The following is a 72,089-nucleotide window of genomic DNA, read 5'->3' as shown; positions in this document are numbered from 1 at the left end:
AAGCGACAAATGCTCTAGTGGCCCATGGAATGCTTTCATGACGCAGTACATCACTGCTTCGCAACATGTTTAAACCGGATCGACATCGAAGTCAACCATCGCAGAAGATATAAATGGGCTGCACCATCGCCACCCCTTCAGTGGGCACGGGAGCAGCGACACGATGTGGTTCACCAATGTCTTTAGTTTTTTCATCCTTCAGTTTCCTGTCCTCTGCACTGGCAGCGTCGCTTTGGATCCAGATCTGTGCCACGACGGAATCCCATCAGCGCTTTTTGACGGAAGTGTGCCGGCGACAAGCGACAAATGCTCTAGCGGCCCATGGAATGCTTTCATGACGCAGTTGATCTCTGCTTCGCAAGATGTTTATCCCGGACAGACATCGAAGTCAACCATCACAGAAGATATAAATGGGCTGCACCGTCGTCTCCCCTTCAGTGAGCATGGGAGCAGCGACACGATGTGGTTCACTAATGTCTTTCGTTTTTTCATCATTCAGTTTCCTGTCCTCTGCACTGGCAGCGTCGCTTCGGATCCAGATCTGTGCCACGACGGAATCCCATCAGCGTTTTTTGAAGGAAGTGTGCCGGCGACAAGCGACAAATGCTCTAGCGGCCCATGGAATGCTTTCATGAAGCAGTTGATCACCGCTTCGCAAGATGTTTACCCCGGATCGACATGGAAGTCAACCATCGCAGAAGATATAAATGGGCTTCACCCTCGCCACCCCTTCAGTAGGCATGGGAGCGGCGACACGATGTGGTTCACCAATGCCTTTCGTTTTTTCATCCTTCAGTTTCCTGTCCTCTGCACTGGCAGCGTCGTTTCGGATCCAGATCTGTGCCACGACGGAATCCCATCAGCGTTTTTGACGGAAGTGTGCCGGCGACAAGCGACAAATGCTCTAGCGGCCCATGGAATGCTTTCATGACGCAGTTGATCTCTGCTTCGCAAGATGTTTACCTCGGATCGACATCGAAGTCAACCATCGCAGAAGATATAAATGGGCTGCACCATCGTCACCCCTTCAGCGGGCATGGGAGCAGCGACACGATGTGGTTCACCAATGCCTTTCGTTTTTTCATCCTTCACTTTCCTGTCCTCTGCACTGGCAGCGTCGTTTCGGATCCAGATCTGTGCCACGACGGAATCCCATCAGCGCTTTTTGACGGAAGTGTGCCGGCGACAAGCGACAAATGCTCTAGCGGCCCATGGAATGCTTTCATGACGCAGTTGATCTCTGCTTCGCAAGATGTTTACCCCGGATCGATATCGAAGTCAACCATCGCAGAAGATATAAATGGGCTGCACCGTCGTCACCCCTTCAGTGGGCATGGGAGCAGCGACCCGATGTGGTTCACCAATGTCTTTCGTTTTTTCATCCTTCAGTTTCCTGTCCTCTGCACTGGCAGCGTCGCTTCGGATCCAGATCTGTGCCACGACGGAATCCCATCACCGCTTTTTGACGGAAGTGTGCCGGCGACAAGCGACAAATGCTCTAGCGGCCCATGGAATGCTTTCATGAAGCAGTTGGTCACCGCTTCGCAAGATGTTTACCCCGGATCGACATGGAAGTCAACCATAGCAGAAGATATAAATTGGCTGCACCATCGCCACCCCTTCAGTGGGCACGGGAGCAGCGACACGATGTGGTTCACCAATGTCTTTAGTTTTTTCATCCTTCAGTTTCCTGTCCTCTGCACTGGCAGCGTCGCTTCGGATCCAGTTCTGTGCCACGACGGAATCCCATCAGCGCTTTTTGACGGAAGTGTGCCGGCGACAAGCGACAAATGCTCTAGCGGCCCACGGAATGCTTTCATGACGCAGTTGATCACTGCTTCGCAACATGTTTAAACCGGATCGACATCGAAGTCAACCATCGCAGAAGATATAAATTGGCTGCACCATCGCCACCCCTTCTGTGGGCATGGGAGCAGCGACACGATGTGGTTCACCAATGTCTTTAATTTTTTCATCCTTCAGTTTCCTGTCCTCTGCACTGGCAGCGTCGCTTCGGATCCAGTTCTGTGCCACGATGGAATCCCATCAGCGCTTTTTGACGGAAGTGTGCCGGCGAGAAGCGACAAATGCTCTAGCGGCCCATGGAATGCTTTCATGAAGCAGTTGATCACCGCTTCGCAAGATGTTTACCCCGGATCGACATGGAAGTCAACCATAGCAGAAGATATAAATTGGCTGCACCATCGCCACCCCTTCAGTGGGCATGGGAGCAGCGACACGATGTGGTTCACTAATGTCTTGTTTTTTCATCATTCAGTTTCCTGTCCTCTGCACTGGCAGCGTCGCTTTGGATCCAGATCTGTGCCACGACGGAATCCCATCAGCGCTTTTTGACGGAAGTGTGCCGGCGACAAGCGACAAATGCTCTAGCGGCCCATGGAATGCTTTCATGACGCAGTTGATCTCTGCTTCGCAAGATGTTTATCCCGGACAGACATCGAAGTCAACCATCACAGAAGATATAAATGGGCTGCACCGTCGTCTCCCCTTCAGTGAGCATGGGAGCAGCGACACGATGTGGTTCACTAATGTCTTTCGTTTTTTCATCATTCAGTTTCCTGTCCTCTGCACTGGCAGCGTCGCTTCGGATCCAGATCTGTGCCACGACGGAATCCCATCAGCGTTTTTTGAAGGAAGTGTGCCGGCGACAAGCGACAAATGCTCTAGCGGCCCATGGAATGCTTTCATGAAGCAGTTGATCACCGCTTCGCAAGATGTTTACCCCGGATCGACATGGAAGTCAACCATCGCAGAAGATATAAATGGGCTTCACCCTCGCCACCCCTTCAGTGGGCATGGGAGCAGCGACACGATGTGGTTCACCAATGCCTTTCGTTTTTTCATCCTTCAGTTTCCTGTCCTCTGCACTGGCAGCGTCGTTTCGGATCCAGATCTGTGCCACGACGGAATCCCATCAGCGTTTTTGACGGAAGTGTGCCGGCGACAAGCGACAAATGCTCTAGCGGCCCATGGAATGCTTTCATGACGCAGTTGATCTCTGCTTCGCAAGATGTTTACCTCGGATCGACATCGAAGTCAACCATCGCAGAAGATATAAATGGGCTGCACCGTCGTCACCCCTTCAGTGGGCATGGGAGCAGCGACACGATGTGGTTCACCAATGCCTTTCGTTTTTTCATCCTTCACTTTCCTGTCCTCTGCACTGGCAGCGTCGTTTCGGATCCAGATCTGTGCCACGACGGAATCCCATCAGCGCTTTTTGACGGAAGTGTGCCGGCGACAAGCGACAAATGCTCTAGCGGCCCATGGAATGCTTTCATGACGCAGTTGATCTCTGCTTCGCAAGATGTTTACCCCGGATCGACATCGAAGTCAACCATCGCAGAAGATATAAATGGGCTGCACCGTCGTCACCCCTTCAGTGGGCATGGGAGCAGCGACCCGATGTGGTTCACCAATGTCTTTCGTTTTTTCATCCTTCAGTTTCCTGTCCTCTGCACTGGCAGCGTCGCTTCGGATCCAGATCTGTGCCACGACGGAATCCCATCACCGCTTTTTGACGGAAGTGCGCCGGCGACAAGCGACAAATGCTCTAGCGGTCCATAGAATGCTTTCATGACGCAGTTGATCACCGCTTCGAAAGATGTTTACCCCGGATCGACATCGAAGTCAAACATCGCAGAAGATATAATTGGGCTGCGCCGTCTCCACCCCTTCAGTGGGCATGGGAGCAGCGACACGATGTGGTTCACCAATGTCTTTTGTTTTTTCATCCTTCAGTTTCCTGTCCTCTGCACTGGCAGCGTTGCTTCGGATCCAGTTCTGTGCCGCAACGGAATCCCATAAGCGCTTTTTGACTGCAGTGCGCCGGCCTCAAGCGACAAATGTTCTAGCTGCCCATGGGATGCTTTCATGACGCAGTTGATCACCGCTTCGAAAGATGTTTACCCCGGATCGACATCAAAGTCAACCATCGCAGAAGATATAATTGGGCTGCGCCGTCTCCACCCCTTCAGTGGGCATGGGAGCAGCGACACGATGTGGTTCACCAATGTCTTTTGTTTTTTCATCCTTCAGTTTCCTGTCCTCTGCACTGGCAGCGTTGCTTCGGATCCAGTTCTGTGCCACAACGGAATCCTATAATCCCATAAGCGCTTTTTGACGGCAGTGCGCCGGCCTCAAGCGGCAAATGTGCTAGCGGCCCATGGAATGCTTTCATGACGCAATTGATCTCTGCTTCGCAAGATGTTTACCTCGGATCGACATCGAAGTCAACCATCGCAGAAGATAGAAATGGGCTGCACCGTCGTCACCCCTTCAGTGGGCATGGGAGCAGCGACACGATGTGGTTCACCAATGTCTTTTGTTTTTTCATACTTCAGTTTCCTGTTCTCTGCACTGGCAGCGTTGCTTCGGATCCAGTTCTGTGCCACAACGGAATCCCATCAGCGCTTTTTGACAGCAGTGCGCCGGCCTCTAGCGACAGATGTTCTAGCGGCCCATGAAATGCTTTCATGACGCAGTTGATCACCGCTTCGAAAGATGTTTACCCCGGATCGACACCGAAGTCAACCATCGCAGAAGATATAAATGGGCTGCACCATCGCCACCTCTTCAGTGGGTTGGGAGCAGCGACACGATGTGGTTCACCAACGTCTTTCATTTTTTAAACCTTCAGTTTCCTGTCCTCTGCACTGGCAGCGTCGCTTCGGATCCAGATCTGTGCCACGACGGAATCCCATCACCGCTTTTTGACGGAAGTGTGCCGGCGACAAGCGACAAATGCTCTAGCGGCCCATGGAATGCTTTCATGAAGCAGTTGGTCACCGCTTCGCAAGATGTTTACCCCGGATCGACATGGAAGTCAACCATAGCAGAAGATATAAATTGGCTGCACCATCGCCACCCCTTCAGTGGGCACGGGAGCAGCGACACGATGTGGTTCACCAATGTCTTTAGTTTTTTCATCCTTCAGTTTCCTGTCCTCTGCACTGGCAGCGTCGCTTCGGATCCAGTTCTGTGCCACGACGGAATCCCATCAGCGCTTTTTGACGGAAGTGTGCCGGCGACAAGCGACAAATGCTCTAGCGGCCCACGGAATGCTTTCATGACGCAGTTGATCACTGCTTCGCAACATGTTTAAACCGGATCGACATCGAAGTCAACCATCGCAGAAGATATAAATTGGCTGCACCATCGCCACCCCTTCAGTGGGCATGGGAGCAGCGAAACGATGTGGTTCACCAATGTCTTTAATTTTTTCATCCTTCAGTTTCCTGTCCTCTGCACTGGCAGCGTCGCTTCGGATCCAGTTCTGTGCCACGATGGAATCCCATCAGCGCTTTTTGACGGAAGTGTGCCGGCGAGAAGCGACAAATGCTCTAGCGGCCCATGGAATGCTTTCATGAAGCAGTTGATCACCGCTTCGCAAGATGTTTACCCCGGATCGACATGGAAGTCAACCATAGCAGAAGATATAAATTGGCTGCACCATCGCCACCCCTTCAGTGGGCATGGGAGCAGCGACACGATGTGGTTCACTAATGTCTTGTTTTTTCATCATTCAGTTTCCTGTCCTCTGCACTGGCAGCGTCGCTTTGGATCCAGATCTGTGCCACGACGGAATCCCATCAGCGCTTTTTGACGGAAGTGTGCCGGCGACAAGCGACAAATGCTCTAGCGGCCCATGGAATGCTTTCATGACGCAGTTGATCTCTGCTTCGCAAGATGTTTATCCCGGACAGACATCGAAGTCAACCATCACAGAAGATATAAATGGGCTGCACCGTCGTCTCCCCTTCAGTGAGCATGGGAGCAGCGACACGATGTGGTTCACTAATGTCTTTCGTTTTTTCATCATTCAGTTTCCTGTCCTCTGCACTGGCAGCGTCGCTTCGGATCCAGGTCTGTGCCACGACGGAATCCCATCAGCGTTTTTTGAAGGAAGTGTGCCGGCGACAAGCGACAAATGCTCTAGCGGCCCATGGAATGCTTTCATGAAGCAGTTGATCACCGCTTCGCAAGATGTTTACCCCGGATCGACATGGAAGTCAACCATCGCAGAAGATATAAATGGGCTTCACCCTCGCCACCCCTTCAGTGGGCATGGGAGCGGCGACACGATGTGGTTCACCAATGCCTTTCGTTTTTTCATCCTTCAGTTTCCTGTCCTCTGCACTGGCAGCGTCGTTTCGGATCCAGATCTGTGCCACGACGGAATCCCATCAGCGTTTTTGACGGAAGTGTGCCGGCGACAAGCGACAAATGCTCTAGCGGCCCATGGAATGCTTTCATGACGCAGTTGATCTCTGCTTCGCAAGATGTTTACCTCGGATCGACATCGAAGTCAACCATCGCAGAAGATATAAATGGGCTGCACCGTCGTCACCCCTTCAGTGGGCATGGGAGCAGCGACACGATGTGGTTCACCAATGCCTTTCGTTTTTTCATCCTTCACTTTCCTGTCCTCTGCACTGGCAGCGTCGTTTCGGATCCAGATCTGTGCCACGACGGAATCCCATCAGCGCTTTTTGACGGAAGTGTGCCGGCGACAAGCGACAAATGCTCTAGCGGCCCATGGAATGCTTTCATGACGCAGTTGATCTCTGCTTCGCAAGATGTTTACCCCGGATCGACATCGAAGTCAACCATCGCAGAAGATATAAATGGGCTGCACCGTCGTCACCCCTTCAGTGGGCATGGGAGCAGCGACCCGATGTGGTTCACCAATGTCTTTCGTTTTTTCATCCTTCAGTTTCCTGTCCTCTGCACTGGCAGCGTCGCTTCGGATCCAGATCTGTGCCACGACGGAATCCCATCACCGCTTTTTGACGGAAGTGCGCCGGCGACAAGCGACAAATGCTCTAGCGGTCCATAGAATGCTTTCATGACGCAGTTGATCACCGCTTCGAAAGATGTTTACCCCGGATCGACATCGAAGTCAAACATCGCAGAAGATATAATTGGGCTGCGCCGTCTCCACCCCTTCAGTGGGCATGGGAGCAGCGACACGATGTGGTTCACCAATGTCTTTTGTTTTTTCATCCTTCAGTTTCCTGTCCTCTGCACTGGCAGCGTTGCTTCGGATCCAGTTCTGTGCCGCAACGGAATCCCATAAGCGCTTTTTGACTGCAGTGCGCCGGCCTCAAGCGACAAATGTTCTAGCTGCCCATGGGATGCTTTCATGACGCAGTTGATCACCGCTTCGAAAGATGTTTACCCCGGATCGACATCAAAGTCAACCATCGCAGAAGATATAATTGGGCTGCGCCGTCTCCACCCCTTCAGTGGGCATGGGAGCAGCGACACGATGTGGTTCACCAATGTCTTTTGTTTTTTCATCCTTCAGTTTCCTGTCCTCTGCACTGGCAGCGTTGCTTCGGATCCAGTTCTGTGCCACAACGGAATCCTATAATCCCATAAGCGCTTTTTGACGGCAGTGCGCCGGCCTCAAGCGGCAAATGTGCTAGCGGCCCATGGAATGCTTTCATGACGCAATTGATCTCTGCTTCGCAAGATGTTTACCTCGGATCGACATCGAAGTCAACCATCGCAGAAGATATAAATGGGCTGCACCGTCGTCACCCCTTCAGTGGGCATGGGAGCAGCGACACGATGTGGTTCACCAATGTCTTTTGTTTTTTCATACTTCAGTTTCCTGTTCTCTGCACTGGCAGCGTTGCTTCGGATCCAGTTCTGTGCCACAACGGAATCCCATCAGCGCTTTTTGACAGCAGTGCGCCGGCCTCTAGCGACAGATGTTCTAGCGGCCCATGAAATGCTTTCATGACGCAGTTGATCACCGCTTCGAAAGATGTTTACCCCGGATCGACACCGAAGTCAACCATCGCAGAAGATATAAATGGGCTGCACCATCGCCACCTCTTCAGTGGGTTGGGAGCAGCGACACGATGTGGTTCACCAACGTCTTTCATTTTTTAAACCTTCAGTTTCCTGTCCTCTGCACTGGCAGCGTCGCTTCGGATCCAGATCTGTGCCACGATGGAATCCCATCAGCGCTTTTTGACGGAAGTGTGCCGGCGACAAGCGACAAATGCTCTAGCGGCCCATGAAATGCTTTCATGACGCAGTTGATCACTGCTTCGCAAGATGTTTACCCCGGATCGACATCGAAGTCAACCATCGGAGAAGATATAAATGGGCTGCACCATCGCCACCCCTCTAGTGGGCATGGGAGCAGCGACACGATGTGGTTCACCAATGCCTTTCCTTTTTTCATCCTTCAGTTTCCTGTCCTCTGCACTGGCAGCGTCGCTTCGGATGCAGATCTGTGCCACGACGGAATCCCTTCAGCGCTTTTTGACGGAAGTGTGCCGGCGACAAGCGACAAATGCTCTAGCGGCCCATGGAATGCTTTCATGACGCAGTTGATCACTGCTTCGCAAGAAGTTTACCCCGGATCGACATCGAAGTCAACCATCACAGAAGATATAAATGGGCTGCACCGTCGTCTCCCCTTCTGTGGGCATGGGAGCAGCGAAACGATGTGGTTCACCAATGTCTTTAGTTTTTTCATCCTTCAGTTTCCTGTCCTCTGCACTGGCAGCGTCGCTTCGGATCCAGTTCTGTGCCACGACGGAATCCCATCAGCGCTTTTTGACGGAAGTGTGCCGGCGACAAGCGACAAATTCTCTAGCGGCCCATGGAATGCTTTCATGACGCAGTTGATCACCGCTTCGCAAGATGTTTACCCCGGATCGACATGGAAGTCAACCATAACAGAAGATATAAATTGGCTGCACCATCGCCACCCCTTCAGTGGGCATGGGAGCAGCGACACGATGTGGTTCACTAATGTCTCGTTTTTTCATCATTCAGTTTCCTGTCCTCTGCACTGGCAGCGTCGCTTCGGATCCAGATCTGTGCCATGACGGAATCCCATCAGCGTTTTTTGAAGGAAGTGTGCCGGCGACAAGCGACAAATGCTCTAGCGGCCCATGGAATGCTTTCATGAAGCAGTTGATCACCGCTTCGCAAGATGTTTACCCCGGATCGACATGGAAGTCAACCATCGCAGAAGATATAAATGGGCTTCACCCTCGCCACCCCTTCAGTGGGCATGGGAGCAGCGACACGATGTGGTTCACCAATGCCTTTCGTTTTTTCATCCTTCAGTTTCCTGTCCTCTGCACTGGCAGCGTCGTTTCGGATCCAGATCTGTGCCACGACGGAATCCCATCAGCGCTTTTTGACGGAAGTGTGCCGTCGACAAGCGACAAATGCTCTAGCGGCCCATGGAATGCTTTCATGCCGCAGTTGATCTCTGCTTCGCAAGATGTTTACCTCGGATCGACATCGAAGTCAACCATCGCAGAAGATATAAATGGGCTGCACCGTCGTCACCCCTTCAGTGGGCATGGGAGCAGCGACACGATGTGGTTCACCAATGCCTTTCGTTTTTTCATCCTTCAGTTTCCTGTCCTCTGCACTGGCAGCGTCGTTTCGGATCCAGATCTGTGCCATGACGGAATCCCATCAGCGCTTTTTGACGGAAGTGTGCCAGCGACAAGCGACAAATGCTCTAGCGGCCCAAGGAATGCTTTCATGACGCAGTTGATCTCTGCTTCGCAAGATGTTTACCCCGGATCGACATCGAAGTCAACCATCGCAGAAGATATAAATGGGCTGCACCGTCGTCACCCCTTCAGTGGGCATGGGAGCAGCGACCCGATGTGGTTCACCAATGTCTTTCGTTTTTTCATCCTTCAGTTTCCTGTCCTCTGCACTGGCAGCGTCGCTTCGGATCCAGATCTGTGCCACGACGGAATCCCATCACCGCTTTTTGACGGAAGTGCGCCGGCGACAAGCGACAAATGCTCTAGCGGCCCATAGAATGCTTTCATGACGCAGTTGATCACCGCTTCGCAAGATGTTTACCCCGTATCGACATGTAAGTCAACCATCGCAGAAGATATAAATGGGCTGCACCGTCGTCACCCCTTCAGTGGGCATGGGAGCAGCGACACGATGTGGTTCACCAATGCCTTTCGTTTTTTCATCCTTCAGTTTCCTGTCCTCTGCACTGGCAGCGTCGCTTCGGATCCAGATCTGAGCCACGATGGAATCCCATCAGCGCTTTTTGACGTGCCACGACGGAATCCCATCAGCGCTTTTTGACGAAAGTGTGCCGGCGACAAGCGACAAATGCTCTAGCGGCCCATGGAATGCTTTCATGACGCAGTTGATCACTGCTTCGCAAGATGTTTACCCCGGATCGACATCGAAGTCAACCATCGCAGAAGATATAAATGGGCTGCACCGTCGTCACCCCATCAGTGGGCATGGGAGCAACGACACGATGTGGTTCACCAATGCCTTTCGTTTTTTCATCCTTCAGTTTCGTGTCCTCTGCACTGGTAGCGTCGCTTCGGTTCCAGATCTGTGCCACGACGGAATCCCATCAGCGCCTTTTGACGGAAATGTGCCGGCGACAAGCGACAAATGCTCTAGCGGCCCATGGAATGCTTTCATGACGCAGTTGATCTCTGCTTCGCAAGATGTTTACCCCGGATCGACATCGAAGTGAACCATCACAGAAGATATAAATGGGCTGCACCGTCGTCTCCCCTTCAGTGGGCATGGGAGCAGCGACACGATGTGGTTTACTAATGTCTTTCGTTTTTTCATCATTCAGTTTCCTGTCCTCTGCACTGGCAGCGTCGCTTCGGATCCAGATCTGTGCCACGACGGAATCCCATCAGCGCTTTTTGACGGAAGTGTGCCAGCGACAAGCGACAAATGCTCTAGCGGCCCATGGAATGCTTTCATGACGCAGTTGATCACTGCTTCGCAAGATGTTTACCCCGGATCGACATCGAAGTCAACCATCACAGAAGATACGAATGGGCTGCACCATCGCCACCCCTCTAGTGGGCATGGGAGCAGCGACACGATGTGGTTCACCAATGCCTTTCCTTTTCTCATCCTTCAGTTTCCTGTCCTCTGCACTGGCAGCGTCGCTTCGGATGCAGATCTGTGCCACGACGGAATCCCATCAGCGCTTTTTGACGGAAGTGTGCCGGCGACAAGCGACAAATGCTCTAGCGGCCCATGGAATGCTTTCATGACGCAGTTCATCACTGCTTCGCAAGAAGTTTACCCCGGATCGACATCGAAGTCAACCATCACAGAAGAAATAAATGGGCTGCACCGTCGTCTCCCCTTCTGTGGGCATGGGAGCAGCGACACGATGTGGTTCACTAATGTCTTTCGTTTTTTCATCATTCAGTTTCCTGTCCTCTGCACTGGCAGTGTCGCTTCGGATCCAGTTCTGTGCCACGACGGAATCCCATCAGCGCTTTTTGACGGAAGTGTGCCGGCGACAACCGACAAATGCTCTAGCGGCCCATGGAATTCTTTAATGAAGCAGTTGATCACCGCTTCGCAAGATGTTTACCCCGGATCGACATGGAAGTCAACCATCGCAGAAGATATAAATGGGTTGCACCATCGCCACCCCTTCAGTGGGCATGGGAGCAGCGACACGATGTGGTTCACCAATGCCTTTCGTTTTTTCATCCTTCAGTTTCGTGTCCTCTGCACTGGCAGCGTCGCTTCGGATCCAGATCTGTGCCACGACGGAATCCCATCAGCGCTTTTTGACGGAAATGCGCCGGCGACAAGCGACAAATGCTCTAGCGGCCCATGTAATGCTTTCATGACGCAGTTGATCTCTGCTTCGCAAGATGTTTACCCCGGATCGACATCGAAGTAAACCATCACAGAAGATATAAATGGGCTGCACCGTCGTCACCCCTGCAGTGGGCATGGGAGCGGCGACACGATGTGGTTCTCCAATGTCTTTCGTTTTTTCATCCTTCAGTTTCTTGTCCTCTGCACTGGCAGCGTCGCTTCGGATCCAGATCTGTGCCACGACGGAATCCTATCAGCGCTTTTTGACGGAAGTGCGCCGGCGACAAGCGACAAATGCTCTAGCGGCCCATGGAATGCTTTCATGACGCAGTTGATCACTGCTTCGCAACATGTTTAAACCGGATCGACATCGAAGTCAACCATCGCAGAAGATATAAATGGGCTGCACCATCGCCACCCCTTCAGTGGGCATGGGAGCAGCGACACGATGTGGTTCACCAATGTCTTTCGTTTTTTCATCATTCAGTTTCCTGTCCTCTGCACTGGCAGCGTCGCTTCGGATCCAGATCTGTGCCACGACGGAATCCCATCAGCGCTTTTTGACGGAAGTGTGCCGGCGACAAGCGACAAATCCTCTAGCGGCCCATGGAATGCTTTCATGACGCAGTTGATCACTGCTTCGCAAGATGTTTACCCCGGATCGACATCGAAGTCAACCATCACAGAAGATATAAATGGGCTGCACCATCGCCACCCCTCTAGTGGGCATGGGAGCAGCGACACGATGTGGTTCACCAATGCCTTTCGTTTTTTCATCCTTCAGTTTCCTGTCCTCTGCACTGGCAGCGTCGCTTCGGATCCAGATCTGTGCCACGACGGAATCCCATAAGCGCTTTTTGACGTAAGTGTGCCGGCGACAAGCGACAAATGCTCTAGCGGCCCATGGAATGCTTTCATGACGCAGTTGATCACTGCTTCGCAACATGTTTAAACCGGATCGACATCGAAGTCAACCATCGCAGAAGATATAAATGGGCTGCACCGTCGTCTCCCCTTCAGTGGGCATGGGAGCAGCGACACGATGTGGTTCACTAATGTCTTTCGTTTTTCATCATTCAGTTTCCTGTCCTCTGCACTGGCAGTGTCGCTTCGGATCCAGTTCTGTGCCACGACGGAATCCCATCAGCGCTTTTTGACGGAAGTGTGCCGGCGACAAGCGACAAATGCTCTAGCGGCCCATTGAATGCTTTCATGACGCAGTTGATCACTGCTTCGCAACATGTTTAAACCGGATCGACATCGAAGTCAACCATCGCAGAAGATATAAATGGGCTGCACCAGCGCCACCCCTTCAGTGGGCATGGGAGCAGCGACACGATGTGGTTCACCAATGTCTTTAGTTTTTTCATCCTTCAGTTTCCTGTCATCTGCACTGGCAGCGTCGCTTCGGATCCAGTTCTGTGCAACGACGGAATCCCATCAGCGCTTTTTGACGGAAGTGTGCCGGCGACAAGCGACAAATGCTCTAGCGGCCCATGGAATGCTTTCATGAAGCAGTTGGTCACCGCTTCGCAAGATGTTTACCCCGGATCGACATGGAAGTCAACCATAGCAGAAGATATAAATTGGCTGCACCATCGCCACCCCTTCAGTGGGCATGGGAGCAGCGACACGATGTGGTTCACTAATGTCTTTATTTTTCATCATTCAGTTTCCTGTTCTCTGCACTGGCAGCGTCGCTTTGGATCCAGATCTGTGCCACGACGGAATCCCATCAGCGCATTTTGACGGAAGAGTGCCGGCGACAAGCGACAAATGCTCTAGCGGCCCATGGAATGCTTTCATGACGCAGTTGATCACTGCTTCGCAACATGTTTAAACCGGATCGACATCGAAGTCAACCATCGCAGAAGATATAAATGGGCTGCACCATCGCCACCCCTTCAGTGGGCACGGGAGCAGCGACACGATGTGGTTCACCAATGTCTTTAGTTTTTTCATCCTTCAGTTTCCTGTCCTCTGCACTGGCAGCGTCGCTTCGGATCCAGTTCTGTGCCACGACGGAATCCCATCAGCGCTTTTTGATGGAAGTGTGCCGGCGACAAGCGACAAATGCTCTAGCGGCCCATGGAATGCTTTCATGACGCAGTTGATCACTGCTTCGCAACATGTTTAAACCGGATCGACATCGAAGTCAACCATCGCAGAAGATATAAATTGGCTGCACCATCACCACCCCTTCAGTGGGCATGGGAGCAGCGACACGATGTGGTTCACCAATGTCTTTAGTTTTTTCATCCTTCAGTTTCCTGTCCTCTGCACTGGCAGCGTCGCTTCGGATGCAGTTCTGTGCCACGATGGAATCCCATCAGCGCTTTTTGACGGAAGTGTGCCGGCGAGAAGCGACAAATGCTCTAGCGGCCCATGGAATGCTTTCATGAAGCAGTTGATCACCGCTTCGCAAGATGTTTACGCCGGATCGACATGGAAGTCAACCATAGCAGAAGATATAAATTGGCTGCACCATCGCCACCCCTTCAGTGGGCATGGGAGCAGCGACACGATGTGGTTCACTAATGTCTCGTTTTTTCATCATTCAGTTTCCTGTCCTCTGCACTGGCAGCGTCGCTTTGGATCCAGATCTGTGCCACGACGGAATCCCATCAGCGCTTTTTGACGGAAGTGTGCCGGCGACAAGCGACAAATGCTCTAGCGGCCCATGGAATGCTTTCATGACGCAGTTGATCACCGCTTCGCAAGATGTTTACCCCGGATTGACATGGAAGTCAACCATAGCAGAAGATATAAATTGGCTGCATCACCACCCCTTCAGTGGGCATGGGAGCAGCGACACGATGTGGTTCACTAATGTCTCGTTTTTTCATCATTCAGTTTCCTGTCCTCTGCACTGGCAGCGTCGCTTTGGATCCAGATCTGTGCCACGACGGAATCCCATCAGCGCTTTTTGACGGAAGTGTGCCGGCGACAAGCGACAAATGCTCTAGCGGCCCATGGAATGCTTTCATGACGCAGTTGATCTCTGCTTCGCAAGATGTTTATCCCGGACAGACATCGAAGTCAACCATCACAGAAGATATAAATGGGCTGCACCGTCGTCTCCCCTTCAGTGAGCATGGGAGCAGCGACACGATGTGGTTCACTAATGTCTTTCGTTTTTTCATCATTCAGTTTCCTGTCCTCTGCACTGGCAGCGTCGCTTCGGATCCAGATCTGTGCCACGACGGAATCCCATCAGCGTTTTTTGAAGGAAGTGTGCCGGCGACAAGCGACAAATGCTCTAGCGGCCCATGGAATTCTTTCATGAAGCAGTTGATCACCGCTTCGCAAGATGTTTACCCCGGATCGACATGGAAGTCAACCATCGCAGAAGATATAAATGGGCTTCACCCTCGCCACCCCTTCAGTGGGCATGGGAGCGGCGACACGATGTGGTTCACCAATGCCTTTCGTTTTTTCATCTTTCAGTTTCCTGTCCTCTGCACTGGCAGCGTCGTTTCGGATCCAGATCTGTGCCACGACGGAATCCCATCAGCGCTTTTTGACGGAAGTGTGCCGGCGACAAGCGACAAATGCTCTAGCGGCCCATGGAATGCTTTCATGACGCAGTTGATCTCTGCTTCGCAAGATGTTTACCTCGGATCGACATCGAAGTCAACCATCGCAGAAGATATAAATGGGCTGCACCGTCGTCACCCCTTCAGTGGGCATGGGAGCAGCGACACGATGTGGTTCACCAATGCCTTTCGTTTTTTCATCCTTCACTTTCCTGTCCTCTGCACTGGCAGCGTCGTTTCGGATCCAGATCTGTGCCACGACGGAATCCCATCAGCGCTTTTTGACGGAAGTGTGCCGGCGACAAGCGACAAATGCTCTAGCGGCCCATGGAATGCTTTCATGACGCAGTTGATCTCTGCTTCGCAAGATGTTTACCCCGGATCGACATCGAAGTCAACCATCGCAGAAGATATAAATGGGCTGCACCGTCGTCACCCCTTCAGTGGGCATGGGAGCAGCGACCCGATGTGGTTCACCAATGTCTTTCGTTTTTTCATCCTTCAGTTTCCTGTCCTCTGCACTGGCAGCGTCGCTTCGGATCCAGATCTGTGCCACGACGGAATCCCATCACCGCTTTTTGACGGAAGTGCGCCGGCGACAAGCGACAAATGCTCTAGCGGTCCATAGAATGCTTTCATGACGCAGTTGATCACCGCTTCGAAAGATGTTTACCCCGGATCGACATCGAAGTCAAACATCGCAGAAGATATAATTGGGCTGCGCCGTCTCCACCCCTTCAGTGGGCATGGGAGCAGCGACACGATGTGGTTCACCAATGTCTTTTGTTTTTTCATCCTTCAGTTTCCTGTCCTCTGCACTGGCAGCGTTGCTTCGGATCCAGTTCTGTGCCGCAACGGAATCCCATAAGCGCTTTTTAACTGCAGTGCGCCGGCCTCAAGCGACAAATGTTCTAGCTGCCCATGGGATGCTTTCATGACGCAGTTGATCACCGCTTCGAAAGATGTTTACCCCGGATCGACATCAAAGTCAACCATCGCAGAAGATATAATTGGGCTGCGCCGTCTCCACCCCTTCAGTGGGCATGGGAGCAGCGACACGATGTGGTTCACCAATGTCTTTTGTTTTTTCATCCTTCAGTTCCCTGTCCTCTGCACTGGCAGCGTTGCTTCGGATCCAGTTCTGTGCCACAACGGAATCCTATAATCCCATAAGCGCTTTTTGACGGCAGTGCGCCGGCCTCAAGCGGCAAATGTGCTAGCGGCCCATGGAATGCTTTCATGATGCAGTTGATCACCGCTTCGAAAGATGTTTACCCCGGATCGACATCGAAGTCAACCATCGCAGAAGATATAATTGGGCTGCGCCGTCTCCACCCCTTCAGTGGGTGAGGGAGCAGCGACACGATGTGGTTCACCAATGTCTTTTGTTTTTTCATACTTCAGTTTCCTGTTCTCTGCACTGGCAGCGTTGCTTCGGATCCAGTTCTGTGCCACAACGGAATCCCATCAGCGCTTTTTGACAGCAGTGCGCCGGCCTCTAGCGACAGATGTTCTAGCGGCCCATGAAATGCTTTCATGACGCAGTTGATCACCGCTTCGAAAGATGTTTACCCCGGATCGACACCGAAGTCAACCATCGCAGAAGATATAAATGGGCTGCACCATCGCCACCTCTTCAGTGGGTTGGGAGCAGCGACACGATGTGGTTCACCAACGTCTTTCATTTTTTAAACCTTCAGTTTCCTGTCCTCTGCACTGGCAGCGTCGCTTCGGATCCAGATCTGTGCCACGATGGAATCCCATCAGCGCTTTTTGACGGAAGTGTGCCGGCGACAAGCGACAAATGCTCTAGCGGCCCATGAAATGCTTTCATGACGCAGTTGATCACTGCTTCGCAAGATGTTTACCCCGGATCGACATCGAAGTCAACCATCGGAGAAGATATAAAGTGGCTGCACCATCGCCACCCCTCTAGTGGGCATGGGAGCAGCGACACGATGTGGTTCACAAATGCCTTTCCTTTTTTCATCCTTCAGTTTCCTGTCCTCTGCACTGGCAGCGTCGCTTCGGATGCAGATCTGTGCCACGACGGAATCCCACCAGCGCTTTTTGACGGAAGAGTGCCGGCGACAAGCGACAAATGCTCTAGCGGCCCATGGAATGCTTTCATGACGCAGTTGATCTCTGCTTCGCAAGATGTTCACCCCGGACCGACATCGAAGTCAACCATCACAGAAGATATAAATGGGCTGCACCGTCGTCTCCCCTTCAGTGAGCATGGGAGCAGCGACACGATGTGGTTCACTAATGTCTTTCGTTTTTACATCATTCAGTTTCCTGTCCTCTGCACTGGCAGCGTCGCTTCGGATCCAGATCTGTGCCACGACGGAATCCCATCAGCGCTTTTTGACGGAAGTGTGCCGGCGACAAGCGACAAATGCTCTAGCGGCCCATGGAATGCTTTCATGACGCAGTTGATCACTGCTTCGCAACATGTTTAAACCGGATCGACATCGAAGTCAACCATCAGAGAAGATATAAATGGGCTGCACCATCGCCACCCCTCTAGTGGGCATGGGAGCAGCGACACGATGTGGTTCTCCAATGCCTTTCGTTTTTTCATCCTTCAGTTTCCTGTCCTCTGCACTGGCAGCGTCGCTTCGGATCCAGATCTGTGCCACGACGGAATCCCATCAGCGCTTTTTGACGGAAGTGTGCCGGCGACAAGCGACAAATGCTCTAGCGGCCCATGGAATGCTTTCATGACGCAGTTGATCACTGCTTCGCAAGATGTTTACCCGGGATCGACATCGAAGTCAACCATCACAGAAGATATAAATGGGCTGCACCGTCGTCTCCCCTTCAGTGGGCATGGGAGCAGCGACACGATGAGGTTCACTAATGTCTTTCGTTTTTTCATCATTCAGTTTCCTGTCCTCTGCACTGGCAGTGTCGCTTCGGATCTAGTTCTGGGCCACGACGGAATCCCATCAGCGCTTTTTGACGGAAGTGTGCCGGCGACAAGCGACAAATGCTCTAGCGGCCCATGGAATGCTTTCATGAAGCAGTTGATCACTGCTTCGCAAGATGTTTACCCCGGACCGACATCGAAGTCAACCATCACAGAAGATATAAATGGGCTGCACCGTCGTCTCCCCTTCAGTGAGCATGGGAGCAGCGACACGATGTGGTTCACTAATGTCTTTTGTTTTTTCATCATTCAGTTTCCTGTCCTCTGCACTGGCAGCGTCGCAATTCGGATCCAGATCTGTGCCACGACGGAATCCCATCAGCGTTTTTTGACGGAAGTGTGCCGGCGACAAGCGACAAATGCTCTAGCGGCCCATGGAATGCTTTCATGAAGCAGTTGATCACCGCTTCGCAAGATGTTTACCCCGGATCGACATGGAAGTCAACCATCGCAGAAGATATAAATGGGTTGCACCATCGCCACCCCTTCAGTGGGCATTGGAGCAGCGACACGATGTGGTTCACCAATGTCTTTCGTTTTTTCAACCTTCACTTTCCTGTCCTCTGCAATGGCAGCGTCGCTTCGGATCCAGATCTATGCCACGACGGAATCCCATCAGCGCTTTTTGACGGAAGTGTGCCGGCGACAAGCGACAAATGCTATAGCGGCCCATGGAAAGCTTTCATGACGCAGTTGATCACTGCTTCGCAAGATGTTTACCCCGGATCGACATCGAAGTCAACCTTCGCAGAAGATATAAATGGGCTGCACCGTCGTCACCCCTTCAGTGGGCATGGGAGCAGCGACACGATGTGGTTCACCAATGCCTTTCGTTTTTTCATCCTTCAGTTTCGTGTCCTCTGCACTGGCAGCGTCGCTTCGGATCCAGATGTGTGCCACGACGGAATCCCATCAGCCCTTTTTGACGGAAATGTGCCGGCGACAAGCGACAAATGCTCTAGCGGCCCATGGAATGCTTTCATGACGCAGTTGATCTCTGCTTCGCAAGATGTTTACCCCGGATCGACATCGAAGTCAACCATCGCAGAAGATATAAATGGGCTGCACCGTCGTCACCCCTTCAGTGGGCATGGGAGCAGCGACCCGATGTGGTTCACCAATGTCTTTCGTTTTTTCATCCTTCAGTTTCCTGTCCTCTGCACTGGCAGCGTCGCTTCGGATCCAGATCTGTGCCACGACGGAATCCCATCACCGCTTTTTGACGGAAGTGCGCCGGCGACAAGCGACAAATGCTCTAGCGGTCCATAGAATGCTTTCATGACGCAGTTGATCACCGCTTCGAAAGATGTTTACCCCGGATCGACATCGAAGTCAAACATCGCAGAAGATATAATTGGGCTGCGCCGTCTCCACCCCTTCAGTGGGCATGGGAGCAGCGACACGATGTGGTTCACCAATGTCTTTTGTTTTTTCATCCTTCAGTTTCCTGTCCTCTGCACTGGCAGCGTTGCTTCGGATCCAGTTCTGTGCCGCAACGGAATCCCATAAGCGCTTTTTAACTGCAGTGCGCCGGCCTCAAGCGACAAATGTTCTAGCTGCCCATGGGATGCTTTCATGACGCAGTTGATCACCGCTTCGAAAGATGTTTACCCCGGATCGACATCAAAGTCAACCATCGCAGAAGATATAATTGGGCTGCGCCGTCTCCACCCCTTCAGTGGGCATGGGAGCAGCGACACGATGTGGTTCACCAATGTCTTTTGTTTTTTCATCCTTCAGTTCCCTGTCCTCTGCACTGGCAGCGTTGCTTCGGATCCAGTTCTGTGCCACAACGGAATCCTATAATCCCATAAGCGCTTTTTGACGGCAGTGCGCCGGCCTCAAGCGGCAAATGTGCTAGCGGCCCATGGAATGCTTTCATGATGCAGTTGATCACCGCTTCGAAAGATGTTTACCCCGGATCGACATCGAAGTCAACCATCGCAGAAGATATAATTGGGCTGCGCCGTCTCCACCCCTTCAGTGGGTGAGGGAGCAGCGACACGATGTGGTTCACCAATGTCTTTTGTTTTTTCATACTTCAGTTTCCTGTTCTCTGCACTGGCAGCGTTGCTTCGGATCCAGTTCTGTGCCACAACGGAATCCCATCAGCGCTTTTTGACAGCAGTGCGCCGGCCTCTAGCGACAGATGTTCTAGCGGCCCATGAAATGCTTTCATGACGCAGTTGATCACCGCTTCGAAAGATGTTTACCCCGGATCGACACCGAAGTCAACCATCACAGAAGATATAAATGGGCTGCACCATCGCCACCTCTTCAGTGGGTTGGGAGCAGCGACACGATGTGGTTCACCAACGTCTTTCATTTTTTAAACCTTCAGTTTCCTGTCCTCTGCACTGGCAGCGTCGCTTCGGATCCAGATCTGTGCCACGATGGAATCCCATCAGCGCTTTTTGACGGAAGTGTGCCGGCGACAAGCGACAAATGCTCTTGCGGCCCATGAAATGCTTTCATGACGCAGTTGATCACTGCTTCGCAAGATGTTTACCCCGGATCGACATCGAAGTCAACCATCGGAGAAGATATAAAGTGGCTGCACCATCGCCACCCCTCTAGTGGGCATGGGAGCAGCGACACGATGTGGTTCACAAATGCCTTTCCTTTTTTCATCCTTCAGTTTCCTGTCCTCTGCACTGGCAGCGTCGCTTCGGATGCAGATCTGTGCCACGACGGAATCCCACCAGCGCTTTTTGACGGAAGAGTGCCGGCGACAAGCGACAAATGCTCTAGCGGCCCATGGAATGCTTTCATGACGCAGTTGATCTCTGCTTCGCAAGATGTTCACCCCGGACCGACATCGAAGTCAACCATCACAGAAGATATAAATGGGCTGCACCGTCGTCTCCCCTTCAGTGAGCATGGGAGCAGCGACACGATGTGGTTCACTAATGTCTTTCGTTTTTACATCATTCAGTTTCCTGTCCTCTGCACTGGCAGCGTCGCTTCGGATCCAGATCTGTGCCACGACGGAATCCCATCAGCGCTTTTTGACGGAAGTGTGCCGGCGACAAGCGACAAATGCTCTAGCGGCCCATGGAATGCTTTCATGACGCAGTTGATCACTGCTTCGCAACATGTTTAAACCGGATCGACATCGAAGTCAACCATCAGAGAAGATATAAATGGGCTGCACCATCGCCACCCCTCTAGTGGGCATGGGAGCAGCGACACGATGTGGTTCTCCAATGCCTTTCGTTTTTTCATCCTTCAGTTTCCTGTCCTCTGCACTGGCAGCGTCGCTTCGGATCCAGATCTGTGCCACGACGGAATCCCATCAGCGCTTTTTGACGGAAGTGTGCCGGCGACAAGCGACAAATGCTCTAGCGGCCCATGGAATGCTTTCATGACGCAGTTGATCACTGCTTCGCAAGATGTTTACCCGGGATCGACATCGAAGTCAACCATCACAGAAGATATAAATGGGCTGCACCGTCGTCTCCCCTTCAGTGGGCATGGGAGCAGCGACACGATGAGGTTCACTAATGTCTTTCGTTTTTTCATCATTCAGTTTCCTGTCCTCTGCACTGGCAGTGTCGCTTCGGATCTAGTTCTGTGCCACGACGGAATCCCATCAGCGCTTTTTGACGGAAGTGTGCCGGCGACAAGCGACAAATGCTCTAGCGGCCCATGGAATGCTTTCATGACGCAGTTGATCACTGCTTCGCAAGATGTTTACCCCGGACCGACATCGAAGTCAACCATCACAGAAGATATAAATGGGCTGCACCGTCGTCTCCCCTTCAGTGAGCATGGGAGCAGCGACACGATGTGGTTCACTAATGTCTTTTGTTTTTTCATCATTCAGTTTCCTGTCCTCTGCACTGGCAGCGTCGCAATTCGGATCCAGATCTGTGCCACGACGGAATCCCATCAGCGTTTTTTGACGGAAGTGTGCCGGCGACAAGCGACAAATGCTCTAGCGGCCCATGGAATGCTTTCATGAAGCAGTTGATCACCGCTTCGCAAGATGTTTACCCCGTATCGACATGGAAGTCAACCATCGCAGAAGATATAAATGGGTTGCACCATCGCCACCCCTTCAGTGGGCATTGGAGCAGCGACACGATGTGGTTCACCAATGTCTTTCGTTTTTTCAACCTTCACTTTCCTGTCCTCTGCAATGGCAGCGTCGCTTCGGATCCAGATCTATGCCACGACGGAATCCCATCAGCGCTTTTTGACGGAAGTGTGCCGGCGACAAGCGACAAATGCTATAGCGGCCCATGGAAAGCTTTCATGACGCAGTTGATCACTGCTTCGCAAGATGTTTACCCCGGATCGACATCGAAGTCAACCTTTGCAGAAGATATAAATGGGCTGCACCGTCGTCACCCCTTCAGTGGGCATGGGAGCAGCGACACGATGTGGTTCACCAATGCCTTTCGTTTTTTCATCCTTCAGTTTCGTGTCCTCTGCACTGGCAGCGTCGCTTCGGATCCAGATGTGTGCCACGACGGAATCCCATCAGCCCTTTTTGACGGAAATGTGCCGGCGACAAGCGACAAATGCTCTAGCGGCCCATGTTGTGCTTTCATGACGCAGTTGATCACTGCTTCGCAAGATGTTTACACGGATCGACATCGAAGTCAACCATCACAGAAGATATAAATGGGCTGCACCGTCGTCTCCCCTTCAGTGGGCATGGGAGCAGCGACACGATGTGGTTCTCTAATGTCTTTCGTTTTTTCCTCATTCAGTTTCCTGTCCTCTGCACTGGCAGCGTCGCTTCGGATCCAGTTCTGTGCCACGACGGAATCCCATCAGCGCTTTTTGACGGAAGTGTGCCGGCGACAAGCGACAAATGCTCTAGCGGCCCATGGAATGCTTTCATGACGCAGTTGATCACTGCTTCGCAACATGTTTAAACCGGATCGACATCGAAGTCAACCATCGCAGAAGATATAAATGGGCTGCACCATCGCCACCCCTTCAGTGGGCATGGGAGCAGCGACACGATGTGGTTCACCAATGTCTTTAGTTTTTTCATCCTTCAGTTTCCTGTCCTCTGCACTGGCAGCGTCGCTTCGGATCCAGTTCTGTGCCACGACGGAATCCCATCAGCGCTTTTTGACGGAAGTGTGCCGGCGACAAGCGACAAATGATCTAGCGGCCCATGGAATGCTTTCATGACGCAGTTGATCACCGCTACGCAAGATGTTTACACCGGATCGACATGGAAGTCAACCATAGCAGAAGATATAAATTGGCTGCACCATCGCCACCCCTTCAGTGGGCATGGGAGCAGCGACACGATGTGGTTCACTAATGTCTCGTTTTTTCATCATTCAGTTTCCTGTCCTCTGCACTGGCAGCGTCGCTTCGGATCCAGATCTGTGCCACGACGGAATCCCATCAGCGTTTTTTGAAGGAAGTGTGCCGGCGACAAGCGACAAATGCTCTAGCGGCCCATGGAAAGCTTTCATGAAGCAGTTGATCACCGCTTCGCAAGATGTTTACTCCGGATCGACATGGAAGTCAACCATCGCAGAAGATATAAATGGGCTTCACCCTCGCCACCCCTTCAGTGGGCATTAGAGCAGCGACACGATGTGGTTCACCAATGTCTTTCGTTTTTTCAACCTTCAGTTTCCTGTCCTCTGCAATGGCAGCGTCGCTTCGGATCCAGATCTATGCCACGACGGAATCCCATCAGCGCTTTTTGACGGAAGTGTGCCGGCGACAAGCGACAAATGCTATAGCGGCCCATGGAAAGCTTTCATGACGCAGTTGATCACTGCTTCGCAAGATGTTTACCCCGGATCGACATCGAAGTCAACCATCGCAGAAGATATAAATGGGCTGCACCGTCGTCACCCCTTCAGTGGGCATGGGAGCAGCGACACGATGTGGTTCACCAATGCCTTTCGTTTTTTCATCCTTTAGTTTCGTGTCCTCTGCACTGGCAGCGTCGCTTCGGATCCAGATGTGTGCCACGACGGAATCCCATCAGCGCTTTTTGACGGAAATGTGCCGGCGACAAGCGACAAATGCTCTAGCGGCCCATGTAATGCTTTCATGACGCAGTTGATCACTGCTTCGCAAGATGTTTACCCCGGATCGACATCGAAGTCAACCATCACAGAAGATATAAATGGGCTGCACCATCGCCACCCCTCTAGTGGGCATGGGAGCAGCGACACGATGTGGTTCACCAATGCCTTTCGTTTTTTCATCCTTAAGTTTCCTGTCCTCTGCACTGGCAGCGTCGCTTCGGATCCAGATCTGTGCCACGACGGAATCCCATCAGCGCTTTTTGACGGAAGTGTGCCGGCGACAAGCGACAAATGCTCTAGCGGCCCATGGAATGCTTTCATGACGCAGATGATCACTGCTTCGCAAGATGTTTACCCCGGATCGACATCGAATTCAACCATTAGAGAAGATATAAATGGGCTGCACCGTCGTCTCCCCTTCAGTGGGCACGGGAGCAGCGACACGATGTGGTTCTCTAATGTCTTTCGTTTTTTCCTCATTCAGTTTCCTGTCCTCTGCACTGGCAGCGTCGCTTCGGATCCAGTTCTGTGCCACGACGGAATCCCATCAGCGCTTTTTGACGGAAGTGTGCCGGCGACAAGCGACAAATGCTCTAGCGGCCCATGGAATGCTTTCATGACGCAGTTGATCACCGCTTCGCAAGATGTTTACCCCGGATCGACATGGAAGTCAACCATAGCAGAAGATATAAATTGGCTGCACCATCGCCACCCCTTCAGTGGGCATGGGAGCAGCGACACGATGTGGTTCAGTAATGTCTCGTTTTTTCATCATTCAGTTTCCTGTCCTCTGCACTGGCAGCGTCGCTTCGGATCCAGATCTGTGCCACGACGGAATCCCATCAGCGTTTTTTGAAGGAAGTGTGCCGGCGACAAGCGACAAATGCTCTAGCGGCCCATGGAATGCTTTCATGAAGCAGTTGATCACCGCTTCGCAAGATGTTTACCCCGGATCGACATGGAAGTCAACCATCGCAGAAGATATAAATGGGCTTCACCCTCGCCACCCCTTCAGTGGGCATGGGAGCAGCGACACGATGTGGTTCACCAATGCCTTTCGTTTTTTCATCCTTCAGTTTCCTGTCCTCTGCACTGGCAGCGTCGTTTCGGATCCAGATCTGTGCCACGACGAAATCCCATCAGCGCTTTTTGACGGAAGTGTGCCGGCGACAAGCGACAAATGCTCTAGCGGCCCATGGAATGCTTTCATGACGCAGTTGATCTCTGCTTCGCAAGATGTTTACCTCGGATCGACATCGAAGTCAACCATCGCAGAAGATATAAATGGGCTGCACCATCGCCACCCCTTCAGTGGGCATGGGAGCAGCGACACGATGTGGTTCACTAATGTCTCGTTTTTTCATCATTCAGTTTCCTGTCCTCTGCACTGGCAGCGTCGCTTTCGATCCAGATCTGTGCCACGACGGAATCCCATCAGCGCTTTTTGACGAAAGTGTGCCGGCGACAAGCGACAAATGCTCTAGCGGCCCATGGAATGCTTTCATGACGCAGTTGATCACCGCTTCGCAAGATGTTTACCCGGATCGACATGGAAGTCAACCATAGCAGAAGATATAAATTGGCTGCACCATCGCCACCCCTTCAGTGGGCATGGGAGCAGCGACACGATGTGGTTCACTAATGTCTCGTTTTTTCATCATTCAGTTTCCTGTCCTCTGCACTGGGAGCGTCGTTTCGGATCCAGATCTGAGCCACGACGGAATCCCATCAGCGCTTTTTGACGGAAGTGTGCCGGCGACAAGCGACAAATGCTCTAGCGGCCCATGGAATGCTTTCATGACGCAGTTGATCACTGCTTCGCAAGTTGTTTACCCCGGATCGACATCGAAGTCAACCATCAGAGAATATATAAATGGGCTGCACCGTCGTCTCCCCTTCAGTGGGCATGGGAGCAGCGACACGATGTGGTTCACTAATGTCTTTCGTTTTTTCATCATTCAGTTTCCTGTCCTCTGCACTGGCAGTGTCGCTTCGGATCCAGTTCTGTGCCACGACGGAATCCCGTCAGCGCTTTTTGACGGAAGTGTGCCGGCGACAAGCGACAAATGCTCTAGCGGCCCATTGAATGCTTTCATGACGCAGTTGATCACTGCTTCGCAACATGTTTAAACCGGATCGACATCGAAGTCAGCCATCGCAGAAGATATAAATGGGCTGCACCGGCGCCACCCCTTCAGTGGGCATGGGAGCAGCGACACGATGTGGTTCACCAATGCCTTTCGTTTTTTCATCCTTCAGTTTCCTGTCCTCTGCACTGGCAGCGTCGTTTCGGATCCAGATCTGTGCCACGACGAAATCCCATCAGCGCTTTTTGACGGAAGTGTGCCGGCGACAAGCGACAAATGCTCTAGCGGCCCATGGAATGCTTTCATGACGCAGTTGATCTCTGCTTCGCAAGATGTTTACCTCGGATCGACATCGAAGTCAACCATCGCAGAAGATATAAATGGGCTGCACCATCGCCACCCCTTCAGTGGGCATGGGAGCAGCGACACGATGTGGTTCACTAATGTCTCGTTTTTTCATCATTCAGTTTCCTGTCCTCTGCACTGGCAGCGTCGCTTTCGATCCAGATCTGTGCCACGACGGAATCCCATCAGCGCTTTTTGACGAAAGTGTGCCGGCGACAAGCGACAAATGCTCTAGCGGCCCATGGAATGCTTTCATGACGCAGTTGATCACCGCTTCGCAAGATGTTTACCCGGATCGACATGGAAGTCAACCATAGCAGAAGATATAAATTGGCTGCACCATCGCCACCCCTTCAGTGGGCATGGGAGCAGCGACACGATGTGGTTCACTAATGTCTCGTTTTTTCATCATTCAGTTTCCTGTCCTCTGCACTGGGAGCGTCGTTTCGGATCCAGATCTGAGCCACGACGGAATCCCATCAGCGCTTTTTGACGGAAGTGTGCCGGCGACAAGCGACAAATGCTCTAGCGGCCCATGGAATGCTTTCATGACGCAGTTGATCACTGCTTCGCGAGTTGTTTACCCCGGATCGACATCGAAGTCAACCATCAGAGAATATATAAATGGGCTGCACCGTCGTCTCCCCTTCAGTGGGCATGGGAGCAGCGACACGATGTGGTTCACTAATGTCTTTCGTTTTTTCATCATTCAGTTTCCTGTCCTCTGCACTGGCAGTGTCGCTTCGGATCCAGTTCTGTGCCACGACGGAATCCCGTCAGCGCTTTTTGACGGAAGTGTGCCGGCGACAAGCGACAAATGCTCTAGCGGCCCATTGAATGCTTTCATGACGCAGTTGATCACTGCTTCGCAACATGTTTAAACCGGATCGACATCGAAGTCAGCCATCGCAGAAGATATAAATGGGCTGCACCAGCGCCACCCCTTCAGTGGGCATGGGAGCAGCGACACGATGTGGTTCACCAATGTCTTTAGTTTTTCATCCTTCAGTTTCCTGTCCTCTGCACTGGCAGCGTCGCTTCGGATCCAGTTCTGTGCAACGACGGAATCCCATCAGCGCTTTTTGACGGAAGTGTGCCGGCGACAAGCGACAAATGCTCTAGCGGCCCATGGAATGCTTTCATGAAGCAGTTGGTCACCGCTTCGCAAGATGTTTACCCCAGATCGACATGGAAGTCAACCATAGCAGAAGATATAAATTGGCTGCACCATCGCCACCCCTTCAGTGGGCATGGGAGCAGCGACACGATGTGGTTCACTAATGTCTTTATTTTTCATCATTCAGTTTCCTGTTCTCTGCACTGGCAGCGTCGCTTTGGATCCAGATCTGTGCCACGACGGAATCCCATCAGCGCATTTTGACGGAAGAATGCCGGCGACAAGCGACAAATGCTCTAGCGGCCCATGGAATGCTTTCATGACTCAGTTGATCACTGCTTCGCAACATGTTTAAACCGGATCGACATCGAAGTCAACCATCACAGAAGATATAAATGGGCTGCACCATCGCCACCCCTCTAGTGGGCATGGGAGCAGCGACACGATGTGGTTCACCAATGCCTTTCGTTTTTTCATCCTTCAGTTTCCTGTCCTCTGCACTGGCAGCGTCGCTTCGGATCCAGATCTGTGCCACGACGGAATCCCATCAGCGCTTTTTGACGGAAGTGTGCCGGCGACAAGCGACAAATGCTCTAGCGGCCCATGGAATGCTTTCATGACGCAGTTGATCACTGCTTCGCAAGATGTTTACCCCGGATCGACATCGAAATCAACCATCACAGAAGATATAAATGGGCTGCACCGTCGTCTCCCCTTCAGTGGGCATGGGAGCAGCGACACGATGAGGTTCACTAATGTCTTTCGTTTTTTCATCATTCAGTTTCCTGTCCTCTGCACTGGCAGTGTCGCTTCGGATCCAGTTCTGTGCCACGACGGAATCCCATCAGCGCTTTGACGGAAGTGTGCCGGCGACAAGCGACAAATGCTCTAGCGGCCCATGGAATGCTTTCATGACGCAGTTGATCACTGCTTCGCAACATGTTTAAACCGGATCGACATCGAAGTCAGCCATCGCAGAATATATAAATGGGCTGCACCATCGCCACCCCTTCAGTGGGCATGGGAGCAGCGACACGATGTGGTTCACCAATGTCTTTAGTTTTTTCATCCTTCAGTTTCCTGTCCTCTGCACTGGCAGCGTCGCTTCGGATCCAGTTCTGTGCCACGACGGAATCCCATCAGCGCTTTTTGACGGAAGTGTGCCGGCGAGAAGCGACAAATGCTCTAGCGGCCCATGGAATGCTTTCATGAAGCAGTTGATCACCGCTTCGCAAGATGTTTACCCCGGATCGACATGGAAGTCAACCATAGCAGAAGATATAAATTGGCTGCACCATCGCCACCCCTTCAGTGGGCATGGGAGCAGCGACACGATGTGGTTCACTAATGTCTCGTTTTTTCATCATTCAGTTTCCTGTCCTCTGCACTGGCAGCGTCGCTTTCGATCCAGATCTGTGCCACGACGGAATCCCATCAGCGCTTTTTGACGAAAGTGTGCCGGCGACAAGCGACAAATGCTCTAGCGGCCCATGGAATGCTTTCATGACGCAGTTGATCACCGCTTCGCAAGATGTTTACCCCGGATCGACATGGAAGTCAACCATAGCAGAAGATATAAATTGGCTGCACCATCGCCACCCCTTCAGTGGGCATGGGAGCAGCGACACGATGTGGTTCCCTAATGTCTCGTTTTTTCATCATTCAGTTTCCTGTCCTCTGCACTGGGAGCGTCGCTTTGGATCCAGATCTGTGCCACGACGGAATCCCATCAGCGCTTTTTGACGGAAGTGTGCCGGCGACAAGCGACAAATGCTCTAGCGGCCCATGGAATGCTTTCATGACGCAGTTGATCTCTGCTTCGCAAGATGTTTATCCCGGACCGACATCGAAGTCAACCGTCACAGAAGATATAAATGGGCTGCACCGTCGTCTCCCCTTCAGTGAGCATGGGAGCAGCGACACGATGTGGTTCACTAATGTCTTTCGTTTTTTCATCATTCAGTTTCCTGTCCTCTGCACTGGCAGCGTCGCTTCGGATCCAGATCTGTGCCACGACGGAATCCCATCAGCGTTTTTTGAAGGAAATGTGCCGGCGACAAGCGACAAATGCTCTAGCGGCCCATGGAATGCTTTCATGACGCAATTGATCTCTGCTTCGCAAGATGTTTACCCCGGATCGACATCGAAGTCAACCATCACAGAAGATATAAATAGGCTGCACCGTCGTCTCCCCTTCAGTGAGCATGGGAGCAGCGACACGATGTGGTTCACTAATGTCTTTCGTTTTTTCATCATTCAGTTTCATGTCCTCTGCACTAGCAGCGTCGCTTCGGATCCAGATGTGTGCCACGACGGAATCCCATCAGCGCTTTTTGACGGAAATGTGCCGGCGACAAGCGACAAATGCTCTAGCGGCCCATGTAATGCTTTCATGACGCAGTTGATCACTGCTTCGCAAGATGTTTACCCCGGATCGACATCGAAGTCAACCATCACAGAAGATATAAATGGGCTGCACCATCGCCACCCCTCTAGTGGGCATGGGAGCGGCGACACGATGTGGTTCACCAATGCCTTTCGTTTTTTCATCCTTAAGTTTCCTGTCCTCTGCACTGGCAGCGTCGCTTCGGATCCAGATCTGTGCCACGACGGAATCCCATCAGCACTTTTTGACGGAAGTGTGCCGGCGACAAGCGACAAATGCTCTAGCGGCCCATGGAATGCTTTCATGACGCAGTTGATCACTGCTTCGCAAGATGTTTACCCCGGATCGACATCGAATTCAACCATTAGAGAAGATATAAATGGGCTGCACCGTCGTCTGCCCTTCAGTGGGCATGGGAGCAGCGACACGATGTGGTTCTCTAATGTCTTTCGTTTTTTCATCATTCAGTTTCCTGTCCTCTGCACTGGCAGCGTCGCTTCGGATCCAGTTCTGTGCCACGACGGAATCCCATCAGCGCTTTTTGACGGAAGTGTGCCGGCGACAAGCGACAAATGCTCTAGCGGCCCATGGAATGCTTTCATGACGCAGTTGATCACTGCTTCGCAACATGTTTAAACCGGATCGACATCGAAGTCAACCATCGCAGAAGATATAAATGGGCTGCACCATCGCCACCCTTTCAGTGGGCATGGGAGCAGCGACACGATGTGGTTCACCAATGTCTTTAGTTTTTTCATCCTTCAGTTTCCTGTCCTCTGCACTGGCAGCGTCGCTTCGGATCCAGTTCTGTGCCACGACGGAATCCCATCAGCGCTTTTTGACGGAAGTGTGCCGGCGACAAGCGACAAATGCTCTAGCGGCCCATGGAATGCTTTCATGACGCAGTTGATCACCGCTTCGCAAGATGTTTACCCCGGATCGACATGGAAGTCAACCATAGCAGAAGATATAAATTGGCTGCACCATCGCCACCCCTTCAGTGGGCATGGGAGCAGCGACACGATGTGGTTCACTAATGTCTCGTTTTTTCATCATTCAGTTTCCTGTCCTCTGCACTGGCAGCGTCGCTTCGGATCCAGATCTGTGCCACGACGGAATCCCATCAGCGTTTTTTGAAGGAAGTGTGCCGGCGACAAGCGACAAATGCTCTAGCGGCCCATGGAATGCTTTCATGAAGCAGTTGATCACCGCTTCGCAAGATGTTTACCCCGGATCGACATGGAAGTCAACCATCGCAGAAGATATAAATGGGCTTCACCCTCGCCACCCCTTCAGTGGGCATGGGAGCAGCGACACGATGTGGTTCACCAATGCGTTTCGTTTTTTCATCCTTCAGTTTCCTGTCCTCTGCACTGGCAGCGTCGTTTCGGATCCAGATCTGTGCCACGACGGAATCCCATCAGCGCTTTTTGACGGAAGTGTGCCGGCGACAAGCGACAAATGCTCTAGCGGCCCATGGAATGCTTTCATGACGCAGTTGATCTCTGCTTCGCAAGATGTTTACCTCGGATCGACATCGAAGTCAACCATCGCAGAAGATATAAATGGGCTGCACCGTCGTCACCCCTTCAGTGGGCATGGGAGCAGCGACACGATGTGGTTCACCAATGCCTTTCGTTTTTTCATCCTTCAGTTTAATGTCCTCTGCACTGGCAGCGTCGTTTCGGATCCAGATCTGTGCCACGACGGAATCCCATCAGCGCTTTTTGACGGAAGTGTGCCGGCGACAAGCGACAAATGCTCTAGTGGCCTATGGAATGCTTTCATGACGCAGTTGATCTCTGCTTCGCAAGATGTTTACCCCGGATCGACATCGAAGTCAACCATCGCAGAAGATATAAATGGGCTGCACCATCGTCACCCCTTCACTGGGCATGGGAGCAGCGACCCGATGTGGTTCACCAATGTCTTTCGTTTTTTCATCCTTCAGTTTCCTGTCCTCTGCACTGGCAGCGTCGTTTCGGATCCAGATCTGTGCCACGACGGAATCCCATCAGCGCTTTTTGACGGAAGTGTGCCGGCGACAAGCGACAAATGCTCTAGCGGCCCATGGAATGCTTTCATGACGCAGTTGATCACTGCTTCGCAAGATGTTTACCCCGGATCGACATCGAAGTCAACCATCAAAGAAGATATAAATGGGCTGCACCATCGCCACCCCTTCAGTGGGCATGGGAGCAGCGACACGATGTGGTTCACCAATGTCTTTAGTTTTTTCATCCTTCAGTTTCCTGTCCTCTGCACTGGCAGCGTCGCTTCGGATCCAGTTCTGTGCCACGACGGAATCCCATCAGCGCTTTTTGACGGGAGTGTGCCGGCGAGAAGCGACAAATGCTCTAGCGGCCCATGGAATGCTTTCATGAAGCAGTTGATCACCGCTTCGCAAGATGTTTACCCCGGATCGACATGGAAGTCAACCATATCAGAAGATATAAATTGGCTGCACCATCGCCACCCCTTCAGTGGGCATGGGAGCAGCGACACGATGTGGTTCACTAATGTCTCGTTTTTTCATCATTCAGTTTCCTGTCCTCTGCACTGGCAGCGTCGCTTTCGATCCAGATCTGTGCCACGACGGAATCCCATCAGCGCTTTTTGACGGAAGTGTGCCGGCGACAAGCGACAAATGCTCTAGCGGCCCATGGAATGCTTTCATGACGCAGTTGATCACCGCTTCGCAAGATGTTTACCCCGGATCGACATGGAAGTCAACCATAGCAGAAGATATAAATTGGCTGCACCATCGCCACCCCTTCAGTGGGCATGGGAGCAGCGACACGATGTGGTTCACTAATGTCTCGTTTTTTCATCATTCAGTTTCCTGTCCTCTGCACTGGCAGCGTCGCTTTGGATCCAGATCTGTGCCACGACGGAATCCCATCAGCGCTTTTTGACGGAAGTGTGCCGGCGACAAGCGACAAATGCTCTAGCGGCCCATGGAATGCTTTCATGAAGCAGTTGATCACCGCTTCGCAAGATGTTTACCCCGGATCGACATGGAAGTCAACCATCGCAGAAGATATAAATGGGCTTCACCCTCGCCACCCCTTCAGTGGGCATGGGAGCAGCGACACGATGTCGTTCACCAATGCCTTGCGTTTTTTCATCCTTCAGTTTCGTGTCCTCTGCACTGGCAGCGTCGCTTCGGATCCAGATCTGTGCCACGACGGAATCCCATCAGCGTTTTTTGAAGGAAGTGTGCCGGCGACAAGCGACAAATGCTCTAGCGGCCCATGGAATGCTTTCATGACGCAGTTGATCTCTGCTTCGCAAGATGTTTACACCGGATCGACATCGAAGTCAACCATCACAGAAGATATAAATGGGCTGCACTGTCGTCTCCCCTTCAGTGAGCATGGGAGCAGCGACACGATGTGGTTCACTAATGTCTTTCGTTTTTTCATCATTCAGTTTCATGTCCTCTGCACTGGCAGCGTCGCTTCGGATCCAGATCTATGCCACGACGGAATCCCATCAGCGCTTTTTGACGGAAGTGTGCCGGCGACAAGCGACAAGTGCTATAGCGGCCCATGGAAAGCTTTTATGACGCAGTTGATCACTGCTTCGCAAGATGTTTACCCTGATCGACATCGAAGTCAACCATCACAGAAGCTATAAATGGGCTGCACCATCGCCACCCCTCTAGTGGGCATGGGAGCAGCGACACGATGTGGTTCACCAATGCCTTTCGTTTTTTCATCCTTAAGTTTCCTGTCCTCTGCACTGGCAGCGTCGCTTCGGATCCAGATCTGTGCCACGACGGAATCCCATCAGCGCTTTTTGACGGAAGTGTGCCGGCGACAAGCGACAAATGCTCTAGCGGCCCATGGAATGCTTTCATGACGCAGTTGATCACTGCTTCGCAAGATGTTTACCCCGGATCGACATCGAAGTCAACCATCGCAGAAGATATAAATGGGCTGCACCGTCGTCTCCCCTTCAGTGGGCATGGGAGCAGCGACACGATGTGGTTCTCTAATGTCTCGTTTTTTCATCATTCAGTTTCCTGTCCTCTGCACTGGCAGCGTCGCTTCGGATCCAGATCTGTGCCACGACGGAATCCCATCAGCGTTTTTTGAAGGAAGTGTGCCGGCGACAAGCGACAAATGCTCTAGCGGCCCATGGAATGCTTTCATGAAGCAGTTGATCACCGCTTCGCAAGATGTTTACCCCGGATCGACATGGAAGTCAACCATCGCAGAAGATATAAATGGGCTTCACCCTCGCCACCCCTTCAGTGGGCATGGGAGCAGCGACACGATGTGGTTCACCAATGCGTTTCGTTTTTTCATCCTTCAGTTTCCTGTCCTCTGCACTGGCAGCGTCGTTTCGGATCCAGATCTGTGCCACGACGGAATCCCATCAGCGCTTTTTGACGGAAGTGTGCCGGCGACAAGCGACAAATGCTCTAGCGGCCCATGGAATGCTTTCATGACGCAGTTGATCTCTGCTTCGCAAGATGTTTACCTCGGATCGACATCGAAGTCAACCATCGCAGAAGATATAAATGGGCTGCACCGTCGTCACCCCTTCAGTGGGCATGGGAGCAGCGACACGATGTGGTTCACCAATGCCTTTCGTTTTTTCATCCTTCAGTTTAATGTCCTCTGCACTGGCAGCGTCGTTTCGGATCCAGATCTGTGCCACGACGGAATCCCATCAGCGCTTTTTGACGGAAGTGTGCCGGCGACAAGCGACAAATGCTCTAGTGGCCTATGGAATGCTTTCATGACGCAGTTGATCTCTGCTTCGCAAGATGTTTACCCCGGATCGACATCGAAGTCAACCATCGCAGAAGATATAAATGGGCTGCACCATCGTCACCCCTTCACTGGGCATGGGAGCAGCGACCCGATGTGGTTCACCAATGTCTTTCGTTTTTTCATCCTTCAGTTTCCTGTCCTCTGCACTGGCAGCGTCGTTTCGGATCCAGATCTGTGCCACGACGGAATCCCATCAGCGCTTTTTGACGGAAGTGTGCCGGCGACAAGCGACAAATGCTCTAGCGGCCCATGGAATGCTTTCATGACGCAGTTGATCACTGCTTCGCAAGATGTTTACCCCGGATCGACATCGAAGTCAACCATCAAAGAAGATATAAATGGGCTGCACCATCGCCACCCCTTCAGTGGGCATGGGAGCAGCGACACGATGTGGTTCACCAATGTCTTTAGTTTTTTCATCCTTCAGTTTCCTGTCCTCTGCACTGGCAGCGTCGCTTCGGATCCAGTTCTGTGCCACGACGGAATCCCATCAGCGCTTTTTGACGGGAGTGTGCCGGCGAGAAGCGACAAATGCTCTAGCGGCCCATGGAATGCTTTCATGAAGCAGTTGATCACCGCTTCGCAAGATGTTTACCCCGGATCGACATGGAAGTCAACCATATCAGAAGATATAAATTGGCTGCACCATCGCCACCCCTTCAGTGGGCATGGGAGCAGCGACACGATGTGGTTCACTAATGTCTCGTTTTTTCATCATTCAGTTTCCTGTCCTCTGCACTGGCAGCGTCGCTTTCGATCCAGATCTGTGCCACGACGGAATCCCATCAGCGCTTTTTGACGGAAGTGTGCCGGCGACAAGCGACAAATGCTCTAGCGGCCCATGGAATGCTTTCATGACGCAGTTGATCACCGCTTCGCAAGATGTTTACCCCGGATCGACATGGAAGTCAACCATAGCAGAAGATATAAATTGGCTGCACCATCGCCACCCCTTCAGTGGGCATGGGAGCAGCGACACGATGTGGTTCACTAATGTCTCGTTTTTTCATCATTCAGTTTCCTGTCCTCTGCACTGGCAGCGTCGCTTTGGATCCAGATCTGTGCCACGACGGAATCCCATCAGCGCTTTTTGACGGAAGTGTGCCGGCGACAAGCGACAAATGCTCTAGCGGCCCATGGAATGCTTTCATGAAGCAGTTGATCACCGCTTCGCAAGATGTTTACCCCGGATCGACATGGAAGTCAACCATCGCAGAAGATATAAATGGGCTTCACCCTCGCCACCCCTTCAGTGGGCATGGGAGCAGCGACACGATGTCGTTCACCAATGCCTTGCGTTTTTTCATCCTTCAGTTTCGTGTCCTCTGCACTGGCAGCGTCGCTTCGGATCCAGATCTGTGCCACGACGGAATCCCATCAGCGTTTTTTGAAGGAAGTGTGCCGGCGACAAGCGACAAATGCTCTAGCGGCCCATGGAATGCTTTCATGACGCAGTTGATCTCTGCTTCGCAAGATGTTTACACCGGATCGACATCGAAGTCAACCATCACAGAAGATATAAATGGGCTGCACTGTCGTCTCCCCTTCAGTGAGCATGGGAGCAGCGACACGATGTGGTTCACTAATGTCTTTCGTTTTTTCATCATTCAGTTTCATGTCCTCTGCACTGGCAGCGTCGCTTCGGATCCAGATCTATGCCACGACGGAATCCCATCAGCGCTTTTTGACGGAAGTGTGCCGGCGACAAGCGACAAGTGCTATAGCGGCCCATGGAAAGCTTTTATGACGCAGTTGATCACTGCTTCGCAAGATGTTTACCCTGATCGACATCGAAGTCAACCATCACAGAAGCTATAAATGGGCTGCACCATCGCCACCCCTCTAGTGGGCATGGGAGCAGCGACACGATGTGGTTCACCAATGCCTTTCGTTTTTTCATCCTTAAGTTTCCTGTCCTCTGCACTGGCAGCGTCGCTTCGGATCCAGATCTGTGCCACGACGGAATCCCATCAGCGCTTTTTGACGGAAGTGTGCCGGCGACAAGCGACAAATGCTCTAGCGGCCCATGGAATGCTTTCATGACGCAGTTGATCACTGCTTCGCAAGATGTTTACCCCGGATCGACATCGAAGTCAACCATCGCAGAAGATATAAATGGGCTGCACCGTCGTCTCCCCTTCAGTGGGCATGGGAGCAGCGACACGATGTGGTTCTCTAATGTCTCGTTTTTTCATCATTCAGTTTCCTGTCCTCTGCACTGGCAGCGTCGCTTCGGATCCAGATCTGTGCCACGACGGAATCCCATCAGCGTTTTTTGAAGGAAGTGTGCCGGCGACAAGCGACAAATGCTCTAGCGGCCCATGGAATGCTTTCATGAAGCAGTTGATCACCGCTTCGCAAGATGTTTACCCCGGATCGACATGGAAGTCAACCATCGCAGAAGATATAAATGGGCTTCACCCTCGCCACCCCTTCAGTGGGCATGGGAGCAGCGACACGATGTGGTTCACCAATGCGTTTCGTTTTTTCATCCTTCAGTTTCCTGTCCTCTGCACTGGCAGCGTCGTTTCGGATCCAGATCTGTGCCACGACGGAATCCCATCAGCGCTTTTTGACGGAAGTGTGCCGGCGACAAGCGACAAATGCTCTAGCGGCCCATGGAATGCTTTCATGACGCAGTTGATCTCTGCTTCGCAAGATGTTTACCTCGGATCGACATCGAAGTCAACCATCGCAGAAGATATAAATGGGCTGCACCGTCGTCACCCCTTCAGTGGGCATGGGAGCAGCGACACGATGTGGTTCACCAATGCCTTTCGTTTTTTCATCCTTCAGTTTAATGTCCTCTGCACTGGCAGCGTCGTTTCGGATCCAGATCTGTGCCACGACGGAATCCCATCAGCGCTTTTTGACGGAAGTGTGCCGGCGACAAGCGACAAATGCTCTAGTGGCCCATGGAATGCTTTCATGACGCAGTTGATCTCTGCTTCGCAAGATGTTTACCCCGGATCGACATCGAAGTCAACCATCGCAGAAGATATAAATGGGCTGCACCATCGTCACCCCTTCACTGGGCATGGGAGCAGCGACCCGATGTGGTTCACCAATGTCTTTCGTTTTTTCATCCTTCAGTTTCCTGTCCTCTGCACTGGCAGCGTCGTTTCGGATCCAGATCTGTGCCACGACGGAATCCCATCAGCGCTTTTTGACGGGAGTGTGCCGGCGAGAAGCGACAAATGCTCTAGCGGCCCATGGAATGCTTTCATGAAGCAGTTGATCACCGCTTCGCAAGATGTTTACCCCGGATCGACATGGAAGTCAACCATATCAGAAGATATAAATTGGCTGCACCATCGCCACCCCTTCAGTGGGCATGGGAGCAGCGACACGATGTGGTTCGCTAATGTCTCGTTTTTTCATCATTCAGTTTCCTGTCCTCTGCACTGGCAGCGTCGCTTTCGATCCAGATCTGTGCCACGACGGAATCCCATCAGCGCTTTTTGACGGAAGTGTGCCGGCGACAAGCGACAAATGCTCTAGCGGCCCATGGAATGCTTTCATGACGCAGTTGATCACTGCTTCGCAAGATGTTTACCCCGGATCGACATCGAAGTCAACCATCAAAGAAGATATAAATGGGCTGCACCATCGCCACCCCTTCAGTGGGCATGGGAGCAGCGACACGATGTGGTTCACCAATGTCTTTAGTTTTTTCATCCTTCAGTTTCCTGTCCTCTGCACTGGCAGCGTCGCTTCGGATCCAGTTCTGTGCCACGACGGAATCCCATCAGCGCTTTTTGACGGGAGTGTGCCGGCGAGAAGCGACAAATGCTCTAGCGGCCCATGGAATGCTTTCATGAAGCAGTTGATCACCGCTTCGCAAGATGTTTACCCCGGATCGACATGGAAGTCAACCATATCAGAAGATATAAATTGGCTGCACCATCGCCACCCCTTCAGTGGGCATGGGAGCAGCGACACGATGTGGTTCACTAATGTCTCGTTTTTTCATCATTCAGTTTCCTGTCCTCTGCACTGGTAGCGTCGCTTTCGATCCAGATCTGTGCCACGACGGAATCCCATCAGCGCTTTTTGACGGAAGTGTGCCGGCGACAAGCGACAAATGCTCTAGCGGCCCATGGAATGCTTTCATGACGCAGTTGATCACCGCTTCGCAAGATGTTTACCCCGGATCGACATGGAAGTCAACCATAGCAGAAGATATAAATTGGCTGCACCATCGCCACCCCTTCAGTGGGCATGGGAGCAGCGACACGATGTGGTTCACTAATGTCTCGTTTTTTCATCATTCAGTTTCCTGTCCTCTGCACTGGCAGCGTCGCTTTGGATCCAAATCTGTGCCACGACGGAATCCCATCAGCGCTTTTTGACGGAAGTGTGCCGGCGACAAGCGACAAATGCTCTAGCGGCCCATGGAATGCTTTCATGAAGCAGTTGATCACCGCTTCGCAAGATGTTTACCCCGGATCGACATGGAAGTCAACCATCGCAGAAGATATAAATGGGCTTCACCATCGCCACCCCTTCAGTGGGCATGGGAGCAGCGACACGATGTCGTTCACCAATGCCTTGCGTTTTTTCATCCTTCAGTTTCGTGTCCTCTGCACTGGCAGCGTCGTTTCGGATCCAGATCTGTGCCACGACGGAATCCCATCAGCGTTTTTTGAAGGAAGTGTGCCGGCGACAAGCGACAAATGCTCTAGCGGCCCATGGAATGCTTTCATGACGCAGTTGATCTCTGCTTCGCAAGATGTTTACACCGGATCGACATCGAAGTCAACCATCACAGAAGATATAAATGGGCTGCACCGTCGTCTCCCCTTCAGTGAGCATGGGAGCAGCGACACGATGTGGTTCACTAATGTCTTTCGTTTTTTCATCATTCAGTTTCATGTCCTCTGCACTGGCAGCGTCGCTTCGGATCCAGATCTATGCCACGACGGAATCCCATCAGCGCTTTTTGACGGAAGTGTGCCGGCGACAAGCGACAAATGCTATAGCGGCCCATGGAAAGCTTTTATGACGCAGTTGATCACTGCTTCGCAAGATGTTTACCCCGGATCGACATCGAAGTCAACCATCGCAGAAGATATAAATGGGCTGCACCGTCGTCACCCCTTCAGTGGGCATGGGAGCAGCGACACGATGTGGTTCACCAATGCCTTTCGTTTTTTCATCCTTAAGTTTCGTGTCCTCTGCACTGGCAGCGTCGCTTCGGATCCAGATCTGTGCCACGACGGAATCCCATCAGCGCTTTTTGACGGAAGTGTGCCGGCGACAAGCGACAAATGCTCTAGCGGCCCATGGAATACTTTCATGACGCAGTTGATCACTGCTTCGCAAGATGTTTACCCCGGATCGACATCGAATTCAACCATTAGAGAAGATATAAATGGGCTGCACCGTCGTCTCCCCTTCAGTGGGCATGGGAGCAGCGACACGATGTGGTTCTCTAATGTCTTTCGTTTTTTCATCATTCAGTTTCCTGTCCTCTGCACTGGCAGCGTCGCTTCGGATCCAGTTCTGTGCCACGACGGAATCCCGTCAGCGCTTTTTGACGGAAGTGTGCCGGCGACAAGCGACAAATGCTCTAGCGGCCCATGGAATGCTTTCATGACGCAGTTGATCACTGCTTCGCAACATGTTTAAACCGGATCGACATCGAAGTCAACCATCGCAGAAGATATAAATGGGCTGCACCATCGCCACCCCTTCAGTGGGCATGAGAGCAGCGACACGATGTGGTTCACCAATGTCTTTAGTTTTTTCATCCTTCAGTTTCCTGTCCTCTGCACTGGCAGCGTCGCTTCGGATCCAGTTCTGTGCCACGACGGAATCCCATCAGCGCTTTTTGACGGAAGTGTGCCGGCGACAAGCGACAAATGCTCTAGCGGCCCATGGAATGCTTTCATGAAGCAGTTGATCACCGCTTCGCAAGATGTTTACCCCGGATCGACATGGAAGTCAACCATCGCAGAAGATATAAATGGGCTTCACCCTCGCCACCCCTTCAGTGGGCATGGGAGCAGCGACACGATGTGGTTCACCAATGCCTTTCGTTTTTTCATCCTTCAGTTTCCTGTCCTCTGCACTGGCAGCGTCGTTTCGGATCCAGATCTGTGCCACGACGGAATCCCATCAGCGCTTTTTGACGGAAGTGTGCCGGCGACAAGCGACAAATGCTCTAGCGGCCCATGGAATGCTTTCATGACGCAGTTGATCTCTGCTTCGCAAGATGTTTACCTCGGATCGACATCAAAGTCAACCATCGCAGAAGATATAAATGGGCTGCACCGTCGTCACCCCTTCAGTGGGCATGGGAGCAGCGACACGATGTGGTTCACCAATGCCTTTCGTTTTTTCATCCTTCAGTTTAATGTCCTCTGCACTGGCAGCGTCGTTTCTGATCCAGATCTGTGCCACGACGGAATCCCATCAGCGCTTTTTGACGGAAGTGTGCCGGCGAGAAGCGACAAATGCTCTAGCGGCCCATGGAATGCTTTCATGAAGCAGTTGATCACCGCTTCGCAAGATGTTTACCCCGGATCGACATGGAAGTCAACCATAGCAGAAGATATAAATTGGCTGCACCATCGCCACCCCTTCAGTTGGCATGGGAGCAGCGACACGATGTGGTTCACTAATGTCTCGTTTTTTCATCATTCAGTTTCCTGTCCTCTGCACTGGCAGCGTCGCTTTCGATCCAGATCTGTGCCACGACGGAATCCCATCAGCGCTTTTTGACGGAAGTGTGCCGGCGACAAGCGACAAATGCTCTAGCGGCCCATGGAATGCTTTCATGACGCAGTTGATCACCGCTTCGCAAGATGTTTACCCCGGATCGACATGGAAGTCAACCATAGCAGAAGATATAAATTGGCTGCACCATCGCCACCTCTTCAGTGGGCATGGGAGCAGCGACACGATGTGGTTCACTAATGTCTCGTTTTTTCATCATTCAGTTTCCTGTCCTCTGCACTGGCAGCGTCGCTTTGGATCCAGATCTGTGCCACGACGGAATCCCATCAGCGCTTTTTGACGGAAGTGTGCCGGCGACAAGCGACAAATGCTCTAGCGGCCCATGGAATGCTTTCATGACGCAGTTGATCTCTGCTTCGCAAGATGTTTATCCCGGACCGACATCGAAGTCAACCGTCACAGAAGATATAAATGGGCTGCACCGTCGTCTCGCCTTCAGTGAGCATGGGAGCAGCGACACGATGTGGTTCACTAATGTCTTTCGTTTTTTCATCATTCAGTTTCCTGTCCTCTGCACTGGCAGCGTCGCTTCGGATCCAGTTCTGTGCCACGACGGAATCCCATCAGCGCTTTTTGACGGAAGTGTGCCGGCGACAAGCGACAAATGCTCTAGCGGCCCATGGAATGCTTTCATGACGCAGTTGATCACTGCTTCGCAACATGTTTAAACCGGATCGACATCGAAGTCAACCATCGCAGAAGATATAAATGGGCTGCACCATCGCCACCCCTTCAGTGGGCATGGGAGCAGCGACACGATGTGGTTCACCAATGTCTTTAGTTTTTTCATCCTTCAGCTTCCTGTCCTCTGCACTGGCAGCGTCGCTTCGGATCCAGTTCTGTGCCACGACGGAATCCCATCAGCGCTTTTTGACGGAAGTGTGCCGGCGACAAGCGACAAATGCTCTAGCGGCCCATGGAATGCTTTCATGACGCAGTTGATCACCGCTTCGCAAGATGTTTACCCCGGATCGACATGGAAGTCAACCATAGCAGAAGATATAAATTGGCTGCACCATCGCCACCCCTTCAGTGGGCATGGGAGCAGCGACACGATGTGGTTCACTAATGTCTCGTTTTTTCATCATTCAGTTTCCTGTCCTCTGCACTGGCAGCGTCGCTTCGGATCCAGATCTGTGCCACGACGGAATCCCATCAGCGTTTTTTGAAGGAAGTGTGCCGGCGACAAGCGACAAATGCTCTAGCGGCCCATGGAATGCTTTCATGAAGCAGTTGATCACCGCTTCGCAAGATGTTTACCCCGGATCGACATGGAAGTCAACCATCGCAGAAGATATAAATGAGCTTCACCCTCGCCACCCCTTCAGTGGGCATGGGAGCAGCGACACGATGTGGTTCACCAATGCGTTTCGTTTTTTCATCCTTCAGTTTCCTGTCCTCTGCACTGGCAGCGTCGTTTCGGATCCAGATCTGTGCCACGACGGAATCCCATCAGCGCTTTTTGACGGAAGTGTGCCGGGGACAAGCGACAAATGCTCTAGTGGCCCATGGAATGCTTTCATGACGCAGTTGATCTCTGCTTCGCAAGATGTTTACCCCGGATCGACATCGAAGTCAACCATCGCAGAAGATATAAATGGGCTGCACCATCGTCACCCCTTCACTGGGCATGGGAGCAGCGACCCGATGTGGTTCACCAATGTCTTTCGTTTTTTCATCCTTCATTTTCCTGTCCTCTGCACTGGCAGCGTCGTTTCGGATCCAGATCTGTGCCACGACGGAATCCCATCAGCGCTTTTTGACGGAAGTGTGCCGGCGACAAGCGACAAATGCTCTAGCGGCCCATGGAATGCTTTCATGACGCAGTTGATCACTGCTTCGCAAGATGTTTACCCCGGATCGACATCGAAGTCAACCATCAAAGAAGATATAAATGGGCTGCACCATCGCCACCCCTTCAGTGGGCATGGGAGCAGCGACACGATGTGGTTCACCAATGTCTTTAGTTTTTTCATCCTTCAGTTTGCTGTCCTCTGCACTGGCAGCGTCGCTTCGGATCCAGTTCTGTGCCACGACGGAATCCCATCAGCGCTTTTTGACGGGAGTGTGCCGGCGAGAAGCGACAAATGCTCTAGCGGCCCATGGAATGCTTTCATGAAGCAGTTGATCACCGCTTCGCAAGATGTTTACCCCGGATCGACATGGAAGTCAACCATATCAGAAGATATAAATTGGCTGCACCATCGCCACCCCTTCAGTGGGCATGGGAGCAGCGACACGATGTGGTTCACTAATGTCTCGTTTTTTCATCATTCAGTTTCCTGTCCTCTGCACTGGCAGCGTCGCTTTCGATCCAGATCTGTGCCACGACGGAATCCCATCAGCGCTTTTTGACGGAAGTGTGCCGGCGACAAGCGACAAATGCTCTAGCGGCCCATGGAATGCTTTCATGACGCAGTTGATCACCGCTTCGCAAGATGTTTACCCCGGATCGACATGGAAGTCAACCATAGCAGAAGATATAAATTGGCTGCACCATCGCCACCCCTTCAGTGGGCATGGGAGCAGCGACACGATGTGGTTCGCTAATGTCTCGTTTTTTCATCATTCAGTTTCCTGTCCTCTGCACTGGCAGCGTCGCTTTGGATCCAGATCTGTGCCACGACGGAATCCCATCAGCGCTTTTTGACGGAAGTGTGCCGGCGACAAGCGACAAATGCTCTAGCGGCCCATGGAATGCTTTCATGAAGCAGTTGATCGCCGCTTGGCAAGATGTTTACCCCGGATCGACATGGAAGTCAACCATCGCAGGAGATATAAATGGGCTTCACCCTCGCCACCCCTTCAGTGGGCATGGGAGCAGCGACACGATGTCGTTCACCAATGCCTTGCGTTTTTTCATCCTTCAGTTTCGTGTCCTCTGCACTGGCAGCGTCGCTTCGGATCCAGATCTGTGCCACGACGGAATCCCATCAGCGTTTTTTGAAGGAAGTGTGCCGGCGACAAGCGACAAATGCTCTAGCGGCCCATGGAATGCTTTCATGACGCAGTTGATCTCTGCTTCGCAAGATGTTTACACCGGATCGACATCGAAGTCAACCATCACAGAAGATATAAATGGGCTGCACCGTCGTCTCCCCTTCAGTGAGCATGGGAGCAGCGACACGATGTGGTTCACTAATGTCTTTCGTTTTTTCATCATTCAGTTTCATGTCCTCTGCACTGGCAGCGTCGCTTCGGATCCAGATCTATGCCACGACGGAATCCCATCAGCGCTTTTTGACGGAAGTGTGCCGGCGACAAGCGACAAATGCTATAGCGGCCCATGGAAAGCTTTTATGACGCAGTTGATCACTGCTTCGCAAGATGTTTACCCCGGATCGACATCGAAGTCAACCATCGCAGAAGATATAAATGGGCTGCACCGTCGTCACCCCTTCAGTGGGCATGGGAGCAGCGACACGATGTGGTTCACCAATGCCTTTCGTTTTTTCATCCTTCAGTTTCGTGTCTTCTGCACTGGCAGCGTCGCTTCGGATCCAGATGTGTGCCACGACGGAATCCCATCAGCGCTTTTTGACGGAAATGTGCCGGCGACAAGCGACAAATGCTCTAGCGGCCCATGTAATGCTTTCATGACGCAGTTGATCACTGCTTCGCAAGATGTTTACCCTGATCGACATCGAAGTCAACCATCACAGAAGCTATAAATGGGCTGCACCATCGCCACCCCTCTAGTGGGCATGGGAGCAGCGACGCGATGTGGTTCACCAATGCCTTTCGTTTTTTCATCCTTAAGTTTCCTGTCCTCTGCACTGGCAGCGTCGTTTCGGATCCAGATCTGTGCCACGACGGAATCCCATCAGCGCTTTTTGACGGAAGTGTGCGGGCGACAAGCGAAAAATGCTCTAGCGGCCCATGGAATGCTTTCATGACGCAGTTGATCTCTGCTTCGCAAGATGTTTACCTCGGATCGACATCGAAGTCAACCATCGCAGAAGATATAAATGGGCTGCACCGTCGTCACCACTTCAGTGGGCATGGGAGCAGCGACACGATGTGGTTCACCAATGCCTTTCGTTTTTTCATCCTTCAGTTTAATGTCCTCTGCACTGGCAGCGTCGTTTCGGATCCAGATCTGTGCCACGACGGAATCCCATCAGCGCTTTTTGACGGAAGTGTGCCGGCGACAAGCGACAAATGCTCTAGTGGCCCATGGAATGCTTTCATGACTCAGTTGATCTCTGCTTCGCAAGATGTTTACCCCGGATCGACATCGAAGTCAACCATCGCAGAAGATATAAATGGGCTGCACCGTCGTCACCCCTTCACTGGGCATGGGAGCAGCGACCCGATGTGGTTCACCAATGTCTTTCGTTTTTTCATCCTTCAGTTTCCTGTCATCTGCACTGGCAGCGTCGTTTCGGATCCAGATCTGTGCCACGACGGAATCCCATCAGCGCTTTTTGACGGAAGTGTGCCGGCGACAAGCGACAAATGCTCTAGCGGCCCATGGAATGCTTTCATGACGCAGTTGATCACTGCTTCGCAACATGTTTAAACCGGATCGACATCGAAGTCAGCCATCGCAGAAGATATAAATGGGCTGCACCGTCGTCACCCCTTCACTGGGCATGGGAGCAGTGACCCGATGTGGTTCACCAATGTCTTTCGTTTTTTCATCCTTCAGTTTCCTGTCCTCTGCACTGGCAGCGTCGTTTCGGATCCAGATCTGTGCCACGACGGAATCCCATCAGCGCTTTTTGACGGAAGTGTGCCGGCGACAAGCGACAAATGCTCTAGCGGCCCATGGAGTGCTTTCATGACGCAGTTGATCACTGCTTCGCAACATGTTTAAACCGGATCGACATCGAAGTCAGCCATCGCAGAAGATATCAATGGGCTGCACCATCGCCACCCCTTCAGTTGGCATGGGAGCAGCGACACGATGTGGTCCACCAATGTCTCGTTTTTTCATCATTCAGTTTCCTGTCCTCTGCACTGGCAGCGTCGCTTTCGATCCAGATCTGTGCCACGACGGAATCCCATCAGCGCTTTTTGACGGAAGTGTGCCGGCGACAAGCGACAAATGCTCTAGCGGCCCATGGAATGCTTTCATGACGCAGTTGATCACCGCTTCGCAAGATGTTTACCCCGGATCGACATGGAAGTCAACCATAGCAGAAGATATAAATGGGCTGCACCGTCGTCTCCCCTTCAGTGGGCATGGGAGCAGCGACACGATGTGGTTCTCTAATGTCTTTCGTTTTTTCATCATTCAGTTTCCTGTCCTCTGCACTGGCAGCGTCGCTTCGGATCCAGTTCTGTGCCACGACGGAATCCCGTCAGCGCTTTTTGACGGAAGTGTGCCGGCGACAATTGACAAATGCTCTAGCGGCCCATGGAATGCTTTCATGACGCAGTTGATCACTGCTTCGCAACATGTTTAAACCGGATCGACATCGAATTCAACCATTAGAGAAGATATAAATGGGCTGCACCGTCGTCTCCCCTTCAGTGGGCATGGGAGCAGCGACACGATGTGGTTCTCTAATGTCTTTCGTTTTTTCATCATTCAGTTTCCTGTCCTCTGCACTGGCAGCGTCGCTTCGGATCCAGTTCTGTGCCACGACGGAATCCCGTCAGCGCTTTTTGACGGAAGTGTGCCGGCGACAATTGACAAATGCTCTAGCGGCCCATGGAATGCTTTCATGACGCAGTTGATCACTGCTTCGCAACATGTTTAAACCGGATCGACATCGAAGTCAACCATCGCAGAAGATATAAATGGGCTGCACCATCGGCACCCCTTCAGTGGGCATGAGAGCAGCGACACGATGTGGTTCACTAATGTCTCGTTTTTTCATCATTCAGTTTCCTGTCCTCTGCACTGGCAGCGTCGCTTCGGATCCAGATCTGTGCCACGACGGAATCCCATCAGCGTTTTTTGAAGGAAGTGTGCCGGCGACAAGCGACAAATGCTCTAGCGGCCCATGGAATGCTTTCATGAAGCAGTTGATCACCGCTTCGCAAGATGTTTACCCCGGATCGACATGGAAGTCAACCATCGCAGAAGATATAAATGGGCTTCACCCTCGCCACCCCTTCAGTGGGCATGGGAGCAGCGACACGATGTGGTTCACCAATGCCTTTCGTTTTTTCATCCTTCAGTTTCCTGTCCTCTGCACTGGCAGCGTCGTTTCGGATCCAGATCTGTGCCACGACGGAATCCCATCAGCGCTTTTTGACGGAAGTGTGCCGGCGACAAGCGACAAATGCTCTAGCGGCCCATGGAATGCTTTCATGACGCAGTTGATCTCTGCTTCGCAAGATGTTTACCTCGGATCGACATCGAAGTCAACCATCGCAGAAGATATAAATGGGCTGCACCGTCGTCACCCCTTCAGTGGGCATGGGAGCAGCGACACGATGTGGTTCACCAATGCCTTTCGTTTTTTCATCCTTCAGTTTAATCTCCTCTGCACTGGCAGCGTCGTTTCTGATCCAGATCTGTGCCACGACGGAATCCCATCAGCGCTTTTTGACGGAAGTGTGCCGGCGACAAGCTACAAATGCTCTAGTGGCCCATGGAATGCTTTCATGACGCAGTTGATCTCTGCTTCGCAAGATGTTTACCCCGGATCGACATCGAAGTCAACCATCGCAGAAGATATAAATGGGCTGCACCGTCGTCTCCCCTTCAGTGGGCATGGGAGCAGCGACACGATGAGGTTCACTAATGTCTTTCGTTTTTTCATCATTCAGTTTCCTGTCCTCTGCACTGGCAGTGTCGCTTCGGATCCAGTTCTGTGCCACGACGGAATCCCATCAGCGCTTTTTGACGGAAGTGTGCCGGCGACAAGCGACAAATGCTCTAGCGGCCCATGGAATGCTTTCATGACGCAGTTGATCACTGCTTCGCAACATGTTTAAACCGGATCGACATCGAAGTCAGCCATCGCAGAAGATATAAATGGGCTGCACCATCGCCACCCCTTCAGTGGGCATGGGAGCAGCGACACGATGTGGTCCACCAATGTCTTTAGTTTTTTCATCCTTCAGTTTCCTGTCCTCTGCACTAGCAGCGTCGCTTCGGATCCAGTTCTGTGCCACGACGGAATCCCATCAGCGCTTTTTGACGGAAGTGTGCCGGCGAGAAGCGACAAATGCTCTAGCGGCCCATGGAATGCTTTCATGAAGCAGTTGATCACCGCTTCGCAAGATGTTTACCCCGGATCGACATGGAAGTCAACCATAGCAGAAGATATAAATTGGCTGCACCATCGCCACCCCTTCAGTTGGCATGGGAGCAGCGACACGATGTGGTTCACTAATGTCTCGTTTTTTCATCATTCAGTTTCCTGTCCTCTGCACTGGCAGCGTCGCTTTCGATCCAGATCTGTGCCACGACGGAATCCCATCAGCGCTTTTTGACGGAAGTGTGCCGGCGACAAGCGACAAATGCTCTAGCGGCCCATGGAATGCTTTCATGACGCAGTTGATCACCGCTTCGCAAGATGTTTACCCCGGATCGACATGGAAGTCAACCATAGCAGAAGATATAAATTGGCTGCACCATCGCCACCCCTTCAGTGGGCATGGGAGCAGCGACACGATGTGGTTCACTAATGTCTCGTTTTTTCATCATTCAGTTTCCTGTCCTCTGCACTGGCAGCGTCGCTTTGGATCCAGATCTGTGCCACGACGGAATCCCATCAGCGCTTTTTGACGGAAGTGTGCCGGCGACAAGCGACAAATGCTCTAGCGGCCCATGGAATGCTTTCATGACGCAGTTGATCACCGCTTCGCAAGATGTTTACCCCGGATCGACATGGAAGTCAACCATAGCAGAAGATATAAATTGGCTGCACCATCGCCACCCCTTCAGTGGGCATGGGAGCAGCGACACGATGTGGTTCACTAATGTCTCGTTTTTTCATCATTCAGTTTCCTGTCCTCTGCACTGGCAGCGTCGCTTCGGATCCAGATCTGTGCCACGACGGAATCCCATCAGCGTTTTTTGAAGGAAGTGTGCCGGCGACAAGCGACAAATGCTCTAGCGGCCCGTGGAATGCTTTCATGAAGCAGTTGATCACCGTTTCGCAAGATGTTTACCCCGGATCGACATGGAATTCAACCATCGCAGAAGATATAAATGGGCTTCACCATCGCCACCCCTTTAGTGGGCATGGGAGCAGCGACACGATGTGGTTCACCAATGCCTTTCGTTTTTTCATCCTTCAGTTTCCTGTCCTCTGCACTGGCAGCGTCGTTTCGGATCCAGATCTGTGCCACGACGGAATCCCATCAGCGCTTTTTGACGGAAGTGTGCGGGCGACAAGCGAAAAATGCTCTAGCGGCCCATGGAATGCTTTCATGACGCAGTTGATCTCTGCTTCGCAAGATGTTTACCTCGGATCGACATCGAAGTCAACCATCGCAGAAGATATAAATGGGCTGCACCGTCGTCACCACTTCAGTGGGCATGGGAGCAGCGACACGATGTGGTTCACCAATGCCTTTCGTTTTTTCATCCTTCAGTTTAATGTCCTCTGCACTGGCAGCGTCGTTTCGGATCCAGATCTGTGCCACGACGGAATCCCATCAGCGCTTTTTGACGGAAGTGTGCCGGCGACAAGCGACAAATGCTCTAGTGGCCCATGGAATGCTTTCATGACTCAGTTGATCTCTGCTTCGCAAGATGTTTACCCCGGATCGACATCGAAGTCAACCATCGCAGAAGATATAAATGGGCTGCACCGTCGTCACCCCTTCACTGGGCATGGGAGCAGCGACCCGATGTGGTTCACCAATGTCTTTCGTTTTTTCATCCTTCAGTTTCCTGTCCTCTGCACTGGCAGCGTCGTTTCGGATCCAGATCTGTGCCACGACGGAATCCCATCAGCGCTTTTTGACGGAAGTGTGCCGGCGACAAGCGACAAATGCTCTAGCGGCCCATGGAATGCTTTCATGACGCAGTTGATCACTGCTTCGCAAGATGTTTACCCCGGATCGACATCGAAGTCAACCATCACAGAAGATATAAATGGGCTGCACCGTCGTCTCCCCTTCAGTGGGCATGGGAGCAGCGACACGATGAGGTTCACTAATGTCTTTCGTTTTTTCATCATTCAGTTTCCTGTCCTCTGCACTGGCAGTGTCGCTTCGGATCCAGTTCTGTGCCACGACGGAATCCCATCAGCGCTTTTTGACGGAAGTGTGCCGGCGACAAGCGACAAATGCTCTAACGGCCCATGGAATGCTTTCATGACGCAGTTGATCACTGCTTCGCAACATGTTTAAACCGGATCGACATCGAAGTCAGCCATCGCAGAAGATATAAATGGGCTGCACCGTCGTCACCCCTTCACTGGGCATGGGAGCAGTGACCCGATGTGGTTCACCAATGTCTTTCGTTTTTTCATCCTTCAGTTTCCTGTCCTCTGCACTGGCAGCGTCGTTTCGGATCCAGATCTGTGCCACGACGGAATCCCATCAGCGCTTTTTGACGGAAGTGTGCCGGCGACAAGCGACAAATGCTCTAGCGGCCCATGGAGTGCTTTCATGACGCAGTTGATCACTGCTTCGCAAGATGTTTACCCCGGATCGACATCGAAGTCAACCATCACAGAAGATATAAATGGGCTGCACCGTCGTCTCCCCTTCAGTGGGCATGGGAGCAGCGACACGATGAGGTTCACTAATGTCTTTCGTTTTTTCATCATTCAGTTTCCTGTCCTCTGCACTGGCAGTGTCGCTTCGGATCCAGTTCTGTGCCACGACGGAATCCCATCAGCGCTTTTTGACGGAAGTGTGCCGGCGACAAGCGACAAATGCTCTAACGGCCCATGGAATGCTTTCATGACGCAGTTGATCACTGCTTCGCAACATGTTTAAACCGGATCGACATCGAAGTCAGCCATCGCAGAAGATATAAATGGGCTGCACCGTCGTCACCCCTTCACTGGGCATGGGAGCAGTGACCCGATGTGGTTCACCAATGTCTTTCGTTTTTTCATCCTTCAGTTTCCTGTCCTCTGCACTGGCAGCGTCGTTTCGGATCCAGATCTGTGCCACGACGGAATCCCATCAGCGCTTTTTGACGGAAGTGTGCCGGCGACAAGCGACAAATGCTCTAGCGGCCCATGGAGTGCTTTCATGACGCAGTTGATCACTGCTTCGCAACATGTTTAAACCGGATCGACATCGAAGTCAGCCATCGCAGAAGATATAAATGGGCTGCACCATCGCCACCCCTTCAGTTGGCATGGGAGCAGCGACACGATGTGGTCCACCAATGTCTCGTTTTTTCATCATTCAGTTTCCTGTCCTCTGCACTGGCAGCGTCGCTTTCGATCCAGATCTGTGCCACGACGGAATCCCATCAGCGCTTTTTGACGGAAGTGTGCCGGCGACAAGCGACAAATGCTCTAGCGGCCCATGGAATGCTTTCATGACGCAGTTGATCACCGCTTCGCAAGATGTTTACCCCGGATCGACATGGAAGTCAACCATAGCAGAAGATATAAATGGGCTGCACCGTCGTCTCCCCTTCAGTGGGCATGGGAGCAGCGACACGATGTGGTTCTCTAATGTCTTTCGTTTTTTCATCATTCAGTTTCCTGTCCTCTGCACTGGCAGCGTCGCTTCGGATCCAGTTCTGTGCCACGACGGAATCCCGTCAGCGCTTTTTGACGGAAGTGTGCCGGCGACAATTGACAAATGCTCTAGCGGCCCATGGAATGCTTTCATGACGCAGTTGATCACTGCTTCGCAACATGTTTAAACCGGATCGACATCGAATTCAACCATTAGAGAAGATATAAATGGGCTGCACCGTCGTCTCCCCTTCAGTGGGCATGGGAGCAGCGACACGATGTGGTTCTCTAATGTCTTTCGTTTTTTCATCATTCAGTTTCCTGTCCTCTGCACTGGCAGCGTCGTTTCGGATCCAGTTCTGTGCCACGACGGAATCCCGTCAGCGCTTTTTGACGGAAGTGTGCCGGCGACAATTGACAAATGCTCTAGCGGCCCATGGAATGCTTTCATGACGCAGTTGATCACTGCTTCGCAACATGTTTAAACCGGATCGACATCGAAGTCAACCATCGCAGAAGATATAAATGGGCTGCACCATCGGCACCCCTTCAGTGGGCATGAGAGCAGCGACACGATGTGGTTCACCAATGTCTTTAGTTTTTTCATCCTTCAGTTTACTGTCCTCTTCACTGGCAGCGTCGCTTCGGATCCAGTTCTGTGCCACGACGGAATCCCATCAGCGCTTTTTGACGGAAGTGTGCCGGCGACAAGCGACAAATGCTCTAGCGGCCCATGGAATGCTTTCATGACGCAGTTGATCACCGCTTCGCAAGATGTTTACCCCGGATCGACATGGAAGTCAACCATAGCAGAAGATATAAATTGGCTGCACCATCGCCACCCCTTCAGTGTGCATGGGAGCAGCGACACGATGTGGTTCACTAATGTCTCGTTTTTTCATCATTCAGTTTCCTGTCCTCTGCACTGGCAGCGTCGCTTCGGATCCAGATCTGTGCCACGACGGAATCCCATCAGCGTTTTTTGAAGGAAGTGTGCCGGCGACAAGCGACAAATGCTCTAGCGGCCCATGGAATGCTTTCATGAAGCAGTTGATCACCGCTTCGCAAGATGTTTACCCCGGATCGACATGGAAGTCAACCATCGCAGAAGATATAAATGGGCTTCACCCTCGCCACCCCTTCAGTGGGCATGGGAGCAGCGACACGATGTGGTTCACCAATGCCTTTCGTTTTTTCATCCTTCAGTTTCCTGTCCTCTGCACTGGCAGCGTCGTTTCGGATCCAGATCTGTGCCACGACGGAATCCCATCAGCGCTTTTTGACGGAAGTGTGCCGGCGACAAGCGACAAATGCTCTAGCGGCCCATGGAATGCTTTCATGACGCAGTTGATCTCTGCTTCGCAAGATGTTTACCTCGGATCGACATCGAAGTCAACCATCGCAGAAGATATAAATGGGCTGCACCGTCGTCACCCCTTCAGTGGGCATGGGAGCAGCGACACGATGTGGTTCACCAATGCCTTTCGTTTTTTCATCCTTCAGTTTAATCTCCTCTGCACTGGCAGCGTCGTTTCTGATCCAGATCTGTGCCACGACGGAATCCCATCAGCGCTTTTTGACGGAAGTGTGCCGGCGACAAGCTACAAATGCTCTAGTGGCCCATGGAATGCTTTCATGACGCAGTTGATCTCTGCTTCGCAAGATGTTTACCCCGGATCGACATCGAAGTCAACCATCGCAGAAGATATAAATGGGCTGCACCGTCGTCTCCCCTTCAGTGGGCATGGGAGCAGCGACACGATGAGGTTCACTAATGTCTTTTGTTTTTTCATCATTCAGTTTCCTGTCCTCTGCACTGGCAGTGTCGCTTCGGATCCAGTTCTGTGCCACGACGGAATCCCATCAGCGCTTTTTGACGGAAGTGTGCCGGCGACAAGCGACAAATGCTCTAGCGGCCCATGGAATGCTTTCATGACGCAGTTGATCACTGCTTCGCAACATGTTTAAACCGGATCGACATCGAAGTCAGCCATCGCAGAAGATATAAATGGGCTGCACCATCGCCACCCCTTCAGTGGGCATGGGAGCAGCGACACGATGTGGTCCACCAATGTCTTTAGTTTTTTCATCCTTCAGTTTCCTGTCCTCTGCACTAGCAGCGTCGCTTCGGATCCAGTTCTGTGCCACGACGGAATCCCATCAGCGCTTTTTGACGGAAGTGTGCCGGCGACAAGCGACAAATGCTCTAGCGGCCCATGGAATGCTTTCATGACGCAGTTGATCACCGCTTCGCAAGATGTTTACCCCGGATCGACATGGAAGTCAACCATAGCAGAAGATATAAATTGGCTGCACCATCGCCACCCCTTCAGTGGGCATGGGAGCAGCGACACGATGTGGTTCACTAATGTCTCGTTTTTTCATCATTCAGTTTCCTGTCCTCTGCACTGGCAGCGTCGCTTTGGATCCAGATCTGTGCCACGACGGAATCCCATCAGCGCTTTTTGACGGAAGTGTGCCGGCGACAAGCGACAAATGCTCTAGCGGCCCATGGAATGCTTTCATGACGCAGTTGATCACCGCTTCGCAAGATGTTTACCCCGGATCGACATGGAAGTCAACCATAGCAGAAGATATAAATTGGCTGCACCATCGCCACCCCTTCAGTGGGCATGGGAGCAGCGACACGATGTGGTTCACTAATGTCTCGTTTTTTCATCATTCAGTTTCCTGTCCTCTGCACTGGCAGCGTCGCTTCGGATCCAGATCTGTGCCACGACGGAATCCCATCAGCGTTTTTTGAAGGAAGTGTGCCGGCGACAAGCGACAAATGCTCTAGCGGCCCATGGAATGCTTTCATGAAGCAGTTGATCACCGTTTCGCAAGATGTTTACCCCGGATCGACATGGAATTCAACCATCGCAGAAGATATAAATGGGCTTCACCATCGCCACCCCTTCAGTGGGCATGGGAGCAGCGACACGATGTGGTTCACCAATGCCTTTCGTTTTTTCATCCTTCAGTTTCCTGTCCTCTGCACTGGCAGCGTCGTTTCGGATCCAGATCTGTGCCACGACGGAATCCCATCAGCGCTTTTTGACGGAAGTGTGCGGGCGACAAGCGAAAAATGCTCTAGCGGCCCATGGAATGCTTTCATGACGCAGTTGATCTCTGCTTCGCAAGATGTTTACCTCGGATCGACATCGAAGTCAACCATCGCAGAAGATATAAATGGGCTGCACCGTCGTCACCACTTCAGTGGGCATGGGAGCAGCGACACGATGTGGTTCACCAATGCCTTTCGTTTTTTCATCCTTCAGTTTAATGTCCTCTGCACTGGCAGCGTCGTTTCGGATCCAGATCTGTGCCACGACGGAATCCCATCAGCGCTTTTTGACGGAAGTGTGCCGGCGACAAGCGACAAATGCTCTAGTGGCCCATGGAATGCTTTCATGACTCAGTTGATCTCTGCTTCGCAAGATGTTTACCCCGGATCGACATCGAAGTCAACCATCGCAGAAGATATAAATGGGCTGCACCGTCGTCACCCCTTCACTGGGCATGGGAGCAGCGACCCGATGTGGTTCACCAATGTCTTTCGTTTTTTCATCCTTCAGTTTCCTGTCCTCTGCACTGGCAGCGTCGTTTCGGATCCAGATCTGTGCCACGACGGAATCCCATCAGCGCTTTTTGACGGAAGTGTGCCGGCGACAAGCGACAAATGCTCTAGCGGCCCATGGAATGCTTTCATGACGCAGTTGATCACTGCTTCGCAAGATGTTTACCCCGGATCGACATCGAAGTCAACCATCACAGAAGATATAAATGGGCTGCACCGTCGTCTCCCCTTCAGTGGGCATGGGAGCAGCGACACGATGAGGTTCACTAATGTCTTTCGTTTTTTCATCATTCAGTTTCCTGTCCTCTGCACTGGCAGTGTCGCTTCGGATCCAGTTCTGTGCCACGACGGAATCCCATCAGCGCTTTTTGACGGAAGTGTGCCGGCGACAAGCGACAAATGCTCTAACGGCCCATGGAATGCTTTCATGACGCAGTTGATCACTGCTTCGCAACATGTTTAAACCGGATCGACATCGAAGTCAGCCATCGCAGAAGATATAAATGGGCTGCACCGTCGTCACCCCTTCACTGGGCATGGGAGCAGTGACCCGATGTGGTTCACCAATGTCTTTCGTTTTTTCATCCTTCAGTTTCCTGTCCTCTGCACTGGCAGCGTCGTTTCGGATCCAGATCTGTGCCACGACGGAATCCCATCAGCGCTTTTTGACGGAAGTGTGCCGGCGACAAGCGACAAATGCTCTAGCGGCCCATGGAGTGCTTTCATGACGCAGTTGATCACTGCTTCGCAACATGTTTAAACCGGATCGACATCGAAGTCAGCCATCGCAGAAGATATAAATGGGCTGCACCATCGCCACCCCTTCAGTGGGCATGGGAGCAGCGACACGATGTGGTCCACCAATGTCTTTAGTTTTTTCATCCTTCAGTTTCCTGTCCTCTGCACTGGCAGCGTCGCTTCGGATCCAGTTCTGTGCCACGACGGAGTCCCATCAGCGCTTTTTGACGGAAGTGTGCCGGCGAGAAGCGACAAATGCTCTAGCAGCCCATGGAATGCTTTCATGAAGCAGTTGATCACCGCTTCGCAAGATGTTTACCCCGGATCGACATGGAAGTCAACCATAGCAGAAGATATAAATTGGCTGCACCATCGCCACCCCTTCAGTGGGCATGGGAGCAGCGACACGATGTGGTTCACTAATGTCTCGTTTTTTTATCATTCAGTTTCCTGTCCTCTGCACTGGCAGCGTCGCTTTCGATCCAGATCTGTGCCACGACGGAATCCCATCAGCGCTTTTTGACGGAAGTGTGCCGGCGACAAGCGACAAATGCTCTAGCGGCCCATGGAATGCTTTCATGACGCAGTTGATCACCGCTTCGCAAGGTGTTTACCCCGGATCGACATGGAAGTCAACCATAGCAGAAGATATAAATTGGCTGCACCATCGCCACCCCTTCAGTGGGCATGGGAGCAGCGACACGATGTGGTTCACTAATGTCTCGTTTTTTCATCATTCAGTTTCCTGTCCTCTGCACTGGCAGCGTCGCTTTGGATCCAGATCTGTGCCACGACGGAATCCCATCAGCGCTTTTTGACGGAAGTGTGCCGGCGACAAGCGACAAATGCTCTAGCGGCCCATGGAATGCTTTCATGACGCAGTTGATCTCTGCTTCGCAAGATGTTTATCCCGGACCGACATCGAAGTCAACCGTCACAGAAGATATAAATGGGCTGCACCGTCGTCTCCCCTTCAGTGAGCATGGGAGCAGCGACACGATGTGGTTCACTAATGTCTTTCGTTTTTTCATCATTCAGTTTCCTGTCCTCTGCACTGGCAGCGTCGCTTCGGATCCAGATCTGTGCCACGACGGAATCCCATCAGCGTTTTTTGAAGGAAGTGTGCCGGCGACAAGCGACAAATGCTCTAGCGGCCCATGGAATGCTTTCATGAAACAGTTGATCACCGCTTCGCAAGATGTTTACCCCGGATCGACATGGAAGTCAACCATCGCAGAAGATATAAATGGGCTTCACCCTCGCCACCCCTTCAGTGGGCATGGGAGCAGCGACACGATGTCGTTCACCAATGCCTTGCGTTTTTTCATCCTTCAATTTCGTGTCCTCTGCACTGGCAGCGTCGCTTCGGATCCAGATCTGTGCCACGACGGAATCCCATCAGCGCCTTTTGACGGAAATGTGCCGGCGACAAGCGACAAATGCTCTAGCGGCCCATGGAATGCTTTCATGACGCAGTTGATCTCTGCTTCGCAAGATGTTTACCCTGGATCGACATCGAAGTCAACCATCACAGAAGATATAAATGGGCTGCACCGTCGTCTCCCCTTCAGTGAGCATGGGAGCAGCGACACGATGTGGTTCACTAATGTCTTTCGTTTTTTCATCATTCAGTTTCATGTCCTCTGCACTGGCAGCGTCGCTTCGGATCCAGATCTATGCCACGACGGAATCCCATCAGCGCTTTTTGACGGAAGTGTGCCGGCGACAAGCGACAAATGCTATAGCGGCCCATGGAAAGCTTTTATGACGCAGTTGATCACTGCTTCGCAAGATGTTTACCCCGGATCGACATCGAAGTCAACCATCGCAGAAGATATAAATGGGCTGCACCGTCGTCACCCCTTCAGTGGGCATGGGAGCAGCGACACGATGTGGTTCACCAATGCCTTTCGTTTTTTCATCCTTCAGTTTCGTGTCCTCTGCACTGGCAGCGTCGCTTCGGATCCAGATGTGTGCCACGACGGAATCCCATCAGCGCTTTTTGACGGAAATGTGCCGGCGACAAGCGACAAATGCTCTAGCGGCCCATGTAATGCTTTCATGACGCAGTTGATCACTGCTTCGCAAGATGTTTACCCCGGATCGACATCGAAGTCAACCATCACAGAAGATATAAATGGGCTGCACCATCGCCACCCCTTCAGTGGGCATGGGAGCAGCGACACGATGTGGTTCACCAATGTCTTTTGTTTTTTCATCCTTCAGTTTCCTGTCCTCTGCACTGGCAGCGTCGCTTCGGATCCAGTTCTGTGCCACGACGGAATCCCATCAGCGCTTTTTGACGGAAGTGTGCCGGCGACAAGCGACAAATGCTCTAGCGGCCCATGGAATGCTTTCATGACGCAGTTGATCACCGCTTCGCAAGATGTTTACCCCGGATCGACATGGAAGTCAACCATAGCAGAAGATATAAATTGGCTGCACCATCGCCACCCCTTCAGTGGGCATGGCAGCAGAGACACGATGTGGTTCACTAATGTCTCGTGTTATCATCATTCAGTTTCCAGTCCTTTACACTGGCAGCGTCGCTTCGGATCCAGATCTGTGCCACGACGGAATCCCATCAGCGTTTTTTGAAGGAAGTGTGCCGGCGACAAGCGACAAATGCTCTAGCGGCCCATGGAATGCTTTCATGAAGCAGTTGATCACCGCTTCGCAAGATGTTTACCCCGGATCGACATGGAAGTCAACCATCGCAGAAGATATAAATGGGCTTCACCGTCGCCACCCCTTCAGTGGGCATGGGAGCAGCGACACGATGTGGTTCACCAATGCCTTTCGTTTTTTCATCCTTCAGTTTCCTGTCCTCTGCACTGGCAGCGTCGTTTCGGATCCAGATCTGTGCCACGACGGAATCCCATCAGCGCTTTTTGACGGAAGTGTGCCGGCGACAAGCGACAAACGCTCTAGCGGCCCATGGAATGCTTTCATGACGCAGTTGATCTCTGCTTCGCAAGACGTTTACCTCGGATCGACATCGAAGTCAACCATCGCAGAAGATATAAATGGGCTGCACCGTCGTCACCCCTTCAGTGGGCATGGGAGCAGCGACACGATGTGGTTCACCAATGCCTTTCGTTTTTTCATCCTTCAGTTTAATGTCCTCTGCACTGGCAGCGTCGTTTCGGATCCAGATCTGTGCCACGACGGAATCCCATCAGCGCTTTTTGACGGAAGTGTGCCGGCGACAAGCGACAAATGCTCTAGTGGCCCATGGAATGCTTTCATGACGCAGTTGATCTCTGCTTCGCAGATGTTTACCCCGGATCGACATCGAAGTCAACCATCGCAGAAGATATAAATGGGCTGCACCGTCGTCACCCCTTCACTGGGCATGGGAGCAGCGACCCGATGTGGTTCACCAATGTCTTTCGTTTTTTCATCCTTCAGTTTCCTGTCCTCTGCACTGGCAGCGTCGTTTCGGATCCAGATCTGTGCCACGACGGAATCCCATCAGCGCTTTTTGACGGAAGTGTGCCGGCGACAAGCGACAAATGCTCTAGCGGCCCATGGAATGCTTTCATGACGCAGTTGATCACTGCTTCGCAAGATGTTTACCCCGGATCGACATCGAAGTCAACCATCACAGAAGATATAAATGGGCTGCACCGTCGTCTCCCCTTCAGTGGGCATGGGAGCAGCGACACGATGAGGTTCACTAATGTCTTTCGTTTTTTCATCATTCAGTTTCCTGTCCTCTGCACTGGCAGTGTCGCTTCGGATCCAGTTCTGTGCCACGACGGAATCCCATCAGCGCTTTTTGACGGAAGTGTGCCGGCGACAAGCGACAAATGCTCTAGCGGCCCATGGAATGCTTTCATGACGCAGTTGATCACTGCTTCGCAACATGTTTAAACCGGATCGACATCGAAGTCAGCCATCGCAGAAGATATAAATGGGCTGCACCATCGCCACCCCTTCAGTGGGCATGGGAGCAGCGACACGATGTGGTCCACCAATGTCTTTAGTTTTTTCATCCTTCAGTTTCCTTTCCTCTGCACTGGCAGCGTCGCTTCGGATCCAGTTCTGTGCCACGACGGAATCCCATCAGCGCTTTTTGACGGAAGTGTGCCGGCGAGAAGCGACAAATGCTCTAGCGGCCCATGGAATGCTTTCATGAAGCAGTTGATCACCGCTTCGCAAGATGTTTACCCCGGATCGACATGGAAGTCAACCATAGCAGAAGATATAAATTGGCTGCACCATCGCCACCCCTTCAGTGGGCATGGGAGCAGCGACACGATGTGGTTCACTAAAGTCTCGTTTTTTCATCATTCAGTTTCCTGTCCTCTGCACTGGCAGCGTCGCTTTCGATCCAGATCTGTGCCACGACGGAATCCCATCAGCGCTTTTTGACGGAAGTGTGCCGGCGACAAGCGACAAATGCTCTAGCGGCCCATGGAATGCTTTCATGACGCAGTTGATCACCGCTTCGCAAGATGTTTACCCCGGATCGACATGGAAGTCAACCATAGCAGAAGATATAAATTGGCTGCACCATCGCCACCCCTTCAGTGGGCATGGGAGCAGCGACACGATGTGGTTCACTAATGTCTCGTTTTTTCATCATTCAGTTTCCTGTCCTCTGCACTGGCAGCGTCGCTTTGGATCCAGATCTGTGCCACGACGGAATCCCATCAGCGCTTTTTGACGGAAGTGTGCCGGCGACAAGCGACAAATGCTCTAGCGGCCCATGGAATGCTTTCATGACGCAGTTGATCTCTGCTTCGCAAGAAGTTTATCCCGGACCGACATCGAAGTCAACCGTCACAGAAGATATAAATGGGCTGCACCGTCATCTCCCCTTCAGTGAGCATGGGAGCAGCGACACGATGTGGTTCACTAATGTCTTTCGTTTTTTCATCATTCAGTTTCCTGTCCTCTGCACTGGCAGCGTCGCTTCGGATCCAGATCTGTGCCACGACGGAATCCCATCAGCGTTTTTTGAAGGAAGTGTGCCGGCGACAAGCGACAAATGCTATAGCGGCCCATGGAAAGCTTTTATGACGCAGTTGATCACTGCTTCGCAAGATGTTTACCCCGGATCGACATCGAAGTCAACCATCGCAGAAGATATAAATGGGCTGCACCGTCGTCACCCCTTCAGTGGGCAATGGGAGCAGCGACACGTGTGGTTCACCAATGCCTTTCGTTTTTTCATCCTTCAGTTTCGTGTCCTCTGCACTGGCAGCGTCGCTTCGGATCCAGATGTGTGCCACGACGGAATCCCATCAGCGCTTTTTGACGGAAATGTGCCGGCGACAAGCGACAAATGCTCTAGCGGCCCATGCAATGCTTTCATGACGCAGTTGATCACTGCTTCGCAACATGTTTAAACCGGATCGACATCGAAGTCAGCCATCGCAGAAGATATAAATGGGCTGCACCATCGCCACCCCTTCAGTGGGCATGGGAGCAGCGACACGATGTGATTCACCAATGTCTTTAGTTTTTTCATCCTTCAGTTTCCTGTCCTCTGCACTGGCAGCGTCGCTTCGGATCCAGTTCTGTGCCACGACGGAATCCCATCAGCGCTTTTTGACGGAAGTGTGCCGGCGAGAAGCGACAAATGCTCTAGCGGCCCATGGAATGCTTTCATGAAGCAGTTGATCACCGCTTCGCAAGATGTTTACCCCGGATCAACATGGAAGTCAACCATAGCAGAAGATATAAATTGGCTGCACCATCGCCACCCCTTCAGTGGGCATGGGAGCAGCGACACGATGTGGTGCACTAATGTCTCGTTTTTTCATCATTCAGTTTCCTGTCCTCTGCACTGGCAGCGTCGCTTTCGATCCAGTTCTGTGCAACGACGGAATCCCATCAGCGCTTTTTGACGGAAGTGTGCCGGCGACAAGCGACAAATGCTCTAGCGGCCCATGGAATGCTTTCATGAAGCAGTTGGTCACCGCTTCGCAAGATGTGTACCCCAGATCGACATGGAAGTCAACCATAGCAGAAGATATAAATTGGCTGCACCATCGCCACCCCTTCAGTGGGCATGGGAGCAGCGACACGATGTGGTCCACTAATGTCTTTATTTTTCATCATTCAGTTTCCTGTTCTCTGCACTGGCAGCGTCGCTTTGGATCCAGATCTGTGCCACGACGGAATCCCATCAGCGCTTTTTGACGGAAGTGTGCCGGCGACAAGCGACAAATGTTCTAGCGGCCCATGGAATGCTTTCATGACGCAGTTGATCTCTGCTTCGCAAGATGTTTACCCCGGATCGACATGGAAGTCAACCATAGCAGAAGATATAAATTGGCTGCACCATCGCCACCCCTTCAGTTGGCATGGGAGCAGCGACACGATGTGGTTCACTAATGTCTCGTTTTTTCATCATTCAGTTTCCTGTCCTCTGCACTGGCAGCGTCGCTTTGGATCCAGATCTGTGCCACGACGGAATCCCATCAGCGCTTTTTGACGGAAGTGTGCCGGCGACAAGCGACAATGCTCTAGCGGCCCATGGAATGCTTTCATGAAGCAGTTGATCACCGCTTCGCAAGATGTTTACCCCGGATCGACATGGAAGTCAACCATCGCAGAAGATATAAATGGGCTTCACCCTCGCCACCCCTTCAGTGGGCATGGGAGCAGCGACACGATGTGGTTCACCAATGCCTTTCATTTTTTCATCCTTCAGTTTCCTGTCCTCTGCACTGGCAGCGTCGTTTCGGATCCAGATCTGTGCCACGACGGAATCCCATCAGCGCTTTTTGACGGAAGTGTGCCGGCGACAAGCGACAAATGCTCTAGCGGCCCATGGAATGCTTTCATGACGCAGTTGATCTCTGCTTCGCAAGATGTTTACCTCGGATCGACATCGAAGTCAACCATCGCAGAAGATATAAATGGGCTGCACCGTCGTCACCCCTTCAGTGGGCATGGGAGCAGCGACACGATGTGGTTCACCAATGCCTTTCGTTTTTTCATCCTTCAGTTTCCTGTCCTCTGCACTGGCAGCGTCGTTTCGGATCCAGATCTGTGCCACGACGGAATCCCATCAGCGCTTTTTGACGGAAGTGTGCCGGCGACAAGCGAGAAATGCTCTAGCGGCCCATGGAATGCTTTCATGACGCAGTTGATCTCTGCTTCGCAAGATGTTTACCCCGGATCGACATCGAAGTCAACCATCGCAGAAGATATAAATGGGCTGCACCGTCGTCACCCCTTCAGTGGGCATGGGAGCAGCGACCCGATGTGGTTCACCAATGTCTTTCGTTTTTTCATCCTTCAGTTTCCTGTCCTCTGCACTGGCAGCGTCGCTTCGGATCCAGATCTGTGCCACGACGGAATCCCATCAGCGTTTTTTGAAGGAATTGTGCCGGCGACAAGCGACAAATGCTCTAGCGGCCCATGGAATGCTTTCATGAAGCAGTTGATCACCGCTTCGCAAGATGTTTACCCCGGATCGACATGGAAGTCAACCATCGCAGAAGATATAAATGGGCTTCACCCTCGCCACCCCTTCAGTGGGCATGGGAGCAGCGACACGATGTGGTTCACCAATGCCTTTCGTTTTTTCATCCGTCAGTTTCCTGTCCTCTGCACTGGCAGCGTCGCTTCGGATCCAGATCTGTGCCACGACGGAATCCCATCAGCGTTTTTTGAAGGAAGTGTGCCGGCGACAAGCGACAAATGCTCTAGCGGCCCATGGAATGCTTTCATGAAGCAGTTGATCACCGCTTCGCAAGATGTTTACCCCGGATCGACATGGAAGTCAACCATCGCAGAAGATATAAATGGGCTTCACCCTCGCCACCCCTTCAGTGGGCATGGGAGCAGCGACACGATGTGGTTCACCAATGCCTTTCGTTTTTTCATCCGTCAGTTTCCTGTCCACTGCACTGGCAGCGTCGCTTCGGATGCAGATCTGTGCCACGACGGAATCCCATCAGCGTTTTTTGACGGAAGTGTGCCGGCGACAAGCGACAAATGCTCTAGCGGCCCATGGAATGCTTTCATGACGCAGTTGATCACTGCTTCGCAAGAAGTTTACCCCGGATCGACATCGAAGTCAACCATCACAGAAGATATAAATGGGCTGCACCGTCGTCTCCCCTTCAGTGGGCATGGGAGCAGCGACACGATGTGGTTCACCAATGTCTTTAGTTTTTTCATCCTTCAGTTTCCTGTCCTCTGCACTGGCAGCGTCGCTTCGGATCCAGTTCTGTGCAACGACGGAATCCCATCAGCGCTTTTTGACGGAAGTGTGCCGGCGACAAGCGACAAATGCTCTAGCGGCCCATGGAATGCTTTCAAGAAGCAGTTGGTCACCGCTTCGCAAGATGTTTACCCCAGATCGACATGGAAGTCAACCATAGCCGAAGATATAAATTGGCTGCACCATCGCCACCCCTTCAGTGGGCATGGGAGCAGCGACACGATGTGGTTCACTAATGTCTTTATTTTTCATCATTCAGTTTCCTGTTCTCTGCACTGGCAGCGTCGCTTTGGATCCAGATCTGTGGCACGACGGAATCCCATCAGCGCATTTTGACGGAAGAGTGCCGGCGACAAGCGACAAATGCTGTAGCGGCCCATGGAATGCTTTCATGGCGCAGTTGATCTCTGCTTCGCAAGATGTTTATCCCGGACAGACATCGAAGTCAACCATCACAGAAGATATAAATGGGCTGCACCGTCGTCTCCCCTTCAGTGAGCATGGGAGCAGCGACACGATGTGGTTCACTAATGTCTTTCGTTTTTTCATCATTCAGTTTCCTGTCCTCTGCACTGGCAGCGTCGCTTCGGATCCAGATCTGTGCCACGACGGAATCCCATCAGCGCTTTTTGACGGAAGTGCGCCGGCGACAAGCGACAAATGCTCTAGCGGCCCATGGAATGCTTTCATGACGCAGTTGATCACTGCTTCGCAACATGTTTAAACCGGATCGACATCGAAGTCAACCATCACAGAAGGTATAAATGGGCTGCACCATCGCCACCCCTCTAGTGGGCATGGGAGCAGCGACACGATGTGGTTCACCAATGCCTTTCGTTTTTTCATCCTTCAGTTTCCTGTCCTCTGCACTGGCAGCGTCGCTTCGGATCCAGATCTGTGCCACGACGGAATCCCATCAGCGCTTTTTGACGGAAGTGCGCCGGCGACAAGCGACAAATGCTCTAGCGGCCCATGGAATGCTTTCATGACGCAGTTGATCACTGCTTCGCAACATGTTTAAACCGGATCGACATCGAAGTCAACCATCGCAGAAGATATAAATGGGCTGCACCATCGCCACCCCTTCAGTGGGCACGGGAGGAGCGACACGATGTGGTTCACCAATGTCTTTAGTTTTTTCATCCTTCAGTTTCCTGTCCTCTGCACTGGCAGCGTCGCTTCGGATCCAGTTCTGTGCCACGACGGAATCCCATCAGCGCTTTTTGACGGAAGTGTGCCGGCGACAAGCGACAAATGCTCTAGCGGCCCATGGAATGCTTTCATGACGCAGTTGATCACTGCTTCGCAACATGTTTAAACCGGATCGACATCGAAGTCAGCCATCGCAGAAGATATAAATGGGCTGCACCATCGCCACCCCTTCAGTGGGCATGGGAGCAGCGACACGATGTGATTCACCAATGTCTTTAGTTTTTTCATCCTTCAGTTTCCTGTCCTCTGCACTGGCAGCGTCGCTTCGGATCCAGTTCTGTGCCACGACGGAATCCCATCAGCGCTTTTTGACGGAAGTGTGCCGGCGAGAAGCGACAAATGCTCTAGCGGCCCATGGAATGCTTTCATGAAGCAGTTGATCACCGCTTCGCAAGATGTTTACCCCGGATCGACATGGAAGTCAACCATAGCAGAAGATATAAATTGGCTGCACCATCGCCACCCCTTCAGTGGGCATGGGAGCAGCGACACGATGTGGTTCACTAATGTCTCGTTTTTTCATCATTCAGTTTCCTGTCCTCTGCACTGGCAGCGTCGCTTTCGATCCAGATCTGTGCCACGACGGAATCCCATCAGCGCTTTTTGACGGAAGTGTGCCGGCGACAAGCGACAAATGCTCTAGCGGGCCATGGAATGCTTTCATGACGCAGTTGATCACCGCTTCGCAAGATGTTTACCCCGGATCGACATGGAAGTCAACCATAGCAGAAGATATAAATTGGCTGCACCATCGCCACCCCTTCAGTGGGCATGGGAGCAGCGACACGATGTGGTTCACTAATGTCTCGTTTTTTCATCATTCAGTTTCCTGTCCTCTGCACTGGCAGCGTCGCTTTGGATCCAGATCTGTGCCACGACGGAATCCCATCAGCGCTTTTTGACGGAAGTGTGCCGGCGACAAGCGACAAATGCTCTAGCGGCCCATGGAATGCTTTCATGACGCAGTTGATCTCTGCTTCGCAAGATGTTTACCCCGGATCGACATGGAAGTCAACCATAGCAGAAGATATAAATTGGCTGCACCATCGCCACCCCTTCAGTTGGCATGGGAGCAGCGACACGATGTGGTTCACTAATGTCTCGTTTTTTCATCATTCAGTTTCCTGTCCTCTGCACTGGCAGCGTCGCTTTGGATCCAGATCTGTGCCACGACGGAATCCCATCAGCGCTTTTTGACGGAAGTGTGCCGGCGACAAGCGACAAATGCTCTAGCGGCCCATGGAATGCTTTCATGAAGCAGTTGATCACCGCTTCGCAAGATGTTTACCCCGGATCGACATGGAAGTCAACCATCGCAGAAGATATAAATGGGCTTCACCCTCGCCACCCCCTTCAGTGGGCATGGGAGCAGCGACACGATGTGGTTCACCAATGCCTTTCATTTTTTCATCCTTCAGTTTCCTGTCCTCTGCACTGGCAGCGTCGTTTCGGATCCAGATCTGTGCCACGACGGAATCCCATCAGCGCTTTTTGACGGAAGTGTGCCGGCGACAAGCGACAAATGCTCTAGCGGCCCATGGAATGCTTTCATGACGCAGTTGATCTCTGCTTCGCAAGATGTTTACCTCGGATCGACATCGAAGTCAACTATCGCAGAAGATATAAATGGGCTGCACCGTCGTCACCCCTTCAGTGGGCATGGGAGCAGCGACACGATGTGGTTCACCAATGCCTTTCGTTTTTCATCCTTCAGTTTCCTGTCCTCTGCACTGGCAGCGTCGTTTCGGATCCAGATCTGTGCCACGACGGAATCCCATCAGCGCTTTTTGACGGAAGTGTGCCGGCGACAAGCGAGAAATGCTCTAGCGGCCCATGGAATGCTTCATGACGCAGTTGATCTCTGCTTCGCAAGATGTTTACCCCGGATCGACATCGAAGTCAACCATCGCAGAAGATATAAATGGGCTGCACCGTCGTCACCCCTTCAGTGGGCATGGGAGCAGCGACCCGATGTGGTTCACCAATGTCTTTCGTTTTTTCATCCTTCGGTTTCCTGTCCTCTGCACTGGCAACGTCGCTTCGGATCCAGATCTGTGCCACGACGGAATCCCATCAGCGTTTTTTGAAGGAAGTGTGCCGGCGACAAGCGACAAATGCTCTAGCGGCCCATGAATGCTTTCATGAAGCAGTTGATCACCGCTTCGCAAGATGTTTACCCCGGATCGACATGGAAGTCAACCATCGCAGAAGATATAAATGGGCTGCACCGTCGTCTCCCCTTCAGTGGGCATGGGAGCAGCGACACGATGAGGTTCACTAATGTCTTTCGTTTTTTCATAATTCAGTTCCTGTCCTCTGCACTGGCAGTGTCGCTTCGGATCCAGTTCTAGTGCCACGACGGAATCCCATCAGCGCTTTTTGACGGAAGTGTGCCGGCGACAAGCGACAAATGCTCTAGCGGCCCATGGAATGCTTTCATGACGCAGTTGATCACTGCTTCGCAACATGTTTAAACCGGATCGACATCGAAGTCAGCCATCGCAGAAGATATAAATGGGCTGCACCATCGCCACCCCCTTCAGTGGGCATGGGAGCAGCGACACGATGTGGTCCACCAATGTCTTTAGTTTTTTCATCCTTCAGTTTCCTGTCCTCTGCACTGGCAGCGTCGCTTCGGATCCAGTTCTGTGCCACGACGGAATCCCATCAGCGCTTTTTGACGGAAGTGTGCCGGCGAGAAGCGACAAATGCTCTAGCGGCCCATGGAATGCTTTCATGAAGGCAGTTGATCACCGCTTCGCAAGATGTTTACCCCGGATCGACATGGAAGTCAACCATAGCAGAAGATATAAATTGGCTGCACCATCGCCACCCTTCAGTTGGCATGGGAGCAGCGACACGATGTGGTTCACTAATGTCTCGTTTTTTCATCATTCAGTTTCCTGTCCTCTGCACTGGCAGCGTCGCTTTCGATCCAGATCTGTGCCACGACGGAATCCCATCAGCGCTTTTTGACGGAAGTGTGCCGGCGACAAGCGACAAATGCTCTAGCGGCCCATGGAATGCTTTCATGACGCAGTTGATCACCGCTTCGCAAGATGTTTACCCCGGATCGACATGGAAGTCAACCATAGCAGAAGATATAAATTGGCTGCACCATCGCCACCCCTTCAGTGGGCATGGGAGCAGCGACACGATGTGGTTCACTAATGTCTCGTTTTTTCATCATTCAGTTTCCTGTCCTCTGCACTGGCAGCGTCGCTTTGGATCCAGATCTGTGCCACGACGGAATCCCATCAGCGCTTTTGACGGAAGTGTGCCGGCGACAAGCGACAAATGCTCTAGCGGCCCATGGAATGCTTTCATGACGCAGTTGATCACCGCTTCGCAAGATGTTTACCCCGGATCGACATGGAAGTCAACCATAGCAGAAGATATAAATTGGCTGCACCATCGCCACCCCTTCAGTGGGCATGGGAGCAGCGACACGATGTGGTTCACTAATGTCTCGTTTTTCATCATTCAGTTTCCTGTCCTCTGCACTGGCAGCGTCGCTTCGGATCCAGATCTGTGCCACTGACGGAATCCCATCAGCGTTTTTTGAAGGAAGTGTGCCGGCGACAAGCGACAAATGCTCTAGCGGCCCATGAATGCTTTCATGAAGCAGTTGATCACCGTTTCGCAAGATGTTTACCCCGGATCGACATGGAAGTCAACCATCGCAGAAGATATAAATGGGCTTCACCATCGCCACCCCTTCAGTGGGCATGGGAGCAGCGACACGATGTGGTTCACCAATGCCTTTCGTTTTTTCATCCTTCAGTTTCCTGTCCTCTGCACTGGCAGCGTCGTTTCGGATCCAGATCTGTGCCACGACGGAATCCCATCAGCGCTTTTTGACGGAAGTGTGCGGGCGACAAGCGAAAAATGCTCTAGCGGCCCATGGAATGCTTTCATGACGCAGTTGATCTCTGCTTCGCAAGATGTTTACCTCGGATCGACATCGAAGTCAACCATCGCAGAAGATATAAATGGGCTGCACCGTCGTCACCACTTCAGTGGGCATGGGAGCAGCGACACGATGTGGTTCACCAATGCCTTTCGTTTTTTCATCAGTTTAATGTCCTCTGCACTGGCAGCGTCGTTTCGGATCCAGATCTGTGCCACGACGGAATCCCATCAGCGCTTTTTGACGGAAGTGTGCCGCGACAAGCGACAAATGCTCTAGTGGCCCATGGAATGCTTTCATGACTCAGTTGATCTCTGCTTCGCAAGATGTTTACCCCGGATCGACATCGAAGTCAACCATCGCAGAAGATATAAATGGGCTGCACCGTCGTCACCCCTTCACTGGGCATGGGAGCAGCGACCCGATGTGGTTCACCAATGTCTTTCGTTTTTTCATCCTTCAGTTTCCTGTCCTCTGCACTGGCAGCGTCGTTTCGGATCCAGATCTGTGCCACGACGGAATCCCATCAGCGCTTTTTGACGGAAGTGTGCCGGCGACAAGCGACAAATGCTCTAGCGGCCCATGGAATGCTTTCATGACGCAGTTGATCACTGCTTCGCAAGATGTTTACCCCGGATCGACATCGAAGTCAACCATCACAGAAGATATAAATGGGCTGCACCGTCGTCTCCCCTTCAGTGGGCATGGGAGCAGCGACACGATGAGGTTCACTAATGTCTTTCGTTTTTTCATCATTCAGTTTCCTGTCCTCTGCACTGGCAGTGTCGCTTCGGATCCAGTTCTGTGCCACGACGGAATCCCATCAGCGCTTTTTGACGGAAGTGTGCCGGCGACAAGCGACAAATGCTCTACGGCCCATGGAATGCTTTCATGACGCAGTTGATCACTGCTTCGCAACATGTTTAAACCGGATCGACATCGAAGTCAGCCATCGCAGAAGATATAAATGGGCTGCACCGTCGTCACCCCTTCACTGGGCATGGGAGCAGCGACCCGATGTGGTTCACCAATGTCTTTCGTTTTTTCATCCTTCAGTTTCCTGTCCTCTGCACTAGCAGCGTCGTTTCGGATCCAGATCTGTGCCACGACGGAATCCCATCAGCGCTTTTTGACGGAAGTGTGCCGGCGACAAGCGACAAATGCTCTAGCGGCCCATGGTGTGCTTTCATGACGCAGTTGATCACTGCTTCGCAACATGTTTAAACCGGATCGACATCGAAGTCAGCCATCGCAGAAGATATAAATGGGCTGCACCATCGCCACCCCTTCAGTGGGCATGGGAGCAGCGACACGATGTGGTCCACCAATGTCTTTAGTTTTTTCATCCTTCAGTTTCCTGTCCTCTGCACTGGCAGCGTCGCTTCGGATCCAGTTCTGTGCCACGACGGAGTCCCATCAGCGCTTTTTGACGGAAGTGTGCCGGCGAGAAGCGACAAATGCTCTAGCAGCCCATGGAATGCTTTCATGAAGCAGTTGATCACCGCTTCGCAAGATGTTTACCCCGGATCGACATGGAAGTCAACCATAGCAGAAGATATAAATTGGCTGCACCATCGCCACCGCTTCAGTGGGCATGGGAGCAGCGACACGATGTGGTTCACTAATGTCTCGTTTTTTCATCATTCAGTTTCCTGTCCTCTGCACTGGCAGCGTCGCTTTCGATCCAGATCTGTGCCACGACGGAATCCCATCAGTGCTTTTTGACGGAAGTGTGCCGGCGACAAGCGACAAATGCTCTAGCGGCCCATGGAATGCTTTCATGACGCAGTTGATCACCGCTTCGCAAGGTGTTTACCCCGGATCGACATGGAAGTCAACCATAGCAGAAGATATAAATTGGCTGCACCATCGCCACCCCTTCAGTGGGCATGGGAGCAGCGACACGATGTGGTTCACTAATGTCTCGTTTTTTCATCATTCAGTTTCCTGTCCTCTGCACTGGCAGCGTCGCTTTGGATCCAGATCTGTGCCACGACGGAATCCCATCAGCGCTTTTTGACGGAAGTGTGCCGGCGACAAGCGACAAATGCTTTAGCGGCCCATGGAATGCTTTCATGACGCAGTTGATCTCTGCTTCGCAAGATGTTTATCCCGGACCGACATCGAAGTCAACCGTCACAGAAGATATAAATGGGCTGCACCGTCGTCTCCCCTTCAGTGAGCATGGGAGCAGCGACACGATGTGGTTCACTAATGTCTTTCGTTTTTTCATCATTCAGTTTCCTGTCCTCTGCACTGGCAGCGTCGCTTCGGATCCAGATCTGTGCCACGACGGAATCCCATCAGCGTTTTTTGAAGGAAGTGT

The sequence above is a fragment of the Amblyomma maculatum genome, chromosome 2 (genome assembly GCF_055883805.1).
Source record: "Amblyomma maculatum isolate TAMU_Amacu chromosome 2, ASM5588380v1, whole genome shotgun sequence".
Classification (NCBI taxonomy): domain Eukaryota; kingdom Metazoa; phylum Arthropoda; class Arachnida; order Ixodida; family Ixodidae; genus Amblyomma; species Amblyomma maculatum.
This window is presented reverse-complemented; position numbering follows the sequence as displayed.